Consider the following 72,089-nt stretch of genomic DNA (forward strand, 5'->3'; position numbering starts at 1 on the left):
CTAGATCATCAGAGGAGAAGCTTTTGTTCAGTGTGGTAACAAACATCAAATGCACATGTAAGGATCAGAAATGCCATTTAATGGTCAGTTTGCTGAGAGAATTAAAAAAGACGTAAATAATCACCTCAAAGCACACTAGTTTTCCTATTGTCTCTAGTGTTCTAAAAGAATCACACTTAAGTCGATAAAACCTATGTAGTAGTGCTGGAAATGGGCAATTAAATTCCCTTTTTTGCTGTGGAATTTAGTGCACAGAGCAAATCGACAGCATAAAGAATCTGGCAGCTGCCTTCTGCCTCTCTTCTCTGAGAGCAAGTACAGGAAAGCTTTTAATTCAGAATAATGACTAACGCAAAACATGTATTTAATGAAATTGTCACATTTTTAAAGTTTCTTAAGAAATATTATTATTACACTGTTTTAGTGTTACACAGAAGGAAAAATAAAACAAATATATTTCAGCCATTTTGAAATATGGGAAAATATTTCTGGCTGCTTAAATGAGGGGAATGATATAATTTAATTGTGAATGACAGTTAAAAGAATCCATATCTGGTATTTCATACCGTAAACTACATTTCCCTACCTGGCTTGGGAAACATCAGATAAATAATGCATTTTTGCTTTATTTGTATATTATCTCGCTATGCAACTAGTGACTATGACTCACAAATATGTCTCATGTCTGTTTGTGGTGGGGACTTATGCATAATGTGTTCTGTAGAGCATTTTAATTGTAGCAGTCATTAGCATTCAAGATTGCGAAACAACCTCAGCATCTTTCCTTACATACAAATAGATTTATATCTCAGAACATGTACAGAAGCTATTTTCAAGGTCTGTATGAAGTGGAGTTCCTGGAGGGATTTTACTAATAGCTGGAAAACAGCGAGTTTATTCCAGTGATTTCAGCTGTAAAACAATGATGAGCAATAGAATTGCAAACATATTCAGATTTAATTATAAAGCCCTATGTATGTGGTGTCACTGTTATTTTATTTATTCAAGTGCAGTTAAAAAATGCAGAGAAGAGTCAGTGTAACCATAAATATAAAACTATTGGATTTATAAGATGCTTTTGAAGATTTTGAGCTTTTTTTTTTCCACAACTGAGAGAAAAGTGATACATGACAATTCTTTTTCTTCACAAGAGCAGCACATAAGCCAGCTCTTTTTGTTTATTTTACCATTTACAGTTGAATATTGAAAACATGATATTGGAAGAGCTTTCTCACAGATACACAGGGACTAAACCACACATAGAACCTGTGATAAAATCCTTTGTATATTCTGGCTTTATTTTTGCTATAGTGCTGGTTCTGACTCTCTTCTGGAAAAGGACTATTACTAAATGTCCCATTGATGAACTTCTGCTTGCTGGATTTCTTCGACAATATAATTTCATATTTATGCCCATGGAAGTGATGATGACAAAGCATCCCCTAGGATTTTTTCTTCTGAATCCTTGGAAGCTCTGCTAAAATGATAGATAGACAGACAGGGAGGGTTTGCAAATTAGAGACTGGAAAGAGCCTTATCTTTGTGTACTGGTCAGGCTATGACTTTCTGTGTAAGAAAAAAGTGTCTCTGCCCACATATTGATTGTAAGAATGGCTACGTTTGAAGAAACTGGAAATTTGTGTTGTGTTTTGTTTGGTTGGTTGTTTTGGTTGTTTGGTTGGTTTTGTTTGTTTGATCCTTGCTGTTGTTTTTCATTGTTGTTTTGGGGTTGGTTTGTTTGTTTTTAATAATTGTTGAGCCAAATGTTTTGCTGTTTTGGTTTTACCGATTTACTTATTTAATAATATTTTTGTCAATGGCGAAGCTGGTAGCGGTTACATTTCTATGAACTTGCCTAGAGATGAGAAAGAGTTAGTTGTAGTAGACTACATATTTGATGGAAACTACTGTGGTAAGGGAGATACTCTGCCCTGGAGTGCGGAAGGCAAAGGGCTGGGTTACTTGAGGTCCCCCTGCTCTCATCCACAGCTTAGATAGAGTGAGCAGTAACCAGTCTCATGTCCAGACTCAGACAAAAATGCTGTGTGTTGAGTTCCTGGAGCAGGATAACAACTTCTACAGCTCACACAGCTTTCCTTGGGTCTATATTAGGATTTATGCCATAGTTGTCAGAGAGCCCACATTGTTCTCTTGAGAAAGACAATGTGCTAGTATTGTCCTTTAGATTCCAAAAACCTTCCTTTTAAAAGAGATGTTGTGGGTTTTATCATTTAGAATGACACACAGCAATTTGTAATATTTCTTGAATGTCACCAGAAATCCACAGTGGTGACATTTCTGATGTGACGTTACACATTGCTATGAAATGATAATGTTTAATTGGATGGACTCTAAGCATGGTTTAGTTTACTGTTTAAACATTAAAATCACTAAACCAAGATTTCTTTTTTTATATATATATTGCATATTGCCAAAGGGGAATAGGCTATTATGAAATGTTAACAATTTAAAAAATTGTTAATAATCTTTAATCTGTTTTCCATATATTCTAGAAAGTGTAATATGATTCTTTTTCTTAGGCAACATGAAGAGTTTTTGGGTACCAACTATGCTGAAAAGTACATTCTGATAGGGACATGGAGGTAACTTCTTTGATGACTGTTAGTGTGAGAGATATTTGTATCTGACATTTTCAATATATTTTTGCAGCCAATGCACCAAATGGGTTCATGAAATTTCCAGGCCAATCAGAAAGACTTACTGAGCAGAGTTCAGAATGTCTTAATGGATTAAATATCTGTCCTACATGTTTTACAGCTTTGGCAGGCTCCTCTCTGTTTCTGTTCCTCTCTCACACATATATGCGTACACTGAAATCAAACTTTGTATATATCAGATCAATTTTGTGTATATGAATGCATAATTTGAGTAAGTCACTGAGCCAGCTCATGTTATTTTGGGGTTTTTTTATAAAATAATTTACTTTATAAACAGTCAGTTTGAATCAAATAAGTAGGGTTCAGGCAGTATAGGCATGAAAGCATCTGACCTGTCCCATAAAAGTGACTCAAATTTTGTCCCTTATTGTAGAAGATAAAATATAGGCTACTGAATTGCTTATGTCACATTTGAAAATGAGGTTCTAATTAAAAGGTTGGAATTTTCCTCTCAGCTCTGCAAGGCAGATCTCCATTCCAATATTATTCTTTCTCCATATGTGTGGAGCTTCAAAGGATTATGTATGTAAAAAGAGAAGAATATCTTAATCAAGATCAGCCATGCATATCTTGAGAGCAGAGTTTGCATCCAAATGAGGACTGACTGAAAAGTGAAATGATCTTTACTATGTCCAGAATTGTGTGCAAAAATGAGAAAGTAATTTATGCTGTCAAGTTCAAAATGGAAATGGACAAAGCATTTTGGAATGCATGAAAGGAAGCCCTCTTCTGTTGGCGTAGGTAAGGACTAGGCAACCCAATAGACAACCTGTGAGCTAAATTGTGCCTGTAAGCACAGCCCTGAGCAAGGAGTAGTGTATATGATGAACCACCCTGAGGTATGTGCCTCCAAGTACAAGTCTCAGAGATGTAATTGCCTCCTCATTGCTAGTCTATAAGGGAGGCAAGTCATACTGGCCTGCACTGATTGGCAGACAGTTTGGGAGACAGTCTAAAGCTAATGAGATAAAAAATCTCTCAGTCCTCTCCTCCAGCTCTCTACTCCTTTCCTGAATGCAAATATATATACTTTTTTTCTTTCTTCAAGGAAGAAAACCAGACTGTATCTGCCTTTAATAGGCACCTATCACGGAGGATTTGTTAACGGGAAATGCAAACTGCAGTAGACGTCTTAATATTTTTAACTGCAACACCTCAGACAGATTCTGCCACTGTTGCTGAAGTTATGGGAGAAATCTGACCAAATTAATTCAGGTATGTTTCAGATTAGTCACTGAGGCTATCTAACCATCTATGGCAAGAGCAGCATATGGGCATACCCTGCTGTCTTCCCTCAGAGACTGGCTAAGGAAGCAGGTCAAGAACACAACTTATGCTTCTGGAAGGGTAGAGAGAATTCGTTAAAACCTGCCAGTTGTTTTTTTTAAATAGCTAGTTTAATATATTCAAAACGAAAGCAGATGCAATTAGTGTGCAATTTGGTATCAAACAACATATTTACATGCATGAAGATATATTTCTGCACTAAGGTAGTCAGACCACAGCCAGATTGAAAAAAAAAAAAGGAGAAAAAATAAGCCGTATTCTTTAAAGTATTAAAGTATTTGCGTCCTTTAGTTCTGTGTTCAATTGCATTCAGTTCAGCATGTAGTTCCATACCAAGAGACCATCTGCTATGCAAAATGTAATCTATCTCTCTCTTTTAAAAGGATAACAAAAATCCCCCCTTCTATACTGGCACTCCTAATGTAAACAAGGGCATTCTGTGTCCTTCCTGCTCAGCCATGAGGAAGAAGAATGAATTATTCCTTCCTAAAATAATTTGCCCAGTAGAGGTGTGTGTACCCCACTGATGTCCAGAGACTTTTGGAAGACAGAGTTCTCTTTTCAGAGCCAAAAAGCAGTGACGTGTCACCTTTATGCCATGATTGTGTGTGAAGAGAGGGCACACATACGGTGCAGCTTCATTGCAAGTTTTGGTTACATAAAGCTTTTGTGACAACCCATATCCAACGATGAAATATAAAGTGACATCTTAAGGTAGCAGGCATCATAAAAGAAAAATATACAGAGAAAGCAGCTGTTCTCCCACTGCTGTCTCATCCTTCTTCTGCCAATCATAAACCTTTCTTCCTGTTTTATTTCAGAAATACATTCATTTTATGTTAACCACATTAAATTATCTTATGATAGGAAAAGGTTAAGCAAAGAAAACAGAACCATCTGTATGAACTCAGAATTCAAAATACAATTTCTTTTCTAGATTCAATTTTTCACCTCACACAAGTTTAAAATAATTTGAAAATACAGGAAGCCCACTTCAAGACTCATTAAATATAATGTATGTAACCTGGCCATTCAGCACTTCTCCATATTTTTTTTAAGCTACTGTTTTATTTTATGTTCTATTTCATGTTCCTAAGGCAACAAATTACTTCAAAGTTAAGTGAGCAGTGCACTCTTACAGAAGACTTGCAAGCCTCTGTGCTTGTGGGGTTTAACTCACTTCTTATTTTGTGCTCTGTTTTTCTGCTGCATTCTTGCTCTGAAATCAGACAAATAAGTTTAATAACATTTGCCTTCTCTATAGTTTCTGGTTAAATCCTGGGGTTGCTGGGGCTAGGTGTTATGCAGTAGTGGATAAGCTTAAATATCACATTTTTAATTGCACTACAGTATTAATCCAAGAGGATTAACATGAAAGTCCTTTCCCTCTCTCTAGGAAGGAGAGAGAATACTGTTCTAAATGGGCCGGGGAGAAGAGTAGCACTTTCTTGGTAAGATCTTATACATTCTTCAATAGCATAGTGGATATCCTGCTTTGTACTCAAGTGTACCTGCTCTGTAGATGATTATCACTGAAATCCATGAGAAGCTTGCAATGACTAAGTGTTCCAGGCTACCTGCTGCAGTTTATTTTATGCATATTAACATTGAACCTAACGGATAATGCAAAAAAAACATGTAAAGAAAGGCAAAGTTAATGACTTCAGCCCCATCAAAGACAGTAGTAGATTTTTTTGGTGGTTATTACGTGTTTAAAAACGAATAAGAACTTTAAAGATTTACAGAGGGAGAAGAGTGCTAAAGGAAAAGGATTTGTTCCTGCCTCAGTGTTATAGTGACTACTTACCAAACATCCATGGAAAATTCAGTACTGAACTGAACTGCTAATATTCTTGTGTGAAGGAGCCATGTACTGCAGGGAGCATTAGTCTCTAAGCCATCAGCTTGCTTTGGACTCTGCAGTGACTGTGAATTGTGGTGATAATGTTTCTATTTGTGATATAGCAGCTCTACTCAGGGACATGTAGCTCACGTATGCATGCAACAGCTTCTTTCATACTGTTCTTCGAGATACCAACAAAGGCAGATGGTTTGCACCTCAATTCTGGACTCATTTTCTGAGGGGAAATAGAAGTAGTCGGAGCAGCCCATTTTCAGACTGGGCCTTGAGAATGGTAAAAGTAACATAAGAAGGTTCTAGGCATTGCAAACTATAAAAGCTGTGTCCTATTTCTACCTCCTCATCACCTTCAGCTGTGCTGAGGACATGTGGTCTGCAGGTAAGATTAATATACATCTTTTAGTTCTGTCTTTCAACTATTGTATTTCAAAGCATGAAGGAAATACTTGTTCTTACCACAGCAGTATAATATGGAAGCTAACATATTCACTGGGGATGTGGGAGATGGAGTTTCCCATCGTTTTTTTCTTCACTGGGAGTGTGAATCCAACACCATATCAATGGTGGCAGGACACATGGATGTACATCAGCATATCCATCACATCCATTCATGTACATCCTTCACATACATTCCCTTTAAGTCTTTTAAACGTTAACTAGAGTAGAGTCACAAGCACAGATACTCACTTTACTAGAAGCTTGGTTCTACAAACTTGGCTGAACAGACTCCTTCCCATCTCAGAAGATGTTTCTATTGGGGAACTGGGGAATCAATTCCCTGCATGCTGCAATGAAATCTGGATCAGCAAGATCTCCTCATGTCCTGATTTCAGTTAAAATAAAACCCGGATGTGTGGGCAGCAAAAAACCTGTAATCTGCTCCAATACCTCTGGACAGGGAGATCAAACTTCAGAGGCCACCATGGAGCATGAATGCCATGCATTTAGACAAAAGTTTTATATAACTATTAAGTATATAAGCCAACAGACCCTACTGTAGCCCTAAAGATTTATATTTCCAAACTGTTTTCCATGCTGGGATGCTTAGTGATTATGTTATTTCTCATTAAGCATTTCTTACATGTTCTCGGCCTACTTAACATAAGGGACCCAAGGTTTTTTTCATCCTATTAGTGAAACCCAAGCACTCCTTAAAGAATGGGTCACAATTGCCATGGGTATGTATTTTGTTATTAATTGATTTTTCTTTTCATTTGAAAATGAAAAATTTTATATAGAATGAAAATTGTAGTTTAACATGAAACAGTGTTGTAGGCTTTTTTTTGCTTGTTTGTTTCCCAGTACAGCAAAACCAGAAACTAAATTAGGTTAAATCTGAACAGATATTAGGATTCATTTCAGCAGACAAACTGAAAAGAAAAATCAATTATTCATTTAGCTTTTATAGGAACTTTTTCTAAGTAGAAGGCTCAGACTTCTACTGGAAGTCTATTCTGTTTGAACTGCCTAATGGGTTTGGATCCAAAGCAATCCCTAACTCAAGACATGTTCAGGAAAAAAACAAAACCATCCCCTACTTTCTGTCCCCTGAAAATTAGCAGGCAACAAATTCCAAAGCTATAATTTTTCTTTCAGTTTTAGAACTTTTGTAAAAGATCACAGACAATAAATGATGACATTTAGTTACATATATCATGAACTGCTTGCAGCAAGCATCAGCAGCTAGGCAAGCATAATGACAATGCTACAAAAGATGAACAACAAACTTGACCGAGTCCACTAAAACAATGGATTAAATTCCATGTGAGGACCTGTAGAGGATACAATGTGGAGGTGAAAATGGAATTGGGCTGAACAAATAAATACTGCATCCTAGAAGACAACAGAACCTTGGTGCTAGATAAGGAAAAAAAAATCAGGTGCATCTCTATTGAAAGAAAACAACTGGCTAAATAATCAATCTGAGTTGCTACAAAACTGTTGTTGTATAATAATTTTAATCCTTTGTCTTCCAGAAGATAAAATCCTTAGTTCAGTATCCAGGAACTAGAATTCATTATGAAAAACCGACATGAAAAAAAGAAAGTGTAATTCATATTCAGGGCAGCTCTATGTGAAGAAGTGGTAGCAAGTACATTGATGTTCACAGAAGCAAAGAACTTTCAGGAAAAGTTGATGGCTAGTGTCAGAAACTATTTTGTTCAGTTTTCATTTAAATGGGAAAAGTTCTACAAAGTGTTTTTAATCAGATTTATCTGGCCAGAAAAAAATATCTATTTATATGAATTAAAATTAACATATTTTGTTTTCTGAATACTCCCTGTGTTATAGTCATGTTGAGAGAATGGACAGAGTTATTCACTAAAGCTCTTCAATTAATGAATATAGAGTCAAGAAAATTACAATCTACCCAATTTAAGGAAGGGCTGAAATTCACTGAATAAATTATTTGTTATGAATTATTCATATGCATCTAGTAAATATGCAATTTCCTCTATTTTTTAGTAAATACTATAACATTTGGTTTTCAAAAGGCATTAAGTAATCAGTCAACATATCAGCTGTTGTCATTTCTCCGTTGAGGGTTATGAAGAGGTCTATGGGCTAAATTCAGAGCTCTTTCCCTTCAAAGAAAGTTTATTATCTCAAAGTCACTGAAGTCTCTCTGAATTTATAGCTTGTGAGTGAAACTAAAACTGTGCTTTTTCTCTAATCGGTTTAATTACTACAGATAATTAAACAAATTTGTTAATTTGTTGTAAGCACTCCTCCAATTTACATGATTTATGTATTTTAAAAGACTTTTTCTATTTTCTTCTTTTTTTTAAATAAAAAATTGTCAGCAAAAGCAAGAGTCAATGTAAAAACAAAAAATGATAAAATTGTACATTTGTCCACTTTAAAAGTTTGCTGGTGTCTTTTGACTGTGCTGTAAGAACCTATCAAGATGACATGGAAATGCCCAAATGGCAAACCTTTTGCCCAGTTATAAAGAAATTCAGACAACTAAAATATAAAATTCTATGTCTTTGAAAAAAAAACAATCTACACTAACAACACACAATAGATAGGCCTAAGAAGATTCCTCATTGAAATTTCACTGCAAAGAGCATAGAATCTTCTGGTAAAAAGCCATCCATCTTAAGAAATCTATATTCGCACCAGGGAATATAGAACTAGCCAAATATATTGCATCTATAAAAATAGAAAGACCTATCTGAAAAGACATAGTAGTCTGGAAAATTTTCATACACAGAACTTCAGTGAAACAAAAGAAGACTTCCACAAGAGAGGCTTTGTGAAACAGGCCTATAATTTCATTTAATCTTGTGTACAAAAATGTGTCAGCAGGAAAACTTCATTTCTCTGGCGACATCCCTTGCTCAGTTATGCATTAATTACCATTGTAAATTCTTACCTTGTAGCTATTAGATCTGTGCAACATTATAATGCCCTGTACTTGCCACATTTGTTTGTCCTTTCTCCCCCGGTTTCATCTGTTATCTAGTTTATCCTGGGATGTTCTTGAAGTGAAACGGGAAATTGGCCAACAGCTTGATTTCCTGGTGGAACATGGTGAAATTGAAATTATGTGTTTTGCTAAGTGGCGACAGTGTTTTCATTTTAAAACAACAGAATGTAATTTATGCATTTATTAGAACAATATAAGCAAAGTTTTACTTTTTAACCTGGGCCATGTCACTTAAATTCGCTGAGAAGCAAAATACTGGCATGCCATTAACTGTAGAAATATGTCATATGCATTAGCCTATTTTGAAAACAAGATGCTCATATGACCTCTTGGCACCAGATAACTAATTAGCTTTGCCTGTTTGGGAATACTGACTCCAGCTACAGTACTTATCTTGACTAATTATGTGTTTTCTCTCTTCTATGCCAGTATCAATTGTGTGCATGGAGGGATTTCATAATGATGGTCCATACTGTCAAGGAACAGATTGATTGCAAGAAATCTAGAGGATGGATTTTTCGAAAATAAAAGCAATACAGTGACTTCGTATATAGCACACAGTACATGTTAAACTGGGTAATCATGTACAAATATGTCAGTGATCTGGCTTCAGCTATTCCTTTGCCTGATGCTCTGTTTTCTGAACTTATCTGAAGCACTGAATCCCTGCCCCTAGTCCCTTTCAAGACTGTGATGTACAGAGCTCTTTTCCCATATAAGTGTGACTCCAGCCTCCTCTCCCTTCCTCTCAAGAAATCCATCAAGATCTTCTCTCTCATTCTTTTCCTGTACAACCAATCCCATGTCATTAACACTATCCTATGCCTCATGAGTCATTTCTTTCAAAGTGTGGGTGGGATGGGAAAGCATTTGGGAAAGAATGGTCAACTGAGCAAGAAACCAAGAGTAAGGCTTCCTGCCCCTGATACTGTGGAGCATCAAAAAAGGATCAGAGCGCGCAGCTGCTGCTAGAAGCCTTTGCTATTACCCCCCAGCCTGGGGTCACCCCTAATTTCTAGAGAAAGGAGCCACAGCCCCACTCACCCGACTCTCTGGGCCAGGAGACAGGGTCTCACTCCTTTGGTAGTGTTCATTCTCTGAATGAAATGGCTGAGTCTTCTGGTACAGGCAAAACAGGCGACAGAGCTGCGACTCTGCCAGCACACTGCTGTCCTAGGGAATGGCTTGATTTTCTTACAGCCAAGTCCAGCTTTGTACAGTGTTAAAACTCTCCAGATTTGGATGTTGCAAAATTGAAGATTAGATGGCAGTTATAAAAATAAATCTTACTTTGAAAAGATAGAGATTTCTATCCTCTTACTGATGCGATGGGATATTATTACATGTTTTATATTCTGTCCTCATTTAAACTGTGAGTGACTTTTAACAGCAGTAGACATGCTCAATCTGTCGCCCAAACTAGCATTTTGGTCTATATTGGGTCTGTCAGTTAAGTATATTTCAATTATTTCCTGAACTCAGACATGCAATATTTGCTGCATTTTCACTCCAATTTAAATGCATTGTGGGTAATACATAGAAAGTCTGGTTTGTCTATTAATAAATCAAGCTAAGGAGGTTCTTTTTCTACCCTATTAGATTTCATGGTAACCTTTGGCATTTGCTTCAGATGAATGCTTTGCTACTAGAATTGCTTTTGCTTTTGACATTTTAACCATTATTTCCCTTTAAAAACTCATGTTCAGAGATCCAGATGTTCAGTTGCACAGTACCCAAGTAGGAATTGACCTTACTTCAGATGAATCCACTGGCTTTACCTTTTAGTCTAATTACAAGGCTGAATCATGTCCTTCAAACGATGTACTTCTATTTCAGTATGGTACTTCTCCTGCTCTTTGGGCCCCATGCCCTTTACACAGGATTGCAGACATTCTCAATCACTACTATTCACTCTTCTATTGTGTTAAAACAGACTAATATTCTAATTACTTATTGGCATCCATTTCAGTACTTCTTTTGTTTATACTCTGCATACAGATCCAGACAACAAAATTTAAAATACAAGTCTATAAGTTAGCAGTAAATCAAATTGAAATATGCTAGAATATTAATACTTTATGTGAATTTAAATTTACTTCTATTCACAAAGTAACTTTACATACCAAGTGAGAGAACATCCAATAAATGTATTAGCACCCCATGTAGAGAGCGCTTGATATTGAAAAGGTGTTAAAAAAGGCATGCGAGTATATGATGTCAGGAATTTTGTGGGAACTAAAAGTACATGTTATTGTATAAAATAACTCTTTCTGAGGACTGTTGAAGTTTTACAAGTGGAGTTCTTTTTATTATTCAGTATAGTTATGTCACTGTTTTGGACTTTTTTTTAATTAAAATTTAAAGGAAGAAAGAGTTCTGGAAGGTTTTTGAGGTCTTCATACTCTAAGTGATATTTATTTCAAGGGAATATCACTCTAAGCAAGAATAATGTCCAAAAGGTTATTAATTCTCATAAAAGATATGAAGAAAACATTTGATTTTTTTCTGCACAGGAGAGCTGATTATACCTTTAATTTTACAACAGTAAACTTTGTCTACCAAGTTCAATGCCATTGTATGACTTAGGCCAGGCAAGCATTTACTGTGTCAGCAACATGGGAGTCAATTATATTTTTATATGCCCGGAGTCTGAAGAATGATAATATCAATACTCATAATATGAGTGACTTTTGTATTTTGGAATGGTGCAGAAACTTGAAATATTTAGATCTTGCAAGTAGAGATATGACAACATCGATAGAAATGGAAGTAGCCATTTTGCAATGATCGAAAACAACTTGTAATTTCTGCAAAATGTCAGTGTTCCCACATTCACTAACTCCATTTCTCTAAAATTCATGGTGAGATAAGCTCACACTTCACTTTCCTTTACTTGTTTTATTTTTCCTAACTGAAATTCAAATGAGCACTAGTTAAGATGAGCATGCAGTATAATCAGTTTTCTTTATTATATGAACTAATTCACTGGGATGCTCACATTTTCTTAAAATGTGATAAGCGGGGAGTTCTTAAGTACAGAATTTTTCATAGGAACAAATAATAGCTGTTGCTGCTATTGATTTGTAGCTGCCACTGGTGAAGACGAAAGATATCTTTGGACAGTACTGTTCTGACTAAATTTAGACCTGACTATGAAATAAAGACATCACAGCTCCTGCGTTACTTAGCACCCACATAATATCTTTCAGTGAGACAAGGAATTTCCTGCCTACTACTAAAAGAGTCCTATTTTTCTCTTGTGTTCATGAAATGAGATGAGGTCAAGAACACTCAAAAAATTTTTAGTTTCTTTAGGGATATTAACATAGAGCCAAAATATTACTTTTCATGCAACACAGTGTAGTATAATGAATAGAATTTTAGAATGAAATGAGTAGTATTCATTGAGTTTATCTTTTTAAAGAAAAAAAACTAGCTAAACTAAACCTTATTGGTTTATGAGCAATTTGTGTGGGATTCAGCTTCAGATTAACACACCTAAATGTAGTTCCTCACACAAAGGGAAATTAGTTGCCTAAACATAAACATCTTATACTTCCTGGGATGCACTAGAGTATACAGTACGTCAGAGTAAAGTCATCAGGTGTGATGCATGACTGCATGCCTCTGTAGCAGGAGCTGAAAAAAAAGCGAAACATTGCCCCAGCACCAAAACATGATAGAAGGTATCCTGCTTTTAGGAAGGTGAATCCAACCCCATGTGTCTAAATTCCCAACAGAGAGAAAAATAGGTCAGCTCAGTTGTCTACACTTGAATATCTGGTATGATCTAAAATGTTCAGAAGCACCCAGCCTGGCCTCCTGATAAGGTGCTGGGTTTAAGCTGTGCGCTGTTATGACCAATAAAGTCCCTGGCTGCCAAAAAGCTGCTCAACTCAAAGTAGACACCACTATTTAGTCAGTTGGATAACTCCAGGATCCCCTAGCTTTATAGACCAAAGACTTGTCATTTGGCACACTTATACATCCAGTGCTACTTGATATGTTTTAGGGTATCTAAGAAGTTTGCTTTAGTCTAGCAGACATGACAGGATATACATTCAAATCATGACTCTGGAATCACAGCTGGAGATGGGTCATAAATTCATCTATACACTAGTACATCTCAGGTGGCACTGGGTGTCTGTGTGTAAATAATTTAATCAAGAAGAAAAGTTGTTGAACTGTTACTATCCAAGAAAGCTGACGAAACAATAAAACTATATTGCTCACAATTCTGTGCCCATGGTTTCTTTTTCTTCTCCCTGTTTCTATGTGACTTCCACATTAATTTTTGGCTTGGTATCTACCTCATGGTGCTATAAAACATTGTGTTGCTCAAGTTCCTTTGAATAATTAAACTTAATCTGTCTTCCTTTGGCAACAAAATAGGGAGACAAGAACTTCTAAGAATAGGTAATATAGTTATATGTGATAAACTTACGGCCACCTCTTATTGTTTCTAAACCACTAGAATAGCTGTGAGACATTCTGCTTTACCTTTTGCCATACAGCCTAAGTATAATGTTTTAAGTACACAAAAGAAAATCATAAATATAGTACAGAAAAGGAGAACCTGATCTTGCATTAATGAGACTTCAGTTATGTGGCTACCAAATTAACCTTGAGTAGGAGCAATAAGGGCAAGGCCAGAGAGATATCAAGCAGTTAATTGCATGCTTTTAGTGCAAAGAATCACCACAAAACCAAGCATTTTTATTACATCTGGTCTACAAATTTTTTTACAACTTACAGCATAGAGAGAAATGCAACAATCTATAAAGGCATTAGCAACTGTCGTGTAAGAATGAGGTTTTGGGAAAGTGCTGTTATAGGTTCTTTTAGGATGAGAAAATGTAGACAATCTAAAATCTGTGTCAAGGTTTTGTGAGTCTTAGGGTTGTTCTTTTGGAGCTGGAATGTCATTATGACTCAATGCACTTTCTTTTTGCACTATAAAGCTATTTTAGAACTAAATTTGCCTCAGTACACTGAAGACAGCTTAGAAATTCAGTATCTTATCCAAAGCAATTATGTTCATATTTCTATATGCAAGCAAATTACTTCCTTTATGAGTTCAGAACCTTGTCATAAAGTCTAACATCTGAAATGTAAAAAGCAGCAGATTTGATAGTCATAAATGAGCCCAGACCATCAGCCACTTGTGGAGAATTTGCTTCTTTGACCTCATGCTTCTTACAGATACAGATTCTTGGCTTTGACAGAAGCTGCCTACAGGGAAAAAAACAATAGGAGAGATAACACCAGTACCCTAAATGTACCTGAGGGTCCACTGTTCTTATTGTAGGAAGATGCAATCAGGATACCACCATATCCACTATTCTGTCTTTGCAAGATACCATTAATCAACTGGAAGAGTGGGGACTGAGTAGAGACAACTTGCCATTGTGAGAATCCAAGAATTCTCAAGCTGAAATGTTGTCTGACATACTGAAAATTTAGATAGCTTTCATACTTGCAAACATGGAAGAACTGATCAGGAATGTGAAAGCTGACAACAACCTTGGTCTCCAGTGAAAATGAGATGGTGGAGTTTAGACCTTTAAAGATCATCTAGTTCCTACCCGACTACCATGGGCAGAGACACCTTCCACTAGATCAGATTTCTCAAAGGACCATCCAGCCTGACCTTGAGCACTTCAAGTGATGAGGCATCCACAACTTCTCTGGGATACCTGATACTGGGGATTGCTCCAACCCTTGTACTTGGCCTACAGAAAGTCACAAGTTTCACATGGACCAACTACGCAGGCCTGTCAAGGCATCCCTTCCCACCTGCACCACTCAGCTTGGCATTGTCTGCAAACTCGCTGATGGTGCACTCAAACCTTCTATATATGTCAGCAGTCAAGATACTGAACAACGTTGGTCCTTGAAGGACACCACTCATTACCAATTTCCACTTGAGCATTGAGCCATTGCCTGCAGATCTTTGGACACAACCAACCAGCCAATTCCTTACCGATCTAACAATCCATCCATCTAATCCATATCTCTCCAATTCAGTGGCAAGAGTGTTGTGGAGGACAGTATAAAAGGCCTTAGAGAAGTCCAGGTAGATGACATCTGTAGCTCTTACCTTGTCCGCTGATGCAATCTCTCCACTGTGGAAATCTAAACTATTCTTATTTACACTATGGTACACTGAGTGGTTTCATAATGAGATATCTGTGATTGCACCAACATCCTGAAGTCTATACTTTTTATGTGTGACATTGGTTGGTAATGGATTTTGAATCTTTTTTCTTGTCCTAAACTTTCCACTTACGCCTAGTTTTATTTTTAGTTTCTTGAAAGGAGAGCTTACTTTTTCTAAAGCAATTGTTAGAGCATAACCTAACAATAAGGTTCCCTTGAATAAAATGCAACCAAGAAAAGTGAAAAAGTAAAACATATATATATTAACATGATCAAATAATTAGATGGTACAAGGGTGGAATAAACTTTGAAAAACAATATGTTGGCATCTTGATATTATTTAACCTTAGTGAGATATACACTATCAAATGGAAGTCAGGCTCATAGGTGTAGAAAATACTTTTTCTTTTCAATTCTAATTAAACTATTTGGACTAGAGGAGAAGCAAAATACGTAAGTTTCAGTTTTCTGAGCTAAATTTAGCTTTGTGGTTCTTTAAAAGTAATGAATATAGCAGCTGTCCTAGTATAATAGTAACACTATAAAATATAAATGTAGCTGGCATGTTTTTCAACAGGAATGAAAGGGCTCCTGCCCACATAGGTCTTATTCAGACCTTCTTTATCCACAAAGGGTGAACTATCTTTCAGTAAGAATATATGACGAAAGCAATTTATAAATTAAATCTTTTTCTGTTTCTGTAAACTGACTACCCTTCAGTAGAAATGTAGAATCCCTCCGGTAAGAAATTCTTTTCCACTGACCCAGCAGGGTATCATCAGTAGTGGAAAATTTTCAGAGAAAAAAACCAAAACAAAACAAAACACATGAAAAAAAGTGTTTACAAAGAACAAACCTTTCATTCAGCAGAAAGATTATATGTTCCCCTGTACCTTTACATTTTCAAATATGTCAGCCCAAAATGACCACTGCAATGGTAATGATGCTTAACTTTGAATTCATAATTAATTAAAAGATCAATGACTGTTCCACACAGCTGGGTGTTAAGCTGTCCTAGAATCTAATTCCAGTCTTCTGATACACAGTTTGGGGCTTTTTTTTTTCCAAATGTCACATAAAACTGACCGAGCAAGTTTACAGAATACCTAATGAGAAAACACTACATCATTCTTAATACAGAACACAAGCAAACAGTTTTATTCCTGTTTGTGCAGCTTAACCTTCTGCAAAAGTAATTAGGTCTATAATTAAAAAGCTATTTGGAATGATTAAAACCCTGTTATCTAGTGGCATTTAAAGACAAATGCAAATGTCAGAAAGGATGAATTAATTAAAATTACTATTGAAAAGAAAAAAGTATATTAGTGTAAGGGCTAGAGGATGTTATTTACTGAAATGTTACAATATGAGGTGAAGTTAAATGTTTGGAGGATATGCTGAAGGTTGAAATAATTTTATCTGGCATTTTGTAATGTGGTCTGCTGCCATTCATGAATGTATGTTGTTATTTACATGCATAGATATATGCCTCAGTCCCTGTCTATAGCTTAAGCTTAGGAGAATAAGGGTTGCTCACAGGGATCCTACTTTCCGTCTCTGCTTTCTAACCCAGAGCAGAGTAGAAACGCCAAGGGAGAATGGTTGCAATGAGGCTGTGCCAGCTAACAGCAGGTCTCCCAGGGAAAGTGTAGGAGTACTGTGGGAATATTTCCTTCCTTCCTTCCTTCCTTCCTTCCTTCCTTCCTTCCTTCCTTCCTTCCTCCCTTCCTCCCTTCCTCCCTTCCTCCCTCCCTGCCTCTCATTCAATTAATATGTGGAACAAAGGAATAGTGAAGTAATAGACTAGTCAAGAATCCTCATTCATAATGTTGATTTTCCCATAGTTAGCCAGTATTGAATAGATTTAGTGCAATATTTACCAAATTCACAAAGCAGACACACTGAAGGAGGTATGCTGGTAATATGCATGCTGGGTAACTCAGATGGCTATTGCAAGGGTCCCTACAGAGTTACTCTGGAGAAAGATACATGTTCATATGAAAAGTATGTCCTCAAGGGACATTCTGGAGCATATTATTACTCTTCATATTATGAAGAAAGACTGAGAGAGCTGGGTCTGTTCAGCCTGGAGAAGTGAAGGCTGAGAGGAGATCTTATAAATGTTTATAAATATCTCAAGGGTAGGTGTCAAGAGGATGGGGCCAGACTCTTTTCAGTGGTGCCCGATGATAGGATGAGGGCAACAGGAACAGACTGAAACACAGGAGGTTCCATCTAAACATGAGGAGAAACTTCTTTACTTTGAGGGTGCCGGAGCACTGGAACAGGCTGCCCAGAGAGGCTGCGGAGTCTCCTTCTCTGGAGACATTCAAACCCCGCCTGGGCACATTCCTGTGAAATCTGCTCTAGGTGAACCTGCTTTAGCAGATGGGTTAGACTAGGTGATCTCCAGAGGTCCCTTCCAACCGCAGCCATTCCGTGATTTCAGCATATATTCCTACAGTGGATGCTCTGCATCACCCCTGGGAGGAAACTGCCTCCCTTCTCTGATGATAGAAAATGAACTTAAAGAGATATGCTCGATCTTTGACTAATGTGAATGCCCTTTCTTGTGCCATCAAGACTTGTGACTTTCTTTAAGAGCCTTGTCATAGAATAAGAACATTTCTTCTTTATGGGAGATTCTGCTTTCACAAGAAGCTCTCTTCTTTTTAACTTATCCAATTAGTTACACCATAAGAGTGTGATAGACAGCATTGCTTTGCCCCCCTATCAGTTACAAAACACACTCAGACAAAACCCTTGTGGCAATTAGCACCCAGAAACAATAAATTTTAAGCCAATAATTGGTCTCAAATACTTGTATTTGAACAATTGCTGTAATTAGCTTCTGTATTTATCATTGTCACAGTGAATTTTTTTATACAATGTTCAATATATGACTTAAATGGCTACTGATTACTAAGTAAATTCTCTTCCTTCTGCATTGCTAAAGCACTATGGCCAGCAAGGACTACTTTTTGTGCACACTCCCAAATGTTAACCCAAGAGCCATCTGAGTTTCTATTACTCACTCAGAGGCAGCAACCTCTATTAAATCATTTGACTTTTTTGACAAAACTCTGTTTATAATGCTTGTGTCTTTTCAACTTCATCATAAGGAGATCAAGAGACACTTGATCAGGAATTGCTCTGCAATGAAAAAAAACAACCTCGTGAAATATGACTGATAAAATTAACTACAGCACAGCATATCTGCCTTCAAGAAATATTGTGTCAGTGACTCATTACTTCTCAAAAAGTAAGATTTGTAAAAAAAAAAACCAAAACCAACAAACAATAAGTTTCAAATAGTTTGAAAAAAAATATACAAATTTCAGACTTAAAAAAAAAATCGTCTTTTGGACTGATAATTTCAGGATGTTTCCTGTTCGTTTTAAAGGGTGTGAGAAAGCTCAACCAAAATTGTTTGCATAGAAGATGTTATCAGTTACCTATAGTTCTACAACAAGCATTTTGTTATTTATTAAAATGCATAGTCTCTGGAGTATTACTGTTCTGACTGCATACATGTCAATATATTTTTATTGTCTCACAGGCAACTGTGAGGGCAAGTCAACCTCATGCCAAAATACCTTTTTTCATTGAAAACTGATATACAGACAGCCACACACAGCCCTCAGCACCATGACGGATTCAGCAGAGGACTGGGACATGCACTCAGCCCTGGTAGCCCAGTGTGCACCTGTTCTCTCAAGTGTATGTACTTGCAAAACCTACCTGAACCCATGCAGAGGGTATGGCAAAGCCTACTACATAACCAAAAGTGTTAGACCTTAGTAAATCAGACATTTAGTACACTTAAACCATACTGTTGTCATTATTTTCCTGTACCTGTTGGTTTTCTGAGAGTTGAACAAATGTGTATAAGATACTTACTTTGTTCCAAAGTAGATACTGTGGTTCTTGTTCTGACAGATACCTGGGTTTCTCACAACTGTCTGCAAAGCTGGCCACACCTGTTACTAAATGTTCCCTAAAGCCACAGCTAAGAGTAGGACTCTGAGTCTAAAAGGAGTGCTTCCTCATTGTTCAAAGCAAAAGGGTTATACTGGCTTTTCAACATTAGAGATAAGAGGGTGAGTATGGAAAGAGAGAACTTTTGGAAGTATTTTGTTTATTATTTTTGTTTTTTTCTGGTTTTAATTTGTTTAAGGCAGCATGAAGAAGCAGAAGGGATACCAATCACTGACTCACTAACTTCTAATATCAGGGGACCATTGTTTTGCCTTCTTTGACTCCTTGTCTATGTTGTTAGTTTGCGTTGTAAGACCTTTGGGGCTGGGGCTGGGACTATAATGTGTTTTCACAGTATCATTCTGACTCAGGTTAGAGCATTTAGTTAATACTGTAACATAAATTGAATAACTTTAAAGTAATAAATTAGCTAATTAATTTCAGATCTCTCACCAGAAATGGCCAGTGAGAGTGAGTCTCTTCATTTATCTTTGCTATGCTATTAAAAATTTGATTATTAGAATGTTAAATGTATTACTGTTTATGTGCACCAAAGTCTTCATTCTGCAAGTCTTTGTACCAAGCACAGCAATGTCATTAAATTTCAACCCCATTGTGAGTTACTGCTTTATCTGAACATAAGAAAGGTTATGCTCTAGGCATAATCCTCTGCAGTAAGTCTTGATTCAGAAACTCATCGCACAATGCACAGTAAATAGAGAAAACATCAGAGCTGGTTAGCTTAAGTCTTCATGTGGGAGCAGCAGGTAAGAGAGAAAGCACTTGTAAATCTCAAAGTACTCATGCTTTTGCTCCCTTCATCATGAAAACAGCAACAGGGAGTGGTTGAAATGTGGATGGAAATCCTTTGAAAACCATTTTCCACACATGCAGGTACTAGAGAGAACTTCCTTTGTTTGGCCTACTTACTGCATGTAGAAAGGAGTCTATTCTTTTTTTTTTTCTTTCTTTCTTTTTTTCTCTTTTTTTTTCTAATTTGATCCTGCTCATCACTTATTTTCCCTCATCTTAGGTAAATAGTTTTCCTTATTGATTGTGAATTGAATATCCAAGCTTCTTTCTTCTTCATGTGAGAAAGGGATGAAATAAATTAACACAGGGCAGCAAAAGCCTTCTGATAATTCTTGTATAGTTAAGACATCATAGGTGTTTTCAGTACCTGTACACTTGTCTATTTTAGAATCTAATAAAGCTAAGTACCAATCAAAGCCTCCACTCCTCTTCCAGTGACAACAGAATGGGACTGAGTCAGTGTTGCACAGTCATTGCAATCCTGTTTTCCCCTTCCAGATTCTGATATTACACATATTCTTGCCAGGAACTCATTTACAAACCCTCCTCGAGAGCCAGCAAGGGGCATAAGGCATTGGCTATGGTGATTACTGTTTTTTCAGGTACTTTAGGGTGTGGCTTCCAGGTTGTCCTCCCCTTACCTGTGTGGCTGTCCCAGAGTAGGCAGGTAGAAGAGGGACGGAAAGCTGGGTAAACTGATTGCCATCAGCCCTTTTCTTTGCTAGAGCAAACGCTCATCCAGTTGTAGCTTTCAGCTACCGGGTTTAATATAAAAAGGATCTGTTTTGCCCTTTGCAAAAGTGTGCTTTGGCTGTACAAGCATTTATTTACTTAATCTTCCTTCACACTCCAGGTGTTGACTTGTCTGATATGCACTATTCTACATGTCTTTCATATAACCAGCCCTGTAGACTTCCAAACAGTGGAGTATCACAGGAATTATAAATCTTTTTTTTTCATTGTTGTTAAGAGAATAGACATAATATACCCTTCTATGTATGTTATTTTTTTCCTCAACGGTTTTATTGCTATTTGATTGGCTTCTTTGCCTTCCAAAATATTTGAGTAGCTATCTCATCACATCAAACTCTGTATGGCTAGTTTGTCTGTTTCCATCTAACATGTATATACTCACACATGGTAGGATAGTTAATTATTAAACTAATCAAACTGACAGACCTTATCTTCAACTGCTATATTCAGAAGTAAAGGTAAGTAAGACTATAATTCATGTTGACTTAAGGGACAAGTAAGTTATTAAAGCCTTTTTGGCTACAGAAAGAAAAACGATCTGCTTCTACTTGATGATATAAATACATACATAAGTATATATATATATTTGGCATTACATGATGGTCTCACTATGGAATTCACTACTGGTCACTTAGAGCTGTATCTGTGATGTGAATTCTTTAGAGTTCAGTGTGGTACAAAAGTTATTGCTCTTTATTTTCATTTCTACAGTTTCTTTGTGAAAAAAAAAAATCAATCTAATTAATTTTATCCCTGCTGACTACTGTTCTTTTTGGGAAAAAATAGGGCATTATGGAGACTACAGTGGAAATAGGACATTCTTTCAGAGACAGCAAAGGGTACAGTAAATAGTTGTCAGTGAAGTTCTTTGGCTGTGGTCACTCTTGCTTTAACTGTTGCATTTACCTCTGCTACAAGCCACCTGCAACTCTTACCTTTAGGTGGGGATGTGACCTCAGATTTTGTGTCTGTTCTCTAAAGCATCTTCTATAGGAGGATAGAATCAGTGCACAACAACCCTTGAAATGCACATACACATCTTTTTCTTCATAGGTGAAGAGCCAATGAATGAACAAGTCACTGCCTTGCAGTGAGGAAAGAGAAGAAAATTGGATAAGTGCTTATTCTGGCAGATGGGATTTTAAATGTAATGCATCTCATCTGGCTTCTAGAGAGTCACCAGTTTAAATGGCATTAGAAGCAGACCTATGTAAAGACACATCAGAAAGACACAAGGTAAGTTAATAAGAAATGTGATCTATTTCAAGAAATGTCTGTACTCAAAAGCTGATGTTCAGGATGTTAAACCTTCTCTTTACTATGTTCTTGATGACTTCTGTTATGGTGCCACAAAGAACAGCATAATAATAATGCAAATAACCATCAACAACAGATGATGTCTAAATCATCTATGTTTGCCAGACATACAACTTAATCCTAAATGTAGTATCACTCCAGTATGCATCCTCTTAATGATCTATGCTACATTCCAAATTTTCACTCAGTCAGACACTTAGTCACAAAATGATCCTGTTAACTGCAAGACAGCAGACTGGAGACAGACACTGATGAATGATTTAAAAAAAAAAAAAAAGAAGGTCACCATTTAAAATTATAAAAATGTGATGATGTATCCAAATTTAAAAAGAAGAAGACTTAAGAACTTAAATAAATTAAACATAGGTATGTACTATGAATCTAAAGTCATGCTCTTGAAATCAGCTAACTTATGAAGGAACCTCAGTTCCATATGAGCTGCAGTTAACGCTTTAGCTCCCTGAATGCCTTCTGCACAAGTGCCTCATTTTCAATACAGGCGAGTCCACTGAGGATCCCCAAAGTACGTGCTTGAACCACTGGAGTATTTGAGAGCATGTTCACATATAACTGGCAGGCCCAAGCTCCATTCAAAATGTAGTGAGACCTGCCACTTTATTCTAAATCACACCTTGAGGTGAAAAAGAGGATTCCTCCTACCCTTCTGTCTTCTTCCTTGTTTTATGTACTAAAGTAATTGACAACTGTAGCCTAGTAAGCAAAGTCTGACGGATAGGAGCCTGCATTACCTGTCTGGCCCAACCACAAAACATTGAAACCAACACTTTTAAAGAGGACGTCTAACTTAGCGGGTGTATAGGAGCAGTCTCCAATCTTCTCATTGCTCACTGTATCATTAAGATGGTCATTCAAACTGTCCTGTGCTTTGGAGAGAGGAAAAGAGCAGTTCTCATGCAAACATGATACCCCAGCCCACCTAGACGAAGCGGGTGGACTGAGGGTGCAGGAGGCTCAGGAAGTCTTGGTGATGCTGCTGCAGCCAATTCCGTTGGTTCTCCTCATCCTCGAGGAGAATAATGAAATCACAGAATCAGAGAACAACTGAAATTGGAAGGGATCTCTGGAGTTTATTTGGTCCACTCCTCCTGCTCAGGTAGGGCCTCCTAGACCCTAGAATCATGTCCAGACGTATTGTGAGTATTTCCACAACTTCTCTGGGTGATCTGTGTCAGTGCATCATCACCCTCACAGTAAGAAAGTGTTTCCTGATGTTCAGAGGGAAGCCTCCGTGTATTAGTTTGTGCCTATTGCCTCTCATCCTGTCACTGGGCACTATTGAAAAGAACCTGGCTCTATCATCTTTCCGTCCTCCCTTCAGGTATTTATATACTTATTACAATATATATACACTATATATAATATAGTATATCTTTGCATATATTAATAATATACTTATTATTTAAGAATAGGATCCCCCCTGACCATTCTCTTCTCCAGGCTAAACAGTCTCAGATGTCTCAGCCTTTCCTCACAGAAAAGCTACTCTGGCCCCTTCATCATTTTTGTGGCCCTTCATTGGACTTTTTCCAGTATGTCCATGTCTCTCTTGTACTGAAGCCTAGAATTGGACACAGTACTCCAGGTGTGGCCTCAAAAGTGCTGAGTAGATGGGAAGGATCACCTCCCTTGACCTGCTGGCAATAGTTCATCTAATACAACTCATTATACTGCTAGCCTTTTTTGTGGCAAGGGGACTTCGGTGGCTCATATTCAACTTCTCACATTGCCAGCAGTCCTCCTGTTACTATAACGCTCCTCTTTTCTCATCAACTTCTTTCCAAACTGCACACAGGTCCAGGTGTTCCAGGTTGTTTCCAGGTGCTGAGGGCACCAGCAGCCTCATCACGCTCCTAGGGGCTGGCAGCTGGTGTGCAAGGTCAGCTCCATTACAGCGCAGCTGTGACCCTGGTTCAGGCTGCTGTGAAAACAGCTATGTTGTGAAAAAGAACTGTCAGAAGCTCTCCTGGGGCCTCTCCGCGTGTCTTGGGAGCTGCTCAGGTCCTTGCCTTTGCTCCCTGCCTGACTTCCTTTGCTAACCTGGCCCTGAGCCTGCCTGGACATCTGGGCTGTGCCTGACCCTGGCACAGACAGATCTTCTTTGCTCTTCTTGCTGGGGTACCTTGGCGCTGCATCCCATATGGGTAAGGACACTGCCCAGCCAGCAATGCTCCCAGGTCCCCAAACCCTGCACTAGCTACCCTGCTATTCCCCCACTCTGGTTTATCCATCCTGGGTCCAGAGAGCACTCAGAGGGTCTCTAGGTTTCCTAACTTCTTTGCTCATACCTCTGATGCAAAGGACAGAGCTTCTGGATCTTCATTGTGTTTAATAAGTTTCTGAATGGCTTTGTCATGCACTGGTCAGATGTCTTAACATAGGAAGAGCTTCAAGTGAACCATGTTGTTTTAGGAAGTAAAATAATTAAATTGAAAAAATATTCAACCTATTTTCATATTTCTTTGTTCAATATTTATTGTGATAATGGTTACTGTGTGAGAATTATATGATATCTGTAAAAATAACATTCATAGAGGAGCAACTGCCAAATTCTTGAAATAGTACTACTGAACATAGCAGATTGCTTGTAAGAATGAATGTGACCTGTCAGTTTTAATGAAGTCAAACAAATATTCAACCATCTTGTCTAGATTTCACTTTTCCAATTGGATTTACTTTATTTTATATGCTGAAACATCTATAATATTAATCTACAATGCTCTGGCTAAAAACAAACAAGATCCTTTTTTGTTTGGTTGCTTTTATTATTTTTAATTTTTGTTCCTCTTTTGTCATTTCAGTATTCAAACTACTTGACCATTGAAGACATTTTGTCAGGGAAAGAATCAGAATTTATTGACAGAAATCTCTATTTTTCTCCCAGTTAAACAGATGGATAATCTAGACAAAATTGGTAAGTGTTACTAGGGCAGTCAGACAAAAACAGCTCTCTTCAATTTGGCATATCACTCAGCTTTCTTTAGCTGAGTAGCTAATGCTGTTGTATGATCATGAAAACTTGTTTAACAAGACACAGCCATTGCTATCTTTCTTTGATTGAGAGAAAATGATTGTACGATCTTTTTCTACTTATGTGTGGCACAGTGAAAGGAAGCACTTTTCACATCAGGTTTTATTAAATTTTTAATAGATTGTTGAAATCAGAGGATAACATGATATTATTCAGCTCTGAGTAAGAATGCCTAAAATGGCATACAGTTTCATCAATGCAACGTATATGATCCTGGCCTAAAAAGGACTGGCATCATTTATTTCCTTAACATGAAGCTGTGTTTTGCACCAACAGATCTAAGATTCGCAGGTCCTGAACCACCAGTCAAAAGACATTGTTTCAGTGACTTCAGTGGGGTCAGTATTTTACCATTTTATTTTGTAAGGATGCTCTGTAATATAAAGACCTTCCTATATTATGAGCAGGCAAAATTATTCTGCTTACCTTTAGCATAGCTTGATTTATATTTGTTGTTTCTCTCTGCATCTCTGGGAATCATAGCAGAGTGATGACAGGGTTAATGTACCTTTTTCCATTGAAACAGATGCTGGAATATGCTGCAGATGAAAGAAGGACAAAGTTGGGGAGGTTTGCATTGCAGGGTTTATTTTCTACAACTATCCTTATCTGTTATTCCAGAAACACTCCCTCAATTGCGTATGACTCTCATGTTTCTAATGTTAAAACATCAAAAAACATTATAAGACTGACATTGCTCCCCTGGTGGAAATGACAAAAATCTTAGTAGCAAAATTCAGTATGGTTTCATATTTGCATTTACAGAACATTTGTAAAATGGAGCCAATTTGTACACATAAGGATTTAAACTTAAGTTTCAGGGTATAGAATGAGAGATTTATATTTCATCTTAGGGTATTGTCTCTTCCAACTGAATATTTAGCAAACATTTTCTGCAAATTATCCTACAGTTTGTATCAAAGGAAAAAAAACAATCTGCATAGGTTTTAGAGAGAGCCTAGACATGTTCAAGTATTGCTTCAAGATGTTCCTTAGTTAAAAAAAAAGACGATTCAGATATATTGGGATTCTTATTGATCTACTAATGTCTTATTAAATCATTACTCTTTTTATAACACTTTCTGAAGCTTCAGAGACTTTCACTGAAAAAAATGGCAAGTCTCCTAAGTGGTGAGTACTCAGTGAAATACCACAACTGGTTTTCCAAAAGTGTAGGGCCCGTATCAGAATTTTTTTTAGTAAATGCACATTCTCATTTCAGTTTACGCTACATGAACACGTTCAGAGCTCAACTGGAAATATATATGAGAATTGCTGCTTTAGATATTCACAGATATCTAAGTATTCTCCAAAGAGTAGCAGTATCTGCAGCAGTGAAGGTCACCTCTGCAGCATTTAATGCAGAAAGCTATTCCAGTAACAGTTCTTTCCTAAAACTTTATTTGCAATCCTGGAGTATGGATAGATGAAGTGATGAGTTACATAGCTTGGGTACAAGAAAATAGCACTCCTCATTTCTCAATATAAATGATAATGGAACAGTCTTTGTAGGCACCATTTTAGTGAAAAAAAAAAAGTCCAAACAAATTTCTGATAAACAAATGCCATCAAAAAAAAGTTTTAGCTTGTTATATCTCTTAAGAGTTATGGTTAGAGAATACTATTTGTAGTTTGGTTGAATTTTCTACAAAAAAATCAATTTCACATTAGGAATCATTTAAATTAAACACATTTTTCAATGACTACTAGCTCTTATTTCCAAATGTCACATTCAAAAGCAAACACTGAGGAAAGAAGGCCTATGCCTATATAATAATGGACTTTTCATGTATGTTTCCAATAATATTTAACAGAAATCAATGTACATGTTTATTGTTTAGAGATTGACAAAAAATACATGTTGTTCACACTTCAGTAATCAAAATTATTTCTTCTGAAGATCAAAAATAATTCTGCCTTTTTTTTCTTTTTGCTCATAACACTATTTTGTTCTCAGTTGTATGTTGAAAGGAAAATTAAAATGTAAGATATATATGTGCTACTGCCAGAAGACTTCTGAGTCTCGGGAAATGAATTTCTTACGCTAACAGTCAGCTAAGAGGAATATAAATCTAAATTTACAGTGGCTGACACCTGAGTCTTCGTGAGGGATTCAATTAATATATACGTACCTTGTATTTTATTACCATAAAGTCCTTTTATAAGAGGTCTCACCAAACAAAAGACAATCCTTTCCCTCTGACTTAGTAAACAGCCACACCTAACTCCTCATTTCAATAGCACAGGCCATGCCCATAGAAATTGCTGCTCTCGGTATAATAATTGGCTCATGCTAAAAATCCATGCTTTTTGTGATAATGCTTCTTGCAATTAAGCCATGCGATATGACAGGATGTGTATCATCTTGCCTCAGGTGGCCTATTAGGTTTAAAGCTGAAGGCCAAGTGACACAGCCATCTGTGCATTGGTGCTGTTTATGTCTGATACCTTCCTCTGTGCCTCTACTCCAAGGACCTATCTTGGTTACCAAATGTCTCTGCATAATATATATATATAAAATTAAAAATAAAATGGAAAGTGATGTATCAAACTTATTATGGCCATGCTTAGAGATTGAATGGGCTTGATATGTACACACAAGCATGTAGTCTTCTTCAACTATGTGTAGTTTTAAGGCCTTCAGACCTTAAATACAAACTGTAACATTTAATATATAATACAAACCCTAACATCTCATTAGTTGTTTCTATAGTATGCCAAATAACATCGAAGGATGATCACGAATATTAATATGCTATTGCACACATTGCAGGACTTGCATACATATATAAATATAGCTTGGAGGGGGGGGTTGATAATCAAGCAGATGAAAAGGGGATAGATGGATGAGACAGAATAAATTACTTTTATTTTCTCTTTTTTTTCCCCATAATTACCCATCCTTGTTTCCAAAAGAAGCTTCAAGCATAGAGTACAACAAATGCAGGGAAGAATAAACAAAATGCCTCAGGAACAAGCATAAACCTCCAATGACTGAATCCCACTCATCATTTTGCTCCTAGTGAAAATGTATTATAATAGGTGTGCATGGAAATCATGTGTATCATTACCCCAAGCAAGAACGAAAACATGCCACAAGCATCATCCATCCACCTATCCCAGTCTATCTTCTATCTAGCCTGATGGCTAAAACAGCCAAGTAAATGTTTTTTTTTCACAGGGATTCAAATCTCTTCAGGAAAATTAGGGAACTGAATGTGAATCTCCCACAGTCTCAGTGAGTACAGCAACCACAGGGCTACTGTATAAAGAAACAATTCTGGCTGTTTCAGTTCTGAAAGATGAGACAGCCACTTGGTCTTTCACAAGTACAAGTTGACAAGTAGAAGTTGTCAGGATCCTGATATTGGGGAAATATAAAAATTTTTTTTTGGTACACACATATTGAACTGTGTCATCCTTTCAGGTAAAACTGAAATCATGTTCAGCACACCAAGATCTCATTCATATGCCTACTTAACCTATGAAAAATCTACATGTTCTGTAGTCATTATAAGAGGAAAAAATGATATTATTTTACTGTGGAGGTGAACATTTTACAAGCACTTTGCCAGCATCCTGTTGTACCTAAGCTGTTCTTAGGGTAAGTGAGGCCACATGATTTTAGCCAGCCAGGCTTTGGCATTAATACAATAAGCACAGCACAATCTTTTCTATTTCTTTGGCCCTTATGATCCAAGGGGAACTGCAAAATCTGGTCCAGTTCCACCTTAGCAATTGTTTGACTGGTCACACTTTTCCTTTTTACCTAGGTTATTTAGTCCTTGTTCACCAAAATTCTTTATCAGGCCTTTTTTAATCAAATTTGTGCTTCTTACCATGAGAAAACACATTTTATTTGAAGAGCAAAGGTCTTTTTATGTTACAGTTTGGTATTTTTTTACTACTTTTAGTCTTCTGTTGATCTTCATTCATAGGGTGTTTTATCTGGAAAATGTAGTTAGGAAAAAAAAAAGCTTTCAACAGTATATGGTGCGATGCTTATTTAAAAAAAATGATAGTGATCTCTATAGTCTGTTGTGAATCTGTGGATTTCAGTCTTCACCATTGACAAGAACAGCATTTAAACATCCCTTAGAACAGAGAGCTGTTCCCATCTATGCTTCTCTGACATATCTCTCTTTTTTTTTTTTCTACTAGAAATAGCACCCAATATCAAGTCAAATTTAATGACAAAATGTCATACATGAAGCCGTAAAAACTTAGCCAAAGGGACCTTTTTCCTTGCAAAATGTCAGAAACGAGAGGCTGTAGTGTCAAGTCTGATTTCCCATTCTCATCACCTGTCTCATTCTACTGACAAAAAGTTCCCCAGCTAACAGAAACACCATGAAACTTTTGCGTGTGTGTGCTTTGGGAATAAAAGACTGATAAAGATAGATAGAAAGAGCTAATATCATCAACATTTTATTCAGGACACCAAGGAATAATTTCCAAAGCCCTTGTTTTGTTTGTTGGAGAGAAGTGTAGTAAGGTACAAAATCTTACCTGCTCCAGTTCCATCCTTGGCTGCAGATCTCCCCAGCCATCACAGAACTTATGATGTAAAAAGCAAATCTGAAGCTTTGCTGTTTGCCACTGGACAACACAGTGCTGCAAAAGATGGTCTCACTGTTTCCTTTCTCTGCCTTGATGACATACCTCAAAGAAGTAACTTGAAAAAGAACTGGAAGGTTTATTTTGCAGAAATATAACTTAAGAAATAGTCCGCAAAAGGAAACTCTAAGTCCCCCAAAAGTCAGAAGCAGTAAATGAACACATAAGAAATGAGGGCTGTTTGAATTGAACATCTGATAGGATCATTAAAGCTGTACCTCTACAGGAGGAAGACAGGAAAAACCCTTTGCACACAGACCACCACCACTCCAGAGAGAGTGGAACAGAAGCCCCAAAGAACTTCAGCAATCGCAGAAGAACAACAGTTTAAGGAAGAAAATAAGGACATGTTGGTGTCATAAAGGCTAAAAGTACGAGGTGCAGATTGCAGGAAGGTAATAGACTCGTGTAGATATAGATAATTTGATTTGAGTAGGGTATATATCCATCTTACAGGAAAAGTGAGATAAATCCTGGAACACTTGTTATTTTCCTACCCATTCTCTGCATTTATATTGTAACTGTAGTTTGCACATTTGTCTTTTGTTTTACTTTGTTCAGACCACTCATGTCCCAGGCAGGTCACGTTCTCAGTTTCCACTGCAATGTTGTTAGGATTTCATGGCTACATGTGCCAAGATTTCAATAATTCTGCCTCTTCATAAAATATTGAATAAGCATTGTGAACTTAACTGTTCTAATCCTAAAAATGTGTATTAAATGGGTGTTATGAATCACCCTCTGATGGGTCTTCTTTCTTAACTCTGTTTTCTGAATTAGTTATGGACTATTTGCGTCTCCTACTGGTCTTTGATATTTTAATCCAGTCAAAAAGAAAAATTACCCACAGAAAAACAGGAGTGGGGACTTTTTTATGTCCTAATTCACTATGAATACTGATAATTTTTAATGGATAGGCTAGGAAGTGAGTGGCATGCAAGTCAGAGCCCATGCACACGTGAGCAGAGCTTTCTTAGTCATGGTGAAATGCAACAGGGTGGTGTTCACAAGTTTACTGTTTGGATGTAAGTAGATCTCTAAAGATGACTTAAAAAATTAATTCTAATTATCTGCCCAGTGTTGAAATATCTCTAGAGAGCTAAAAGCAAATTATGTACAGGTGTTAAATGCATAGAATTGCAGTGCAATTGCACTTCAATCTGTGTTACATTCATTTTTGCTTTCTCTATGAATGAGAAGGTTTGAAAATGCGAAAATAACACAAATTAACAAGTTTGCTTTTGTAGATTAGAATGATCTTTAATGCTTCATAGTGTGATAAAAAATATCACTTAGAACTTACCCTTGTAGTACATCTGTATCTTGATTCACTAAGGAACATTATATTACAAAGATTTACTTTATCAGATCTTAATTTGCACAACAAAAAAAATATTATTTGTATATCCTGTTATTCTGCTGTTGCTCTTTGGTTCCTGTGTTACTTACAACTCAAGCAGTAAAGCTAAAAATTATGTATTTGAAAAATTGAATCTCTGAGTCACTCTGAGATACCAAAGCAAATTAAATGAAAATTGGAAGAGCTAGAATTTTTTTCACATGAGTGAATAGTTTCTTACAGAATAAATACAAGGGTGTTTGAGTGGAAAAAACACTGATTGCCAATAGACAGGAGAAAAGCTGTTCTATTTTACATACAAATGAAACAGAATAAATTTTTTAAAAAATGTGTATTTAAGTCAGAAAGCAGATTGAAGTCTGGTTTAAAAATACAGATAGACAAAACCAATCAAAACCTCAAAAACGACTTTTGATCTAATTAACTTGTGTCTTGTTCAGTTTGTTACAGTGAAAGATTCTGTAAAAAGAGAATTTACTATGGATCCAATCCAACGTCCTCTGAAATCAATGGAAAGATTCCCAGTTTCACTTGCTTTTGTCTAAGGCTAAGGCTTTTGCTGTTTGGCTGAGGCCTTATTCAAACTCTGCTAAAGAGAATAAGAACTTGCTCTACCTTACTGATTTTTAGATCACATTGTTTGAAGTACTGAGGTGGTCTAAAACAGAAAGAGGAAAAATCACATTTCTAAATGTAGTTTCCTAAGTGTTTTATCTCTGATATATATTTCATTCCTGCCAGAATGTTTTTTTTTTCTTTGACATTGATTGAGACCTTATCTCTACACTATTTTCATGCTTTGAGCCCCCAGCCTTATCAAACACCTGTGGCTAATCAATTACAACATGCTGCCATTTTCCAGGGACCAGTGCATTTGTCTCAGAGTTCCTTCGCTACAGCTACATGCTTCTTTTGATCCATAACAGTAATGTTGGGAACATTCAAGTATGTGATTATATTTGTGCAGAGCTGCATTGTGAAAGTGATGCAGAGCCATGTGCCTCTCTTTTACATCTTTTGTTCTTCTTGTGTTGAGGATGATGTCCGGCTGAGTTTTTGTGATTATCATTATGCTATCGGTATGCTGTAATTCTGCAGTGGTTTGAAAAGTTAACAATGTAGTAAGTAAGGAGGAAGAAAGAGGTGGTCCATTATCCCCCAGGCAAGACAGTTTTGGGCTGTTTGGTTTTTTGGTTGGTTTTTTTTTTTCTTCTTTCTAAATTTCCACTATGCCACTTCCTTTTACATCATGTTTTGCTGAATTATGCTAACATATATCAAGCCATATCACATAAAATATAAACTGATATGACAAGACATGGGATAGCAGGATGAAACTTGCCACAGTTTTGAATTATTTTTCTTTCTTTTACATTTAATCTGCTGTCCTAAACCAAAGGTTGGTCAAAACCACCTTGTCATAGTCTGTATCTGTGGTATCTGTTGTACACTTAAACTTTTTGCAAAAATTGCAAAGTTTCCTCATTAGAACTTTATGCCCTTACAGATACTCAGAATCTTGTAAGATATTTATCTTTCATTCAAAAGTAGAAATTGAAGATTTAATCTCCCAGTTTTAAAGCTGCATTGCAGTAATAATTTGTTCATACCGCCTCTTTGAGCTGTCTGCTAGAACTTGTATTTTGATTCAACAGTCAGTGAAATGAATCCACAGACTGATTTCAGAGATGCTGAGCACACTCAGCATCTCCAAATAGCATTTCTTACTGCTAATAAGACTCCTAATGTTTGTGAGGCCAATTTTCTATTTTATCTGCCCTTTTTCTTTGGAAGTATCTTTTGGGTTTATCAGCTAATGATTTAAAAGAGATTTTGCTATAAGAAATCTACTTTTGTCTTCATAACTGGCACAGAGAATATTTGTCTTTTTAGTGAGCCTATAGGCCATCAGTAGGAGTGCATAGTGGAAGGGAACATTTCATCTACTCTTAACAGAGTAGTTTACAGTAATTTAGGGCCTGAAGTTCATATAATGACATGAAACTTTCAAATTTGAAAGCTCTTTGTCTGGGTTTCCCATCTTGAAAAGAAAACTGCACAGCATCCTGTAACTTGTTATAGCCAACCAAGTGAAACAAACTCACACAGCTGGGTTGTCGCAAGGTACCGATGGATTTGGCTTGGGGATACCAAAATAGCAGAGACCAACCTGTAAACAACCTGTAATCTACTTTTAAATACATTTTACTTCAACCTCACAGAGGGTCCAATATGCTTGGTGTCTCCCAGATTCCTATGGAGAGAGTTTTTCTAGGAAGCAGCTACAGATTTGTCACGCCTCTCAAATAGAAGGCAGTATTTTTCCATTTTCTGGAATATCTGATATACTTCCTTGTTATATCTGGAGAGACCACTTCCTCCTCAGATAAAGTCAGTTAGAATTACCAGGAAGACATCAGCAAAAATAAATTAAGGTCACTTGATCTAATCTAGTGCATTTTGAAAAACTTGCAATGATGGGAAAAAGTTTGTTAGATAACAGAAGTTAAATGTTGTTTGAAGCACAGAGAATAAGAACAAACAAAAGTCTGTGGGTCCTTAGATTTGTTCAGATCAAGCATCTGAAATTTCTTTCACAATCCAATAGATTTTAGGAAGGGTAGAATAGTATGGATTTTTTGCAGTTCACTCATCTTTGAAAACTTACATCTGTCAGAATATTCTAGTAAATATGTTTACCATCAGTAGATCCTCTCCACACAGATCATACCTCCACACATACCTAAATTGAAAAATTAGCTAATGATGGTGGGAGCAAAATCAACAGGGCCTGAATTCTCTTCAGCCAGTCAGAACACTAAATTTCAGTATATTTTCCTCACAGATTTGATTTGTCAAAATACTTAAAATATTGGTCAATCACTAAAAATAAACAAAAAAATGTCCCCAAAGCCTGCATTCCCCCAGTCTAGATGTTTCTGTGAGCTATGTTACCCTATGTTTAAAATAAAAACCCAGACGTTTCCATGCTGCTGCTGCTCAAGTCATAATTTTCAAAGCTCTTTGCCTGTGAGACCAAAATGCACAATTTTCACTCCTCAAAAGCTATAGAGCCTGCAATTTGTTGGGTTTTGAAACAGAAAAAGTCATTGTCTGTTCAAAGTGGTTTGACTTTCTGTAGCAATGGATAGAAAGAAGGGAGGCTGGGCAAGTGGGTAAAGATGGCTACTTAGGTTTAGGTTGAGCACTTGGGCCATGAAGCTTGAAGAAATCCAATTTTTCAGTTCACCTCTTCCCCATTATTCAAAGGTCTCCAAGCTCTGCAATCACTTTGGTTCATAATCCGGTGAAACCATGTTAAACTAAAAAATGCATAGGCTGGAACCCAAAACAGAAGTTACAGAAAAGGTTTATGAAAGAGCCTAAAAGCACCTAAGTTCTCAGACACTGATTGGCTTGGACTGCACTCCTGTCCAGTAGTTTTAGTCTGTAATCTGCAGTGACATATTAGGTGTTCCTACAGAAGCAAGAATGTGAAAATACCATATTGAAATAGATCATGTACGTTCGTATCCTTCTGAAGCCTAGCCATTGGAAACACATAAATTAGGTTTTTAAGGAAACTGAGGGATGGTTTTGTAAATCAACAGGTGCCACAAGTTTGGACATCAGTATTGCCCCCTGCTTTTCCAACTTTACATCCCATGACACTGAGGACAAACCTGCATTAAAACACTCCCGTGATCAGGGGAAAAAGGCAGAGAGGAAAAAGGCCTCCATAATTTCAGGTTGGAGTGTACATTACTGATGGGATATTGCTGGACCACCCCTGTACATTTATGACTCTTTGCAGTGTACAGATGCTTCTATAAATTTACTGATCAGGTTTTTTAACATATTGTAAGGCTTGATTGTTCTTTGCTGAAATAAGTAAAAATATTGCTGTTGATTCCACTGGAAACAGGTCAAGCTCATACATACTTCTTGCTCCAAACCCTAGAAAAGTGTAATTAAAGGACAAGTTAGCAGCAAGAGAACTTAAGAGCAGACTTGCAGAGCTTACAGATGGAGATCAAATGGTTTTACACCAGTAAAACAATATTTTCTACAAGTGAATTATACTATACTTTCTACATTCAGCTCTGAGGCAGGCGACAGCACCTTCTTGCCTTCCTAAATATCTTTTAGATAATGTTAATATTGCCTGTGATTTGAACTTTATAACCAGTGACCTCTTTTGAGAGTAAAAATGATTCATGGTATACCTCAATTTAATCTTACTTCCTACTGTCATGCTTAGTTTTGGTGAGATTTTAAAATCACACAGTGATTAAAGAGAAAGGCTATTAGTCACCTCTAATGGGATTTACATGCCTAAATAAATTGTTTGTTTCTTTGGTTGGTTTTTGTTTTGTTTCTAATGTTTATTTTTACATTTCTATATTCCACTGCCATGCAGCAATGGTAAACCTGCTTCTTAGCTATTCAACTTGCTACACATCAGCCTGTGAATTCAAACAACAAGAGTAGTGATGCTGTTGGAAATAATTACAGAGGTTCTTTCTGAGAAGGAGGTATTTCCTATACAGATTTAATGAAATGCTTGCTTTGAACTGGGATTTGCAAGCAATATGCAAATGGCTTGAGAAACCTTCATCTTAGCACTATTATGCTTGCTAGGCTTGTAAGTGACTTGCCTGTTGGAGTGTGTGTGTATGTGTGTGTAGCTTTAAGTATACAGGGGTAATTTAGCAGGCAAATACTTAAAAATGGAAGTGCTTATCAGCCAGGCTGGCAGAGCTGCTCCATTAGCACATCTGGTAGAGCTGCTGCTTTGAGATGCAACGTGGAGATGGATGAGCTCCAGAGTAACCACACTTTGCACAGGCTGCAGGAGCCAGCAGGACTGCCTGCCAAGCCCACTAAGTTCATTAAGCTCAGTAGAACCCTGCAGCAAAAACCAATTTTTAAAATAGCTTTCAAAGGCTCCCTGGGTTTAAAAGTTCTGGATTCTTTTCCACCCCACCATGCAGAGAAATCTTTGCTTCTAAAGCACAATTTGCATCCCCTGAATAAAGAGAGAGAAAAATATCTTTTTGGTCAGTTTGATGCATGTGAGCTGGCACTTTTCTTGAAAGTAATTTATCCTATTCATCAGCTTTGCTCACCTAATCCTTGAGTGGAGACTTATAAGTGACCAAAAGGTAGTCACTTTGCTGAAAAAATCTGGAGTTCCAGAAGTGCTTAAAAAACACACCTTGAAATGCCAGGCTGGATTTCCAGGGTCATACTTTTCCACCACCATGTTTCTGGGGTGTTGAGAGCTCAGGCTTTTACTGCTGTTGGTCTTGGGGTGGGGGGTGGGAAGGGGTTGTCAACCTGTCGCCACAGCAGGAACAGGGGAAAAAAAATCTATCTTCAATTTTGCAAAATGTGCCATCTAACATACATGTATCTTTTCTGCTTTCTTACTGTATTATCAACATTAGCTGCTTACTTCTTCAGTTTCTCCCACTGCAGTAAGGTAAGGTAAATATTTAGACTTTTCATAGACTAAGTAAAAATATGAATGTGATCTTGCTGGGCTGAGTATCCTTTTAGTTTTGCTTCAAAGGATGATGCAGTTCTATAAATTGCACACCTTCACAGCAAAAAAAAATCATTGGACACAAAGAAAGATTAAAAACTTACTAATAGTTCTAGATCTGATGCTCAATGCTACAGTGACTGTCTTTGTGCCATAGGAATTGTTCATGCATATCAGATAAATGATGGCTGAAATTTTTAAAACATACAGGTACTGTTAAAATTCAGCCACTGGAACTCCAGCTGCCTTAAGTTGTTGCTGTATGGTACCACTTGCGGTATAGTAGCTAGAATTTTCACAGTTGTTTCAAAGTCCTCTATTTCTCATATGACAGGACATTTCCTATTACTTATATTTCTTTTGATGCCATTGCATTCTTTCATTGTCTCCTGCTGAGACTGTCAGCTCAAGCCGGTTGACAAAATCTTAACTCATCTAATACTGCCTGCATGTTAGGATTTAAACATAAATGCATGACAGTAGAGGAAGATCTGCCTATGCCCTTTGAAGTCTTCCAAGTTGTCACTCATAACCAAAGACAAACTCCAACCAAACCCATGCCCAAACCCCCCACATTTTCTTTTATAAAACTTGTCTTTCCTGAAATCTTTTAAAATAAGGTTTTATTTTCTTCTTAGTATTTGAGTTGGCTAAATAGGGAAAAAGTTTATTCTAAAAATCTTATTGACTTTAAGGCAAAATTTTCCTTTAACACATTGCCCATTCATAACAGTCACAAGACGTGTTTTTATGAATTTGAAAAGGTACATGCCTGGCAAATGAGAAACAATCACACATCCAACTCGGCTTTATTATTTTTTTTTTTTTTTAGAATAAATAGTTTATATGCAATAAACCTTCCAATTAAGTAATAGAAATATCAAATTGAGATGACCTATGATACAGCTCTTATATGAAATCACACCACCTTGTCACCAGACAGAAATCCTTGGATTTATTGACCTCAAGAGAAGTAAAAGAAGGTGTTGACCTGAAGAACCAGATACAGAGTTTAGAAAATTATACACTTCTTACGGTCAGTCCTTTCTTGACACTACCAATTTCTGTGAACAACTGTGAGTGAAGAGCTTGGTGCCCCTAAAGTTAATTTGATTTTAAGAGAGAGAAAGATAAAACAAAACAACAAAAAAGAAAAAAGAAAATAGAGAAAGGGAAAAAGAAAAAGGGAAAATGAAAAAGGGAAAAAGAAAAAGAGAAAAAGAAAAAGTGAAAAAGAAAAAGGGAAAAAGAAAAAAGAAAAAAGTGAAAAAGAAAAAGGGAAAAAGAAAAAAGAAAAAAGAAAAAAAGGAAAAAAGAAAAAAGAAAAAGGAAAAAGGAAAAAAAATACCATCAGAATGAGCTACTTTTAGGTAACTCCAATAAAAACCTTAAATTATAAAGAAACTAGTAACAACATAAGTACTATAAAAGAACAAGTCACTCATAGAAAATGTGACTCACAGAACTTAAAGCACTACTGGAAGATGCTGAGATGTTATAATGATGACAGTGGCACAAGAAACTCTATAGCACAGAACAGCATGGATGTTCAAACCCTTGTGTGGGAAAGGAGTCATGTGATGCCCATTAGTGTTGCTGAGAATTTTGCAGTGAAAGCCCCATGCATTTTTGAAAGTGTACTTCTAAATGTTTAATAAAACACTTACAAGCAAAATTTAGTACAGGCACAGGGAATCTATTGTAATTCTCTGCATCTTCGTTGTCCTTATTGTGCTTTTGTTTGTAGGAGTTAAGGCTTTTGTACCAGGCCAGACCTTTTCTCTCATCATGCTTGTTTTAGGTTGATGGATTTGTCTGAACTTTGCATATTTTAATATAGTGTGGATGGATTGAATGACAGAACAAGTGTGTTAGCAGAGATATCTTTTCATCAGTGGGAGCTTCTGCTTAAATATCAAATTTTAAAAAGTGTTCCTGCCTTATGAAAGAGCTTGACAGCTGTCAGGTCAGATACTGAAAGTATGAGGAGTGAAGTCGAAATGATCTTTCTGATCTTCCTTTCTCCACAGATTCTGTCTGAGTAAATACCTCTATGCAGATATGCACGAAGTATACATAAGAAGCTATTCTTGTAGCACATATATTTAGCTAAACTAAGTGAAAAAAATTTGTACTTTCATAATTCCCAGTTTTGTGCCAGAAGTAAAATCTCACTTCGTAGCTCAGTGTGATATGAGGGATAATGTCATATTACCTAAGTGTATACAGCACAAGTCTTCACAAAGCTCCATGAAAGCTAATGCCTATGTTTGTGAGACATAAAACCCACTGGAATCAGTTGGGCTTCTTAAGAATGCCTCAATTTACTGGCGTATTGCAACTTGCAGGATGTGAGTCAGTTTTGTAGGTAAAAAATACAGAATGAGATAACATTCCTCTTTATTAACAAGAAAGAAAGTACTTGAGCAAACTGTTAGGACTAGCAGGTATGTGGCTGACAAGGCTTGAATTAATTCACTTACTCTACCTGGAAACAAAAAAGAGGGAGGAGAATGTGAATACAAACACCAGTAACTGATGGCAACAATTATGAGAGAGGGGGATACCTCCCAGATTTGGAGCACAGGGATGGTCCAAGAAGAAAAGAGATCAGCAAGGGCCTACCGCTAAATAGGCGAATGCAATGTTAACTCGCCTGTAAAGGCCAAGGAAGGCGAAAGGCTGATTGACTGAAGTCCTGTTAAAGGAATTAACATTATGATTTCGCCAGTGGATTCCTTGGGTCTGCTAGCAATATGTCTGGGAGAGGACATTGGTGACAGGTTGTTCCTTGTGTGCCAAGACAGGCATGTGAACATACTTCTAGTAGTGGAATCGTAGAGGAAATTTTGGTATTTATGGTCCATTGTGAAGCAGCTCCAATGAGAACTGATGATGAACAGCTTGATATTAGACACTGGAAGAAGATTTCTGTCAGATTCCTTGGCTTTGAGGAGAAGATCGAAGGGATTAAAATCTGGCTCTACTTAAATATTCAATAAAAAAGCAGTTTAAATTTTAGCAACCTGGAGAGGATACCGGAAAAACAAAACAAAAACAAACAAACAAAACCAAAACCAGGCAAAAACCCAACAAAAACAAACAAACAAACAAACAAACAACATGTTTGTGGTTTATTTACTCACGATGTTTTGTTCTGAAGAGCTTGGTGATTTTGATAGTTTTCATTCAAGTCAGGCAGGAAGAGTAAATATTAAACAATTATAAACAAGTATGAAAGAAACTAATACTGTATATAGATGAAATGTAGATATACAGTTAGAAACTGAATACAGTGATGAAAAGTACCAGGCAAGTGGAGCTCAGAGACTGAACCAATGTCAGATGCCACATAAACTCCCTATGCTGTGGCCATCCCCAAAAGATAAGTGACTGCCTGACATTTGGAAAAAAGAAGGCTGCAAGAAGCTCCATCAAGAGTACAACTGAGAGGAGTCTTCACGTGCCAGAAGACTGTGAGCAGTATGAAAGAAAGGGTTGATAACAGTAAGATTGGCACAGAGAAATTTTTCATGGAAGCAGTGGAAAGCCCTGCAGCACAAGATAAATGGGCTACTACTCTGCAAACAACTGGAGCATTTATTAATTAAGTATGAAATAGGTGCTGGTGGAAAGTATGGTAGTCAAAATCATGATTAGCACTGGCAGAGTAACAATGGGCAATATTTACACTACATGGATAGACGAATGGGTTGCAGATAGTAAGCTTCTTCCCCAAAAGCAAATACATCAGCAAAATGTGCCAGTAGTTAATAAATTGGGAAGGCGAGAGCAAAGTAAGAGAAAAAAATAACTTTCAAGTGTATTAGAAGATCGAAGAAAGCACAAATGAATCAAAATGCACCAGGTCTCTGGACTTATCAGGAAAGACACTGCACTGAAATACTTAAGAAAATCTTAAGGAATCTTTTCCAGGGGAAAGAAAGTTTCCTGAAAGAGCAGAAAATATAGCTGGGAAAAAAAAAAGTTACCCCAAACGATTCATAACCTTTGGATTATAAAGTAAGAAAGAGAGAGAAAACAGAAAAATGAACATAAGTAATACCTAGGAGTAAGAAGATATGTTTGACCAATGAACTGTCAATATACTTTTCTTTTAGAAAAAATAGGAAGCAGGCCAGGCTTGTTTATGTCACAAAAACCAGTAAAAGAACACTAGACAATCCAAGCAGTTCTGAGAAGAGCTAGAGCTCAAAACCAAAAGCTACAGAACCTGTTGGAATTGTGTCCTGCGTTATCTCAGGAAGACAGTCAGGCAGACCACAGGCTGCCCAAACAGGGTATAAGCAAAAAAGTGAGAAAAAAATATCCATAGTGTAAGGTTGTGTGTGGAAACTGATGGCTGTCCAAACTGAGGGCATAATTATTCTGCTTCACAAACACATCCATCAAATAAGTGATTCAAAGTGATTTTAAAGATCTTCTCTTTTTAAAGAATCCCAAGAAACCCAGCAGGACTCCAAGATTTTTTGCAGTCTGACAATTGTCCATTCTGAAATATTCAACATTACTACTCTAGCTGTTGTTCTTTACAGAAATTATTTTCATCTATGTTATTTCTAAGCACCTCACTTATTATTATTAGCTATCAAATCCAGATTAAAATTTATATTTTAGTATTGTACAATTTATATTTTTATAAATATTGATGCAGGATGGCCCTTAAGACGTGTCAGTAAGCACTTTTTTCAAAGATTAATCTATGTGCATAATTGCTTTTAAAAAGTATGTAGATATATGTGTATATGTATATAATTATTAATGTTATAAGGAAGAAACACTTCATTTGCAGTCAGGTCAGAATGTAAAGTAGGTACAGTGTATGATATTGAAAACCCTAAGTGACAAAATTTGAAGAAGCAAGTCACATTATGTCACAAGACTGGTTTTAAAACTATCATATAAAAACATGGTATTTTAGCAAATATATGCATAAGGGCATTAAGGCCTTGGATGGTGAGACTATAATTTAAAGTTTTTTCCAAGAACTCAATGAGTAGAAAGATATTAAAATGATAATATCATATTAAGTGTTGATATGAAATATATTTTCATAGTCAAAACGATCCATCCTGATTCTTCAGGCTAGGGTCAATATATTTTTCTGACAATTTGCAAGGCTGATTTAATGTTCCTACAGAAAGGAATAACAATGCATGTCTGTGTTAACATCTAATACAACTTTAAGCCTGTCTATTGCGAGACCAGATGCTTCCATAAGCTTCAGCAAACTCTGACAGTTGACTTTCTCTGTTTATGTAGTCAACAGAGAGCTCTATTCCCTTCCCTCCTGCCAAACTTGACTACTAATTGCTTTCTGAACATTTACACGTTGTCAGAAGTTGTATCAGTCCGAAGATGGAGCAATTATTTTCTATAGGTTATTTTCAAGGAAAACTTACAGGGAAATGTCATCCATTAAAGCGGCATGGAAATTTTTCTCAGCACCACAGGGACTGCTGAAAAAACACCTGAAGTGCACACAGTGTTGTTTCTCCACATGTCAGGCCCAGAAGAATTCAAGGCTTTGGATAATATTTAAGAAGGAAAAAAGAAGGAAATAGAAAGCTTTTGCCACAGTTTGCATACACGGTCAAGAGATACAGTGACCACATAAAATGCTATTTATGAAAGTATTTTTCATCTCATGAATGCACTGAGCAAACTGTGTTAAGTTTCAGTAATACCGTGTGATATGTGGTACTGAAGTTATGTTAAAGAGCCATTTGCTGTTTTAACTCCATAATTTATTATGATCCCATAATCCATTCTTAATCCATTCTGAGTCCAATAAAAATGAGTACCAGAGCCTGAACAAAAGAGCACCGATACAGATTCCTGAGTCAGGCACCTTGAGCCTGCAGAAGTCACTCGAGTCCCACGGGGGGTGGATTTTAGAGTCCCCACAATGCACTGGGGGCAGCCGTGGGGAGAGATCAGAGCAGACTCTGAGCAACGTACTCCAGAAGAAAAACAAGCCGGCAGAGCTGAATGAAAACACACCTTCATAACCACTTCTGAAGCAAAAAGCATTCTTTACCCTCATAAAATGTGTATATCCAAAGAGTTCTCCTGTTCCAGGGAGGACAAAACTCTTCTCTTTATAGAGAAACCCTAACACACTCAAAAAGTAGAAGTAGTCATTTTGAATGAAGGGCAATTTCTTGTATTCTATTTATTTAATTATTACATAAGAATCAAATTGTTACTGATAATTAAAGGGAAGATCAGGAACTTGTTTAGATTCTTTTCTAAGAATTTCTGTATATGCAATATCCATTCTACATTTACATCTGAGCTACAACTGTAAAATAAAAGACCATTTCTGTGCACTTTGTTCATGCATTTCCACGGGTAATTTCAGTGCATTATGTGGAAAAGAAGTCCTGCAGTTTCACTGGTCTCTTACATTGTGAACAGAGCAAAATGTACTGAAAAGAGATGTGAATCATAACTCCCTGGTGATTGGCATTCAAACACCAGTACCATTTATGAAATGATGACTGTAAGTTTCAATACCTTTTTGACCACAGGAACTTGGCCTTTATCACTTTCATAACTGTGTACTACATCCTTACCATTAATATTTCAGTAAGAGAGATTTTTCAATCAAATAACTCTGACTTTGAAGGAAGATGAGTGTTCAGAATCTCAGACAGTGAAATAAAGCTTAAAATATTTAATCACTTGACCACAAACATTCTTTTTGCTGTATTTACGTAATTCAGTGGAGAAGATTGATGACCTTTCCTTGTGATAACATTTCCCATAGCTGAAAACATCTTCCATCTTCACTTACACGTTAACTGAAAAACCCAGGATTCAAGTGCAGATTGGCTAAGAAAAGGGAGGGTCAAGAAATTAGTAAAGAGCATTTCTGTATGGAATTCCAAAGATGGAAAACAACAGAATGGAAATGTATGTTTTGCATTTTGCATCAGTTTACACACTGACCACATAAATGTAAGAGGTGAGGGAGATTGCTTGATATGTTTAGTAATGCCTTTCTCAAATGATTTCCAGACTAAATTAGAAGTCAGGCTTCAAGATTCAGAAGTGTGAAATAAGGGTAGGTCCAATAATCTTGATAAAACATTGCTCAAAACCCCCCATGTGACACAAATTTGGGTTACAGCAAGCAAGATAAAATCCTTATTTCTGAAAGTTATTTGGCCATGCACATAAACTTGACTAGAGGTTCCACTCTCCTTTGAGACACCTGCATCCTGAATAAAGAGCATGCACAAGTCACTACTCCTCTGGCAAGTCCCAGCCAAATGTCCTGAACAACAGAGAACATTTTTTGAGTTGATAGAGCTGAAGTATCATAGCATATCTCTGGAAGAAAATCAATGGTTTTGGTGGTGATGCTGGCAAGTGGACTGTTCTGCATCTTCGTGCCATTTGAGAGATCATCAAGTTTAGTGCTGTAGCAATCTTTCACTAGCTCCAGCTTCACCCTGAAAACTTTGGGGTGGACTGTCACATACGCGAATGTCATTAAACTTTAATGTCAGTTAAAAGGCTGACAGAATACTTAAACCCTTTTGACCCTGAATAGGAGTTAGGTAACTACCAATGGTTAGAATCTAAAGCCTGTCACTAGACTTCACTCAAACAGTCCCCTTTCCCAAGATGCTAGTGGAGCTACAGGGAGGTAAATAAAGGTGGAAAAAACGAGAGTCGATTCACTTCATTATAAAATAGTATGCAGCCTGGCAAGATAATGAAAATGTTATTGTTTCATCAAGAATAACCAAATGTACCTGATTTAAGGTGGGAGGGACAAAAGGAGGAAGAAGCAGCTTTTTCTAATATTAAGCTCATGAGAGTTTTTTCTTGTAGAAGTCTTTTCTTCATTAAAACTGTAATTGAAAAGGGACATGCTGTTCAACCAGTTCAGTGTTTTATATATGCCATAGAAATCCCATGACATGTCTAAAAATGAAATTCATATTAATCACTGACGTCCTAATCCTCCTGATATAAGATCTATATTCAGGGATATGTTCTCTTCTGAAACACCAGAATCAACTCTGAAAATGAGATTTTAGATTAGCTCTTTAGACAGTCTTCTCATAGGCTCATCCATATGAAATTTGCCATGCGCTTTCACAGCATCTGGGGATAAAGAGCTTCTCACAGTGCCCACATTTGTCATACATGGTTAGAAGGCTAAGGTACCATTCATACACTTCACTTTGTAGTTCTTCTGAAAACATCAATCACAATCTGCCATCCTTCCCTACAGTGACTGGATAAGTCACTGTTCTGAACACAGCATAAACCTCAAGGTCATTTTTCCCTAATTATTTTGGTCTACTCTAGAAATTTCATAAAAAGTTCATTAAAAGTCTTGTGAAAAAGGCAGGCTTTTAGAAAGAGACATTTTACTATCTGACATCTTTACTTCCTAAGCATTGCTCTTTATTTTTTCTTTTGACTGTGTTTTACAGTGAGCTGCAGATTCCAGTAATAAATCTGCATTACAATTCCATCAAAACTGCCATGTATTTTTTTCACTATAAGATGTAAAGGAAACAGAGCCTACTTTATCTTCTAATTCCTTTCTTTTTCACTCCATGTTCTTCTGAGAGGAATTTTGATACAGAGTTTCTCTTCACATTCTGCAGTGACAATACAAGTAATAAGAATGTGCAACTCATGAAAGGGTATTTTACAAAGTACTCTGCAATGCTGGGGGAACATTTCAAATATATGCCAGAGTCAGTCAAACCAATGAATTTGGTTTCTTTTCCAACAAATAAGTTGGGCTAGCAAAATACAAATCTTTCAATACATAAAAAAGAATGAGGCATACTGTATTGGACAGAAAATTCATAACATTCAAAACTTCTTGAAGCCGTGTCAAAATAATTCTATTTAAGCTTTACGTACCAGAAATACATTTAACATCAATGGCATTTTTTTTGTTGTTTTCATGTTTCCATAGGAAGTAAATAGTTTTGCACTCTTTGCAGGCAGAGCAGAAACATGAATAATATAATGCAAATGTATTTCCAAGATGTTTTAGCACCTTTAGTATTGCATTTGTAAGAACTATATTGTCTTAATCACTTTCTCAGCAGGCTTGCAAAAAGTACAAAGCTCCATGCGTTCCGCAAATGTGAAAAACTAATCAAGTATAAAAACAAACTGGGCACTGTATGGATCCTATCTTGTTTGCAGTTTAAAGGATCAACTTGAACAAATTTCAGGTCCCTTTTGGCAGGATTTAGAAACTAACTCTGTCATACACCTTTCTAGAAACTTAATAACCTATTGCTTTACAGATGTTCAAGTTAGACTGCCAACATCCAGGAATAAAAAGATTTTTCTTCATTAAATATAATAGAGTACAGACAATTTGCATCTTTCCAGAGAAACAGATGAAAGGAAATTTACCTATTGCATAAGACTGAGGTTAGTAAATTGTGAAACACTTTTAATTCTTCAGCTGCTTTTGGTTTATTATAACATTATAATCTATTTCTATGAAGTCTTTACCTGGATGGGATGAATTCTTGGACTGGATCTAGGTAGACAGATAGAACAGGAACCTAATATGCTCTGCATTGCTGAAAACAAAACCAAACCAAACCAAACCAAAACAAAACAAAACAAACAAAAATATTTCCTCTACGGCCATCCTAGCAAAGGAAGCTGATTTTCTATGGTCTGTAGTTAATTTTTTTCCCATGATGGCCAAATTGCACAGGAAAATTCCCAAGCTAGCATCCCTTTATTGGCCATCATGTGGGGTATAGGTAACACAAGCTCCAAATGGCTGATTCCATATACCCATGTAAAGATAGATTCAGCTGTCTCTAAGAAGAACTAGTGAAAGAGGACCAAAAAGGTAAAGTCAAAGTTCAAACTTGTGTATGTTAAAAACAACCTTTTAAAATTATAAAGTGCCTTGCAAAGAGACTAGAAATTTCCAGGAGCTATATTTATGTGCATAATGGGTAGTACACACTAAACAGTGCTTCTCATTCATATTCCTACCACTAAGGAACATTTCCTTTGTGTTTGCACAGTCATATTTTATTATTCCTGGGTGGGTTTTCTAAAATGAGTACTGGAAAACACACAATGTAAAAAAGAAATGAACTCTTGATCTCCAGAGTGAACTCAGAGGAGCATGGTGGACATTTAAGGTCAAAACTCTCATCCTGGCAAAAAGCCATCTTTTGTCCTAGGCCAAAATAATCCAAGATAACAGTTCATTAAATAGTGAATTTCCTCTTTTCCACACAGCCAAGTTAATTTATCCTGAGTTTCTGAGAATTTATACTCTGTCTACATTCCTTCTTCCTTTACCTCATCATGGATATTTAGCAGCTCCACTGCATGGGGTCACAGGGCATAAGCGCAGAAGAAGATAAGCACAGCAAAAAAGGAAGGAAACTGAGTTAAACAGAACCACAGAGCTTTATCAATGGACTAGCAATCCATCTTACTTCACAGACCACAGTCAGGGGTAGATATTTTTCTTTTGGAATCACACATGCATGTGTTTGAAATAACTCATTTGAAAGCTGTTCCCCCTGAACTAATCTCAATTGGAAAAGGGCATTGCTCAGCCTACTGCTGCACGAAACACACCAACAACATCCCTCTTGATTCAGGATGATTGCTGCCTTTGCCATCTCTTGGCCTAAGACGACTGTATTTCAGATTTTGTCTATAGAAGAGTCTTCTTATAAGAAAAACATTCAAGCGCATACTTTTGTTTTCACATGCTCTTAAACCATAATGAGGAAGCTTAAAAAGAATCAATATAAGTTAGGCATCTTACCTTATTAAGCATTATTTGAAAATTCCATCTGTGCATCTTGGCACCTCATTTTTTATCTGTGAGGATCTAAACCTAATTACTTTCGTGCTCATGAATGACCTCAAAAAGTCTAGTGGTTAATTGTTTTCCTGATTTAGGGCATGAGCATTGTGACCCCTACATGATACTGAAGCATTCTGGCAAAGTTAAGGACACTTTTGTGGATTTATGATGTTTAAAATGTAAATGTCGAATTTATTACAGAGGTCTAGAGCCTGCAAAAGAGGTAAATAGTTTCTTCAATTGTGGTAGAAATGCATGGATTTTCATGAGTTGAAAGTCTCACTCAAATACTTTAAAGCTGCATTATCAATATATTTGCTAGCTGTGAGAATGTCACACAACTGGTTATACAGCTACAGCACATCTCGACATTTAGCACAGTGGACCTGCTTCCTTGCTGACTGACTCATGTGAAATAAGACATTCTGAAGGCAGAGAGGGGGAACATGAGGGAAATCAGCAATTGTAATTCATGAGGAAGAGAAGCAACTGAGTTAAAATAGCCTCCAATCAAATATTTTAACAAAGTTATTAATTATTATTGTGGGGGGGGAATATTAATTCAATTCATTTTAATCTAGGTGTTACACTTCCCACACAAGCATGTTGTGTGGTGGCTTTGCACAGATACGGAAATGCAGAGAACTCCTCAGGCTTTCTGCCTGCAGCTTTGAGTTCTGTTGGAAGTGTTTGGTTTGTTTGTAAGCTGTGACCCTGTCCTCTCCTTGCATTGCCTCCTTGGAAATAAGTAGTTTCCATGGTGCTAATGCACCCGCACAACTTGAGTGGGACATGATTCTTCAAACTGGTGAGCGCATGAGGAGCTGAGATGATCCAGTAATTTGTGCAGTAGCTTAGAACTGTGTGAAGTCAGGAGACCTCTAAAAAATAAAATATTTTATCCTACATGACGTAAATGAATGTACATCCCCGGGAATCTGTGAAGTACACACTAGCTGGACCAGCCTTTGTGCTGCTGAACAGGGTGGGGGCAGGAGGGGGGAAGCATATTTGCCAGCTGAAACTATTGAAGATGCACGCAAGGTGGCTGAATCCCTAAATGACATGTAGCTCTTAGCTTTATACCACCTGATCCCCATCCTCAGCAAATTAAGTAAGAGATCATAGAAGCAGAAGAGGATCCCCAGGAACAGCCTCTCATAGCAGATGTCTGTCCCGATGATGTAGAACTGACCCTTAAAAATCACTTTCTGTTTCTAGATGGTCCCTATAGAACACCTACAGTAAATTGTTTTCTGTTGTAGTGCTAAGCTAACTCTTCATTTGCTCTATCTGGGCTGGTTCAAACCCAGACATGTCCATCCTCATAGGCAGAGTGAGTTCATAGGCAATACCCTTTGGCACTGCGGTCTTCCACAGGTGAAACTGGGAGTTTTTAGGACAGTGTAAATGATACTCGCAACTGATTCTTACCTGCCTCAGAAAGTTATACATGAGCACTCAGGGTAGTTGGTTTTAAAACACCTGCTAAGCTTTTGAGTCTGTACTCTAAACAGGCTTCTACACTATAAGACAATACAAATTTAAAGGAACAAAATAACTTATTTTTCTCTTCTTACTAAACCAGCAGTGACTGTAGCAATACTGAACACTTTTCTAGAGGGTTTCTGATTATAATTTTGACAAGCCATGTGACAATAAAATGAAAAGAACTCTTGCATGTTAATATAATTATGGACAAACAATAAAACATAAGCCTTAAAGAATCAGTAATGTAGCCAAACAGGCTGAAGAAAGGCTTTACACATCAAAAGGAATTATCTAGAGTGCAAGATCCTCTGCAAACCCCATACAAAAGAAACAACCGAAAAACCCCCACTAACGTACTCTGGCCAAGATAAGAGAAATGTCATCAGTCATATGAGCCTTGTTGGGTGATCTGGAATACTGAATACACAAAATTAACCACATGAAATCCTGAGGTAAAGCATGTGGAATTTTTCAGCAGTTTCTACCTTCTAGTTTTAAACCTCTTACAGCTTGGTCAACAATCCAGCTCCTTCGAAATTAAAATTATTCAAGGCCTCAGCTTTTCCTTTTAAAAAATGTTGCCACAAAAAGCTTCAAAGCATGAATTACAAACCAGAAGAGAAATGAAGATTCTCCAGATGTATTGTTAAATACAAAAACTTCCATAAGCTCCCTTTTCCAACTAGGGGAAATGAAAGATCATTTATTCATGATTTTTACAGGTTTTTGCAACTAGCAGTGCTGCCTAAAGCTGGCAAAGCAGTGAAGGAAATATGCCCAGGGTTGCAGGACTTCAATGGAAGTACTCGTGCCTCCTCCTGATATTTGCTTAGAAAGATTATATCAATAAGAATAGAAGAAAAGAGGTTTGGGCAGCCTAGCCATTCTCCGTACTGGACTGATCCCACAGCTCACTCTCAGCCCTTACGTCCATTTACATTCAGCATGAATTACAGCAGCCATCCTGGCAGTCCTAAGGCTACTTTCACCCAGAGCAGAGAAACAGACCTGGAGCAGGTAAAGTCTAATGAAAGAAACAGTGTGATGAGCTTTTAAAGCTCCAAGCTGCTTCCTGTGTTGTTCAACCTCACCAGAGGTCCTGCATCTCAATATATTTTAATAAATTCAAGGATCTAAAACACTGCTGGAAGAGCAAATAGAAGTGATACATAAAACTAACAGGTGGAGAAGGGGATTGTCTCACCTGTTACTGGCATATGGGACCACCTGTCCTAAATGGAAGGTTTTCTGCCTCAGAGACCTGCTCTTCCTTAAGCCAGCAGGCTCATTGTACTGGTCCAACCAAAGTCCTAATTTTTAGTGCTTTCAAGCACAGTCTTCAGTAGCATCTGTTTGAATTAAAGAAAGAACACTATGTTTTTTCTCTCCAGCTGCACGAGCGATAAGAATTCTTCACAAACTGTGATTGCAGTTTATTAGCTCAAAATGTTTATGATAAAACAGAAGCAGTAAAAAATTTTTAAAAAATCAGGTATGGAAGAGGTAAGGAGTTTGTTGTTGCGTGTTTCCTATTAGGTCTTATGCATGTGAACATAGTTTCTACCTTATTCACACCAAGGATATACATTAAGAAATGTACAATTTAATAGATTTTGTTCAACATTATTCCTTATTAAATAAACCTGAGATCTTAACCTGTGATAAAAATCGTGTTTCCTTATGTTCTGCTTACTAGTATTTATTAAGGATTCAGACAAAAAAGGCTACATGCTAAGCAAATAAACTGGCTTTCTGACATGTTTACTCTCTCTTTTATCTTTTTAACTATGTAGCAGAAATGGGAGATATATCCTGAAGTCTTTAGTCAATTTTGGCTTAGTCATCAGAATGCTTTCCTTTTCACTGTGTAGATAACTATTATAATTCTTCAAATGAATCTTTAAGGCCCCAAAAGTAAATCGATTAATGTTTTGTTATATCTCTGGAATTTTCCATTTGTTGTTGATTAGAACTAGTGTGTTTAGGAAAAATTTTAAGAATAAATATAAAATGCATATTAATGTGTAGAACTTATTCCTGTTAAAATAACTTCTTACTGCTATAACAATAGCATTATAGTAGTAGTAGCAATACTACAGTAACAGAAAGGAGAAATACTATCTTGTGGTTCCACTGGCAATATGAATCAAGTGAACTTCAGGATACTGCTTTATGATGTAAAAAAGCCCCAGAAAAATGTCTTCAGCATATCAGAAGGCAGCTTCATATTTGGTAACTTTGATTGATTATTTTTTGTTTAACATTGTCCAACAGGCCCATTTTGCTTTGAATTCAAGCGCAATTCAAGGTATAGGGAATGTTTTCATTGGCTTCTAAGAGGCCAGGATTTTACATAAAAAATTATTCACAGAAGCATACCGATCTGAATGCTAGACATGCTTATGGTTATTCGAGGCATTAACATTTTAAGGTTTTCTTCTTAGTAAATATTAGTTAATTATACTTACCTGATGAGTCTTTTGATGATCAGATAATGGTCATACATCTGGTTCCAACAAATGCAGTAAGACATTGTCAAATCTCTGTTATAAAGGGCTGAGGTTTGTGTGGTTTTTGGTCTTTTTTGGTTTGGTTGGTTTTGGTTTCATGTTTGTTTAGTCGTGGGTTTTTTTGGGTTATTTTCCTGTTTGTTTCTTTGTTTGTTTTCTCATTTCCCTTCGTCATTGTGCAGCCAGGTGATAGAACATATTCAGCTCGTGAAGGTATGCATTTTCCTGGGTTGTCTAAACAGCATCGCTATTAGCATAATGGGGCTGGCCCAGTGCTTTGGAATAAGAATGAGCCATGTTTCACTTCTGAAAGCATGCAAGAGAAGTACTAATAATGCCCTGCAGAAATGCATAATGTGATTTTTATGAATCACACCTAGCAACTTATTGTGAGTTTGTACCAGATGGATTCCTGATTAGGTTTCAGCTAATTTAGGAGCCTCTCTACACTAAGAAATGTCCATGTAAGGCCTGATGAAAAATATATGGGATGATCAAGTGCTGGGTGATACCAGCAAGACTTGTAATTTTTTGAGTATTTCAGAAAATCCAGGAGCAAGACCTTTACAGCAAGTGGATCTTCTGCTCAAGGAATTTTACACTACCTTTCCATTTACAAGCTTCCCTGATGCTTGCATAAGTTATCACTGATAAGTTCCTAAAGCGCTTCCCTAGAAATGTCTTGTCTTCCTCACAGAAGAGTAAAATCACTTCATTAAAGGGACTCAGTAAAGAGTTGCAGATGGATAGATAAGCAACATGGTGTTTATTCCAATAAATATTGATGCAGTATGATAAAATCAAATAAGTCATCCTTTTCAGGTTACTGGTACCCTTTCAAAGCACAGGACCAAAAAACAGCTTTACAGCATTTAAAAATTACTGTATGCTCACAGGATTTCCACATAGAGTTTTCAAGAGCATTTACCAGTTTCTAATTGTAGCCAATTTAGCAGCTTTTTTGTCTTCTTGCCTCACACCATAAAAAATAACTTCTATTTTTAACTCTGGATAATTTCTTTCTTAGTCTGATATTTCACATGCGCTCCTATTTTAATCTTATTACTCTGATACTTTCTAAATTACTATTAAATCCCAATATGCAATTCATATACTTCTAAGTAAATTACTTGCCTTAAAAATACAAATTTCCCTTGGTGTTTCAACACAGGAGCATCTCAAAAGTATAAAGATGACAAAGAACTCCAGTGTCCAAATTACCAGACTACAGGTGATATGCACAGCATTAAAAGCAAAGCATTTCTAGTTATATTTTATTCTGAATAGAGCAATAAAAAGTGGCTAGCATCATCAAGTCTGAGAGTTATTGAGAGCATAAAGTAAGTTTTGAAACCTCGAGATAGAGGGTAACCACAATTCCATTAAAGTAGGGAATTGAGTCAAAGATGTTCCTATTACTGCTGTGCTGATATAACAAAATGAAATATGGAGCCATTTTCACATATCTCTGCCATGATGAATGACAATATAAACCTAGATGTACCTAGAAAAACAAAAAGTGTTTGGGTTTTATGCTAGATAGAAGCTATGGGAAAACTCAAATTCTTTTAGATCGGAAGTTTAAAAAATAAGAAAGGGGGGAAATAAATATTCACTAGAATGTCCTTAATAGACTCCAAGGGATGGTAGGTTGAAGCTGAAGATGTGCATTGTTCCATAAAGACTCAAAATAGGGGTACAGAAGTCTGGGGGAAATTACTGTCATTGACTTATCTGCATCATCAGTTGGTGGCATTGCTTAACCATTTCACTTCCCAACTCAAATTGGTTTAACATTCTCAATACATTAAATTATTTGCTATTAAAATTTTTACACTGTATTTATTCAGAAGAATGGTTATGCAGATTTATATTGATTGGTTTAAAAATAGAAAAAATAGCACAATATCTGAAGTTAATTTAATGTTAAACCTGAAATTTTGAGGTCTCTGAGGAAAATGAGCTTTTAAAGAAAGAGTTTACTCCTCAGGCATTGACTCGGCCATATTGCAAAATAGACCATATATTAATATTGCATTTGTGATATTAAAAAATCTACTGCAATTCAAATTTAATTGGAAACATTAGGAAGAAAGCCCGTCACATTACTATTCATTGATTCATTGATTGTAATGCCTGAAGAAACCATTCTGAACATTACTGCTAACATCACAGGGCACAGAACGGTGCTCACTAGTTTCTGCATCAAGTTTGCAATTTATAATGGAGTATTATAGGTATTAATCTGTATAAATCTGTTATTCTGTGTCTTCTAAAAGGACCTCTAAAGTTCTCAAGTGTTGAAGCTATATTTCAAATTATTAATGCGATCCTATTATTATTATTATTCATGCAGCACTCAGAGGCCTAGGCTGAACTCTACCTTGACTGTGCTCTGCATAGTGCAAGTATACTCCAAAAAAAAAATCTCTTTTTCAAAAAGAAGATTGGCATCAAGTGGCAGACAAAATAGAGGCGTATGAATTGCCTGAAGGTCAGAGGAAGAAATGAAAATACAAGCTCTGTTCTTGTGTCCTAGCTACAGGATTACACTGCCATGGAGCAGAGTCATCTCCTCTCAAATGTTTCCCATTTGGTTTTCAGTTTATTGATTCTTCAATGCTTTTCTTTCATGCTCTGAATGTTTATTAGTGTTAATTTTTCTCTCTCCCTAAAATTAAGTTGTTGCTGTTCAGTTTTAAAGGAATAAACATATCAAATATCTGCAGATTATGGGCAGTTTTAGCAGTGTAAAATGGCAGGTTGGACAAATAGTAACCTCAAAGGTACATTTCCTGGAGGCTTGACCTCCCTTATTAATATTTTTTAGTGAGTTCTGTATCAGTGATGACTAAAAACTGCAGTTTAGACGTTTTTTGCCTCCATCAGATTTATGGCTCCATTGGGACCTGGAAGCAGTTGATAAATTGGCTATATTGGTTCTCTTCCTGCCCCCAGCATCATTGCTGTGCTAATTCCACACTATCTTTCAATGAGACATTAAAAAACTTGCATGTTATTCCTCCACTTCAAGTATCAGTCACTCTGAGCCAGACTGTAACAGTTCTCTCAGTAAGAAATAGTTCAGCCTAAATTGTATTTTTATAACAAAAAAATCATTAATAAGTCATTATATACACTGTGCAAGAAAGGAAAGAAGAATAATCATATTTGTTTCAATTATTCATATTTGCATGACATGAAAAGATTGTGCACTGCTGAAACATAATAAATCCTGACAAAAGGCAGCCTAGTGCACAGGCAGCAGGTTTCCAGTGAGGAAATTAAGTCTGAGTCTCACTCATTGGTTATAGGCACAAGTTACGGCAGTTCTTGCTGGTGTGTTTATTTGACAGCTACCACTATGTGTGGTATGTCTATGTCTATGTGGTTTCCCCTGGAGCCGTGTATTTAGAGACACATGAGAATGTTCAAAATCAGCAACTCTTCAGGCATCCTTCGGGCCAGGGGGTCAAAACGTGATCTTTTATTGTAATCCAGTCTATGCTAAACAGTACTAAACAGTAAGCCTTTTTTTTTTTTTTTTCTTCCCTGAAAGAGATTTATAGTTCTACAGATTTGGCTGGTTTTCAGTTGTGTCATTGTTTGTTTGTTTGTTTGTTTATTTTGGTGTGGGGGGTTTGTTTGTTTGGTTTGGTTTTAGTTTTGGTTTTTCATTTTGTTTATTCCTATGGAAAACAATGACCACATAATTTTGGCAAAAAAAAAAAAGGTATGTGATAGAGCTTGTTATACTGGAACAAAGGTGAACAAAATAAGCCTAAAATTGCAGCAGGAGTCTGTATTGTGACATTTCTAAGGGGAAGCACATAAGACGCTATTGCAATAGGCTGAAGTAATTATTTTAATGAAGATTTAAATTAATAATCACAAATGAATACAGAATGAACTTTTTATATTTCAGATTATTAAATATGTGACGACGGCAGAGTAAAACTAGGCAGTATGTCACACTGAATTATTTTGTTATTATTATATCATAAGGGAATATAAGATAAATATATTATTACCTAGAATAGACTCAATGAATATTTAAGGCATATGTAAGTTCATTTGAAAGGCCTAGAGGCTAGTAAGTAAAAAAAATTACAGTAATTGTGTATTTTTTCAAAACCAGACCACAAAAAAAAAAGCTATGAAGAATTCAAGGCAAATCAGTCACGTGTTTCAGAATTAATGAGACTTGGGTTGTGGGAGCACTTCATGTAGTATATTTGTATATCTATACTCACACATATCTGTGTGTGTGTTTGTGTACAGGCGTACTTTATAAAAGAGTGAAGTAGTAGTTCTTAGCACACAAACCCTGTGTGCTAAGAGTGGTTAATTCAAATACAAGAAGTTTCATTTAACTTACACAGAAAAAGGAAATTTCTTCATTTTCTAGCATAGTGAAATTCTGAACCTGGAACTTCCACAGTACCTAAATTGAGGTAAAAAATGAATGTTCAGTTTTGGGGTACGGTTGAGGCTGTTGAATTCATTAGGCTCCAGACTTCATAACTTGTTTTCAGGCCTACTTCAGGCTGGTACGTTATAGTAGGAAATGTCTGAGATGATTGCATTGAAAAACAATTCTACTTTAAAACAAAATTCCTGTGGGATTTTATACACATGTATTGTTAACCAAAAAACACCCAAACAAACAAATAAAAACCAATAACATGGCATCTTATTATTTTGTGAAGTGTAGCATGTATTATGAGAGGATCTAAACAGATATTCAACACTTCAGATGGGAAAAAATATTATTATTAGCAAGGGATTTCAGAACTTTCCTGTTACTTTTTGTTACCATTCAGTGAAACTCAGCAGAAATAAATGAACTGACCTTTATGGTAACTGACTATGAACAGCATATGTTCCTTAACTCTCTAGAGTATTGACAGTTTTACTTTGATTTTCCTTACAAGTAAATTTAAGAAACCTACATTCTCTCCCTCTCTGTTTCTGCCTTCACCTCCCTATGACATAGTGAACATTATGAAAACTGAGTTAGTGTGGTCCCTTGCTTTCCTCGTCTGTGGAGAGTGAATGCATATTGATCAGTGACAGCAGCTGCAAAGGAAATGGACTGGGTCTCCAGGAAGAGTAAATCAGGGGTTAATCAATTTAAATCAATAAAGCTATGACAATTTATACCAGATGAAAAGCATAACTATTTTTTTAAATCATTACAAACAAATTGGAAGTTATTTCTGAAAAAAAAAAAATATAAACAATAATTACAGTGTGCTCAGAATCTAATTAATGTAAAATATGGATTGCAAATTGACTTAATGTTTTTCTTTGATATTATGGTGTTTTGGGATATACTAGTTCCTTTCCTGTCAGCGCCAGGCAGGCTACAAAAGAAGCTCAGAATTTAAGGATTCAAGAATACATATATATGGTAGGGTTTCTTTCTAACTAATGTATATTTATTGTATTGTGAAAATGTAATTTTTTGGCATTTAGAATATTTAAAATGTTCTCTAGAGTACAAAGTCTGATTTTGCTGATATGACAAATCAGAAAGGAATATGAAATAATGTTAACAGGAGGTTTGAGGATATAATGCCCCTTATCTACCTGAAAATTATGTTGACAGACACAATATCCCACATTAATAAAAATAAGACAAAAGCATATCACTTTGTATTGAAATATTACCTCTAAAATAATTTTTAATGTAGTACCAAATAAAACGTGTATTTTCCTCTTCCTTTTTGTAGTTTTAGAGACTGAAGTCTCTTGCAGGTAACCAAAATTGCTTTAACAATGGTGGTCTTTATTCTGTATCACTATAAATCAATAACACTTTTAATAATGAACAATGCATTTCAGATAAGTCGTTCATTATAAAACTGAGGAAAGTATATTTTACTGAGAAAGCGAGAACATAATAAAATACTTGTCAAATGTAAAACCCTACAATTTTTATTCTGGGCAAGTACATAAAGGATTGTCAGAATGTCAGAATACTTAGCTGTAGGCAAAACAAGCACTTCATTCTGTTTTAGCAGCAGTGGTATACGCTGCTTAGGCAATCAATTATAATTGACATTTTGCTAGAATGGGAGTATCCATAGAGTAGAGGATGAGCACTTTCCATTGTCAGTTGCTAATCAATTCCTTCTGTAAATCTAACTCAGAGATTGTATTTCTGTTCTAACTTCCTTTTAGATGCAAACATCTAACTACAATTAGAATGAAGCAGCAATCCTAATTATTGCCTCCTATTATTAATACAATGGAGTTACTTGGTTTGCTTTCATGTGAGTGCCCATGCTGTCAATGTTTTGACGAAAGTGTAGACTTTTATGATACATAAAAACTTTCAGAATTTGTCTGTGTAATGACACTATGCAGTTTCTATAAAGTGACAAAAAAAATCAAGGTTTTTCAGCTATGCTTCATATCTGTGTCAGTTTGAACAAGCCACACAGAGAGAGAAATTCAAACTTAAATGTCAATGAAGTAATGCTAGCCACTGCTATAACTTTCTGCTACATACTTTGGTGCCTGCATTTAGACATTCAAGTTTGAAAATGTTGTCTGTAACCTCCAGCTATTGTAAATCCACATTTCATCTGAGTTTGGCTCCACAGAATTAAATACGAATGTTTCTGTTGACATAAGAACTTTAAGAGCAATCCATATATAAGATAGAGTTCATATTTTTTTTTATTTTCTGCTTCAAATTATTCCAATTAATCATAACACTAGAATAGTAACATTGTTCCTGCCCTTCAAAACAAGATATAAACTGACAGACAAATCCAAAAGAAGCATGTCATATATCAATAATAAAACTTTAGAGCTTTGAACCTCAATTGTGATCTCAATGAATTTAATTGAGTTCTGCCTTAAAACAAATGACAAGTTTTGTCCACATTATTTTGACGAGTATCCTAATGGAACACAATTCTAGCATGTTACCCCACCTCTGTTAGCAGCTTGCAGAAACTTGTTTTGTCTATTTGTTCATCACAGAACAGCCTCTTCTCTCTCGCTGTTGTTGATCTCCTTTATGCCTGCTGAAGTTTTTTTTTTTGCTCTTTTCCTCCCATGTGATCAGCTTTCCTTCTTTTATTATTCCCTTAACTGTTTTCTGAAAGACGTTGGAGTTTCCTTTTCTTGAATAAGGATCTTCAAAATCATGCACAAAATTGCTGATGAAGTCTTAGCAAATATTTGCACAAGGCAAATGCTTGTTCTGTTGAAACATGAACAGGATTCATCACAGGATTCCATTTGTCTGTTTCACCTCTGGATCATACGGATGGTTTTGCTTCATCATATTGAAATTAAATACTTCAACCCTATAAAAACAAAATTATTTGTTGACACTGAAACTGTACAATAAAATATTTTGATTGATGAAATCATATTTTTGAAAAAAAAAAGCCAATATTTTTAGGGTGTTCTATACAGAAAGATCACATATGCTACATTATTACCTTCTGTCCTGGTTTTGTTAAAAACAAGACCAGTTCTCTTCTAGTGAATTTTCCTTTCAGCTAAGTACTTCTAAGTAATCGCACTTTCCTGAATTTTTGCCTGCGTGTTTCTCGGACACTGTGCTCCAAGACAGATAAGAGTGGCCAATGGAATGCTGAAGAAGCTCATGTTTAGATTTATTGCTATGATAGCCAAGAATACTGATAATACTGGAGTGACGCCAACTCCATATTGGGCAAAGCTGCTACCCTGGGATGTTCAAGATTGGTTTAGTATATTTTGTATCATTTTCTCTATTTATTAGTAGCATTAGTAAAGCTTTTAAAACCTTTCCAACTTTCAAAGACTCTCTTCCTTATTCCTCCTTATCAACTTTCCTATCAGGAAAGGGTGGGGGAGGGATTAACAGAGAGCATCTGCCATGGTTTATTGTCGCCTTGCAATTAAATCTTGACACCTTCTCAAGTCACAGAATAGCACTTCGTATTAAGCTCACTCTAAATGCTGCAAATCCTTTTTAATGGTTCTTTTCCCATAATAACCAGACAACATAATAGAGTTTAAAAAGAACTACAAGTCACAATTTGTGTCGTCAAAAACCAGCAATAATTATGTCCCACAGGTGGATGCTGTAGCATGGCTGAAAGCTATACATACTTCAGTGAACAATGCAAAAGAAAGAAACTCTTTCTCAGACTAATTTGTTATGTGCCCTTCCCTTCCATGAAAAGGCAGACCCAGCCTGGAAAGCTGCACAGCTGCAAAGCCTCTGGTCCATGGGGAGTAGCTTGATATGAGATGGAGCCTGAATCATTTGCCCAAGAAGGTGATGCTCTGGTCATTTAAAACTGACAACAAATTAAAAAGAAGAAGGTGGTAGCAATATCAGGTCTTCCTAGTAATAAATAAGTCTAATACAGTTGAGGTAGAAAAACTCCATCTGCCTATCTCTGACTCTTTGGTTTGATCTTTGGAACAGACTGTGGTGAACTCATTGTAATAGCCAAATTCCAAAAATGGAGAATGCATAGGTCACAGTGGTGAAATCCTTGAGGAAAAGCTGCAATTTCTTGCATTGCCTACCAGACATTTCACTTGAAACACTTGAAAGCTTCATTTGAAATTAGGCTTATTTAAAAACATGGTTACGTGCAATTAAAAGAAAGCCATGGAAGATACGGAAAACTCCTTCTGAGCTTTCCCAAATCCAGCATACTCATTTTCAACTCTTGTCAAGATAAACCATTAGCCAGCTCACTCATACATATGGTCTTTTTAAAATGAGGTACTGTGAAGTACGTTTGACTGCTGAAACATGAAGCTATATGTCATCAGCACAATAAATCCTTTCAACCCAAAGGCAGTAACACTCCTAGTTGGTTTATATACTTTCCTAAATAAGAAGTCTGATGGATTAGATTCTTAGCATGCATCAGCAACATGCCTGTGAAGACAGAGAGTTGTTTGGTATTGCTCTCTCCATCTTCTAGAAAACAGTGAGCCTGAATTTGAGATGGAAGCCTGTGTAGCATTAAGGTAATTGGAGGTAGAAAGTAAAGATTGCTGCATAATTCAAATATTCAGTGAATGTGTTTGTTTTTAGTCCTGGGCACTTAGGCTGTGACTAGAGTAGTAAATTAAACACGCTTGGGATCACTCCTGGCACTGAGGCCAGCTGGCATGGAATGGCCCCTGTCTATACTATTAAATTCTGTTTTCCTCACCATAACTGCTTTTTAAGCCTGTGCTAATCTGCCTGCCATGCTTGGCACTTGTCTGGAGAGTGTTAGCTGGCCTAGGCCAGAAGCATGGAGGAGATTTTTCCAACAATTTAACAGTATAGATAATCAAGTTCCAGTGTCCCAGAACTATCCACTTTCTTTGCACTTAATATATTTATTTGATTTTATTGTATATGTGTAGTCTAATGGGTCAAATTCTCTGTTCTGTTCCTGCTCTGCAAAGGAGGTTAGAACAGGAGGTAGTATTCTTTTATTTTCAGGTCAGTAAGAAAATCTTGTTTAATTTTCCAGGTTTTTGTTAGGGTGGCCAATGAATTGTGACAGAAATGTGGGGATTTAACCTCCTTCTTTCAGGCTCAAGTGAAAAAAAGGGCATGCAAAACATACTGGTCAGACTAGAAGTTGATATAGTTCAGTATCCTCCCCTTGACAGTAACTAATAGCTGGTACATATGGAACAGTATGAGAAGCAAATAGTGCTGGTTATTTATCATACATGTTGTCATATTCTGCTATTTAAAAAAAAAAAAAAGATACAGTTATGGTGTGGGGACTAAGAAAGATTGTTCCCTGAATAACACAATTAAGGAAACTTGTGGGTTTTGTTTTGGTTTTTTTTTATGAATGCTGTACAACATGCCCCTATTTGCAATATTCCAAGCTATGGAAAAGCTATAACCATCTCATATAGAAGTTATAAGTGTTTCACAGATTCCCCATAGCATTCTCCTGTGATGTGCTTTGTGTCTTTCTAAGCCATATGCTTAGCAGCTGATTGGTAAATGGTCAGGAAGCCTTGCAGAGGTAAATGTTGTGTCTTCTGTCAATTGGATACTAATTTCCTCTTTTCAGTACTGATTTTTACTAAACTTTTAATTTGCTTGACACCTCTGTTAAATTACATTCTAATTTAACCCTAGATTCAAAAGGTCCTAGAAGGAGATTGTCTGGCAGAGGAACAGATGGACTGTAATTCAGACATAAATTATCATCTTAAAAAAAGTTAATTAAACATTACCAGCTAGCTTACTATTTAGACATGGCTATCACCCTTTTCCTTTACACACACACATCAGAAATATTGTTTTATAGATGCTTCTATTTGCATACAATCAATTAGTTTTAGTATGTCAAATGATATCCTTCATGTATTTAAAAACAACATATGTGACTTCAAGCCAATAAATAATCAATTTAACATAAGCCTAAAATAGAAAGAGGAGACAGCTATTATTTTCACTGTGCTTGACAGGTTGAAAGCTGAGTTAGTAAGCTGCCATGCTTGGTATTTTTGGAGAGGCAGTAATAGGGTCACATATGTCCTGTCAAGTAAGTTTTCTTGGGGTTGCAATTGGTATTGCTAACAATCTCAGTAAATGAAAGCAACTGTCATCCCCCTGATACCTGCTCCAATATTGCTGAAGTGGATGGGAAGACTCCTACTGACTTCAAGACACTCTGAGGTTTGGCATGTATTCGAAGCTATAGTTTATCATAAAGTAATGAAGTTGTAGGAAGAAGTTAGTTCTTACCTCTACTCAGGAGTTAGCCACCTCACTGGCTTTCCTGGTCACATCCTACCTGGTGTGGGAATGAGACCTCAGTGGAAACCCTCCTTCCACATACTTCTTTTGGAAGGAGATGCAAATGCAGAGGCTGGGAGGATACTGTGTTGTGCTCTAGTACATTATATGACCAGAGGACAAGGACTAGCAAATGCCCTGCAGAAAGCAGAGAAGTGCTGCCAGCTGCTGTAGACACAACCTGGGTATGCACTTACACCTTCTTTACTCTTTGAAGCATAGCCTTGACTGATGCACTGAGAAAGACTCAAAAGGATCCACTCATCAAAAATAACATTTACTGTACTTGCTTATTGTTTTTCTAAGTAATTCTATGTCTGTATGCAGCTAATACTTTAGAGCATCTAATCCTTATTGACCACACCACAGCTGACTAATTTAAATGTAGATCAAACCAACATCTGGACTTACTGTTTTATTTCTGAAACAAAAATATCAAAAATACCTGATGCACAATCTGAAAATTCAAACCTAATAAACTATCACATTTTTCCCAGCTAATAAAAGAGTGCTATAGTGTCTATGGGTTTACCATATAAAAATGGAGAATCCTTGACTCAAATATTTACTTAGCCACAGTCCATTCATTAGGCAGGTTTCTCAGGTCTAATTTTTCTCTGCTGGAACTTCTGTAGAGTTAAACACCTTAATTTAGTCAACATCATGGATTTGGGAGCGGTGGGGGATGACACTGAAGAAAAGAAACTATTCATGCTCACACAGGAAAACGGTACAAAAGGCCGCCAACTGTATTTCTTCAAAGAAATATGTTTCGTATATAACCACAAAATGTAAGACTTTATAAGATGAGGCATTACAAGCACGAATACATGAGACTGAAAACCGTTAGTAGAAATGCTTTGTGTGCTACAAACATTTTACATTAGCTGCACAATGATTTTTTCCATTCTGACATACTTGCTTTAATAGACTGCACAGTTCCCACATTTACTTATCCAGTCAACTGAAGTGAAGAAGAAAAATAATTTAAATGCCAGTAAACTTTGAAAATATGCTTTATTGAATTTATTGCTATTTTAAATAGAAAGAAATTAAAGAAGTAGTACATGTCCTGGCTTGATTTCCATTCACCGTTATAGCATGCATAGGGATAGAGGCAGAACTTTTCCTGTCAGAGATGTTATCACGAGGGCATTGCATTGCTTTTTAAGTCTTCTTGGAAATAAATCAAGAGAACCAGGTACTACTACTTTTCTGCTCAGTGTGTCCTGAGAAGTGGATGCAGTAAATTCTACTTCTGTGACCTTTTCAGTATTCTGTGTTTTGACTGAGTGTCCATTCTAGTCATAGGTTACTGAGGTTACAAACAGAAGAGGATAGGAACGGCAAGCGAATCAAATTACAGAATACTAAAAAGGTCAGAGTAGTACCATTTATATTACCCTTCATAGAATAGATGAGGCAGAAAAAGTTATACCTCTGTCTCTTGAAAATGATGGTAATGATTCAGTAAACACCAGTGACTAATTCACTTTTGTGCCAAACAGTTACACTATAAAGAAGTAGCTATTATATCCAATGTTCACATTGAAGACTATGATCCTGTTATACTTAAAAATGAAGTCTCTGGGATGTTCTGTTGTCTTGCAATGGCATCATTCATTTCAGAAATTAATGTGAATAAAATCCTTCTGAAACAAATTGCAAAATTATGTTAAGTTTAAACAAATAAATTGGCATGTCTATATCCATGCCATGATTTTTTCCAACTGTATTCTATACACGTTGCAGTAGAATGAACTTTTTTTTTCATAAAAGATTGTCTTTTTTTTTGATTGAAATTCTCAGGTTGCCAATGACCTGCTTTAGAATTTAAAAAAATCACTGCAAAGCATGAACTTTTTTAGTATACTGTTGGATTGTGTCTATCAGTACATGTAATTAGTATTTCCTATCTAGTTGGAGAGTCCTTAATCCTACTTGCAGTCCCCTACATCACCATAATTTTGGAACCCGTTTCCAAAATGTTTATATAGTCCACTATTATTTCTAAAGTATTTTCAAAATTCTCTAATAGATGCAGTGATGTGGGAGAATTTTTACATTTGCTGTGTGACATATTCATCCATCAATCATTTTCTTTCTTTTTGTTTTTACAATAGCTAATATTATATGAGCAAAACCTGACTTTCAAATATTTTGGGTTTTCAGGAAGCTTTTTCTTTTTATCAAAAGGGCAACCATGTAATGTGAGCAGAGCAGCTGCTCACACTAGATTCTTTGTAGTCTAATAAAAATGGTGACCAGACAGCTGTGGAACTGAAGTCTGTTATGACTGGCAACAAACCAGTTCTCAGCAGCATAGACCTAGCAATCATGTTGGAAGCAGATATTTCACTGATAGCATATAGCTCACAGTAATGCAGGACATCCACTTGGCATTTAGTACAATTTGTTCTCTACTGCACAAAGATCTTCTAGGTCAAGCCACCTAATTCTTCAGAATAGCTAGGTACAGACCTCTGACCCATCATCTTATTTCCCATATTTACATTGTTTGTTGGCTTCTGGTACTACATCTGGGACAACGGTTTCCTAACAGGAGGCAAGGGAATGTATTTAGGCTAGTTTTCTACTAGTTCTAATTTATTATATTTCCTGTTTACCATCTAGTCTCTTGGAAGCAGCTTTTAAGTTAGGTGTCTGTGGAGGAAAAAAAAATAGCATACCTTCACTGTGACATGCTTTTTGAGCATCAGTTGTAAAGGTTTAACAGATTTAACACCCGTGTGTTCTTATTTGTAAGATTAGACTTTAAACTGCAGTAGTGATTAGTATCCAAATAATGCTACTGAAAAATAAAATTGTCTTTCCAGGGAAGTAAATTGTTCTTAAACATTCTCAAGAATTTACTCATCCACTTATACCTAGTCAGAATAATTCTACATCTGCCTAAACAATCAACGAGGTTAAATTATGAAGTCATTCTCTATATTAAGGAGTTCACGGCTTGACATAATAAATATACATAAGCCAACAGAAAAAAATTCCTCTTGTTTTTTATTATTGTTGTTTAACGTTTATATCCACCACTGTTTTTCAAACAGTGAGTCTCGGCACTCAGGAGTTTTAGGAAAAAAAAATCACAAAGATGTCAAGAGGTTGAGAATATTATTATAATCTATGATGAAAAAAAAATCACACCACAATTCCCCATATAGTCTCATCCTTCAAGGTCAAATAGTCTCTGCCAAAAATAAATTATAAAGGCTTCTCATCAATTCTGGTTTTTTCCATAGTTTTCCTTTAGAAATAAGAATGTCAGGAATATTTCATTTCTTTTTCATTTTGAATTACAAGATATCACTTTACTTAAGCATCAGCTTACCTACAGTTCTACACTGTCACCATGTAGCTCTGGGCATACCCACAGGGTGAAATTATCATAGAAACATAGAATCATAGGTTGAGTTAGGTTGGAAGAGACACCCAGGATCATCAACTACAACCGTAACCTAACTCTGGCACTAAACCATATCCCTAGGAACCACATCTATACATCTTTTAAACACCTCCAGGGATGATGACTCAACCACTTCCCTGGGCAGCCTGTTTCAATACCTGACAACCTCTTCTGTGAATATTTTTTTTTTCCCTAATATCCAATCTGAACCTTCCCTGGTGCAACCTGAGGCCATTTCCTCTCATGCTATAACTTGCAACCTGGGAGAAGGGACCAACACCCTCCACGCTACAACCTCCTTTCAGGTAGTTGCAGACAGCGATCAGGTCTCCTCTCAGCCTCCTTTTCTCCAGGCTGAACAGCCCCAGCTCCCTCAGCTGCTTCTCACAAGGCTTGTGCTCTAGAGCAGGGGTGTAAAACTCATTTTCACCGGGGACCACATCAGCCTTGCGGTTGCCTTCGAAGGGCCAAATGTAATTTATGACTGTATAAATATAGGAATAGTTACATTTTTACAGTCCTAAAATTACATTCGGCCCTTTGAAGGCAACTGCGAGGCTGATGTGGCCCCTGGTGAAAATAAGTTTCACACCCCTGCTCTACACCCTTCAGCAGCTTTGTTGCCCTTCTCTGAACTCTCTCCAGCACCTCAGTGTCTTTCCTGTAGTGATGGGCCCAAAACTGAACACGGTTATTCCAGGTGCAGCCTCATCAGTGCCAAGTACAGTGGGATGATCACTTCCCTAGTCCTGCTGGCCACACTATTCCTGATACAAGCCAGGATGCTGTTGGAGGCCACCTGGGCACACTACTGGTTCATATTCAGCTGGCTGTCAGTCAACACCCCCAGATACTTTTCCGCCAGGCACTCTTCCCCAAGCCTGCAATATTGCATAGGGTTGTTGTGACCCAAGTGCAGGACCCAGCACTTGGCCTTGTTAAACCTCACACAACTGGCCTCAGCCCATCAATCCAGCTGGTCCAGATCCCTCTGTAGACCCTTCCTACCCTCCAGCAGATCAACACTCCCACCCAACTTGGTGTCATCTGCAAACTTACTGAGGGTGCACTCAATCCCCTAACCCAGGTCATTCATAAAGATATTAAACAGAACTGGCCCCGATACTAAGCCCAGGGGAACACCACTCGTGACTGGCTGCCAACTGCATTTGACTCCATTCACCACGACTCTTTGGGTGCAGCCATCCAGACAGTTCTTTACCCAGTGAAGTGTACACTCGTCCAAGCCATGAGCAACCTGTTTATCCCAGAGAATGCTGTGGGAAATGGTGTCAAAGGCTTGTCTGAGATCCTCATTCCCATTAACCCATCTCCATGCAGAATTCATCTGCTTTGAGCAAGGAAATGCTGGCTCACTTGTCTGCCTGCCCTCACAGAGCACAGTGTGATGTGAAAAAGTATGGCCCTGGTGGGAAACTTCTCCTTTCTACAGTATATGTGCCTTTACTAGATGTATGCTTAAAGCTGCCACCTGATACAGGCAAGACAGGTGGCAAGTCAGTCACTGCACCACACAATCTGTTTTGCAGCGAGCTTTGCCTGTTGTTTTTGTTCATCGACCCTCTGATGCACTCCTATCTGTTTGCATGCTTTACTGCTACTTGTCTTGTCCTTTAGGCCCCAGTTCGGATAGACATCTCGCATGAGTTTAAGGAAGATGCTGTCCAAGAAAAAAAGATTAACACAGCATTCAAGCACTGTGGATGAGCAACCTTTCTTGAAATAGGATTTTAGCTTGTCAGAGCTCTTTCAGTCAGGCCGAGATATCTCAGAGGAGAGCAGGACCTGTCTCCAACAGAGGCTCGGTAAAAACTGGACATTGTTTTCTTGACCTTCTTTAAAAAGTGTCTTCAAAAAGGACTTTGCACTGTCCCCCATGAAGCAGGAGCCAAATCTCAACATTGGGGTCAGCAGAGGCCAATGGTGGGGGCAAAAAATACCAACAAACAATGTTTCAAACCATGTATAGGTTCACAGTGGAAACAAAGGAATAAGTCGTCTAAATGTTGACTGTACCTGACTTTTCAAATGCCACAGTCCGGCAGTTCTAGTATTCATAAGACAAAGCTAATCTGGAGAGATGATATTTTCTCTTGATTATGACGCAATCCTCTTAAAGTCAAATCCCCTTTCAGGTAAAATGTCACTGGAAGTAATTTCATTATAGCAAGAATTATAACTTCCGTGGAAAGTCTCTGATTTTAGACAAAATAGTTTTAATAAAACTAAACTAATGCTGAGATCACAGCAAGTAAATACCTATGTGGCACAGAAGCAAGGGGAAATAGAAGAATGGGATGGAAAAAACACTGATGGGGCAATTAGACTGTGCAAAAAAACTAAAGTCAGAATTCAACACCAGGTGGTTCTGGTCAGCACCTTCTGTATACTTCAAACTCCCACTGAGTTCAGCTGGAATTAGGATTTGTAGATTTCTCTGAATTCACCAACTCGTACTGAGTGCCTGCACCTCTAAGCTATGTTTCTACATCTCAATTCCTTTTTCCATCAGGTAGGAAGGCTAGTATTCAGCCCAATATAAATGCCATCTTCAGACATACAGCCATGATTTTACATAACCAGCTTCCCAAATTGCTACCAGTAAAGGAGACATTCTAGAGCAAATGCCACTGTGGCCCTATGTTCCCTCCAGTGGTGACAAGTCTTGACTAATGTGTAGCCTTCATGAACAAGCAGCAGTCTTCTAGCTCTGGACAAGGAGGGATACAGAGATTTGGGGATTACAGGTTGAGGACCTGAAGCTGCCAATGAAATCACACAAAACACCTGCAGGAATGCAATGCAATGCAATGTGCTCACTATTCAGAAAAGAGAGCATACTCTTCTCTCTTTACCCAGTATAAAAGAAAGATTTTGTCCTATATTGGGGTACTTCTCCCTCCCTCCAGTAATCCCTGGAGCAATGTAAGACTGACTGCTATTGAAGAATGCATATGGAAAGCCAAGGTATCAGTTCACTAGAGGAGTACAAACCTAATTGATGGATTTATTGGAGTTGTCTTTTTTAAGATTACTTTTTTTGTATAGAAAGAATGCCTGAGATTTAGAGACTTTGACATCCATGCTGCCCTGTCATGCTATCCTTGCATTTAAGGCTCTTGTTAAAATCTAATGATGCTGGAAATTAAATGACAAAAAAATGGCAACATATTGTACAATTCCTTACTGATTTCAGAGACCATTTGAAGTTATGTTGTGCAGTTTATATGTATATTTAAAAGCCCCACAGTCATTTCTTAAAATAAAATACGCAGTAAAAGGGATGGAAAAATAAGAGAAGATACAGCTTTTCAAGACTTCTAGTTTATAGGTTCACATAATTTTATTCTTTTAAAAAAACCTAGTTTTTCTCCTGTCTGACATTTTACTATTCTCAGGTTCATCTGAATTTCTGTAAATGAAAAGTATTGGTGTTCCTAATGTTTTGCCTTTGCCATTTTCCCTTTACTCTTGACATTTGGTATTTAATTCCCTTCAGCATTCTCTTCAGTCTTGCTTGTGACCATTGTCTACCTCTAACAGGATGAATTATAGACTCTCATTACTGTTGGGTAAGAACAGTGCGTCACTCTGCAGTTGCAATGCCACACAATGGTCCTTCTGGCCCACTTTAAGCCTTTCTATGCATATTCCTCCTTCACTGAGAATATTTCTCCCCCACACCAATTTTAGCCATGCTGGCCAGCTTTCTGGGAAGAGTGGGAGGTAAAGAACAATTCCCTCATTCCTGGGCAGTCATTAGTAAATGTTTGGAAATAACAGCTGGGCAGAACCAGTCTGTCTCCATATGGCAGTTTTCCCACATGTTGTATAAGGAAACAGGAAAGAAAAAGTCTCCAGCTTCTATGTTTTCTTTGCCTGTTTCCTAGTTTTTGTTTTTACCTCTTTTTAATTTTTGTTCTTGTTATTGCACTCTTTCCTTTTTAAAAATTTCTATTGTTCTCTCTTTTCTGTTATTTTACTCTTCATATTTTAATTCCTGTTTCCCTACCTCTTTCCTGCCAATTTTCCTACTTCTTTTGTTCTTTCTACCTATCATTTCTTTCTTCCTAGTCTCTTTTATTTCATTTAACAGGACCTTCTAAGGCATTATTTTTACATTTTAATGAGAAGCTCTTTTCATAGTGTTAAGTGATCCTGTAAAATAATGCCGTGCAGTTTCATAGTATCTATGCCATGGGTTGCGATTGAAATTTGCTCATCCTACAACTTATAAAAGTAATATATTTTTGCATTTGTCAATTTTTTAATTAATTATTTCCTCAATATAATGTCAATAGAAAATACTGTCATAAGCAATTCTGACTTCCTAAAGAAGACAGATGACAAAATTTCTAGCAAATCCCTTCAGATTTTTTCTGGCCTCCCATACAAGCTACAATTTTTTTTCCACAAGGATTCAAATTCTCACACCTTTGATTCTCAATAAGGCATTAGGATGTTAGCCTGTCTGAGACCTTCATCTCTTCACAGCTGTATCTAAATTAGAGAAAACCTTTTGCAAGATGTAGCTTTTTTTTTTTCCATAAACCCCAGGACCCAGTAATTTGATTGCAGTTGTATAAACATAAATAATGATTTCACAAACATTAAGTGACCTTCTCTTTTACTGTGTCATATCAGACTCTGTAAGCAAGTGTTTTAGTCCTTTAAGATTCAGTAGCAAAATATCATCCTGAAATTGGTATTCCAAAATGCTTACAGATGGATTCTGATCTGTGTGAAATTCATGACTAGCACACTGTTATTTTTCATCCCATTCCAATATACTATACTTTTACAAAGTAAACCATAACATACATAAAAGGAGATAGGGCTACAGTAATGTTTAAAAAGAAATGACTGGAGCATGGACAATGTGGAAATTTTCCATCCTTCTTGAATGTCAACAGTGTGCTGAATTCATGTTCAGGACCACAACAATATTATGGTAATCTACAAAATATATTACCTTTACCTAACAATGTAAAATATCATGGTGCATGATAGATCAGAAAAAGTTGCAGACTGTCTAGGTGCAGCCTGTAATTGTTGTGAAGATAAATCTGGGCAGATTTGTAAATAGGAAAATCAAAAGAGCCATTTCCACTCCTTCTCCTAAAAGAGAACATGGGGTTGTTTGCAGGAAAAGATCAACTACAGGTAATCCCTGATTCTATAGAATTTAATAAAAAATAAATTTTTAAAAAAAGAAGAAAAAACAAGACAATCCCTTTGCCTACAATCACAGTGAGAGTAGGTCACAGGTATTGAATGTTCTTTCTCTTTCGTGTTAACTTAATTGTGTTTTTCCTGCATGAAATCCCAGTTACATGGAGATCAAAAGCCAATTCAAGTATTGATTATATCATACAATATAATTCAATATAGCTTTCATACACTAATGTAAAAAACAAAACTTGCACTTCAAAACATGACATGCTGAAATAGGAAGGGGCTAATCCACCCCCCATTTTCCACTGATATATGCTGTGAGCAGGAGATGTGCACATTTATATCCCCTTGACACATTTCGTTTTTATAAAAGGTGACAGCAAAAGCTTAGTCATAAGAGCCAAGGAACCCTGCTTTAGCTCTATTGACAAGAGGGAGCTTGCACCAAGGAAGAATTTGATCCTTGAAGTTAGTAAGAGCTACATGCACGTATCAAAGACAGACCCCCTCAAGCATATTGCTAAGGCAGAAGTGTACTCAACTATAATGGCATTATAAAGCTAAGCCATAAAAGCAGTCACCCCACTGACTAACATGAAATATTAGGTTGGTGGAATAAATCACATCTTATGCTTAATTCACTGGTAAATTGCATTAGAGGTGTGCAGTGTGGGAGCAGAGAATGCACACTGAGTAAAAAGCCTTGTTCTACTACTTAATTTCCTGGAATACTGAAAACAGTTCTTTGAAATTTGCTGGTGTGTGAAATCCTCATACCTACATGGTACTATGGCCTATTACAAAAAGAGTACCTCATTATCACATCACAAAGTATGCTACAGCAGAAGTAAACCATCATCCTCTCGCCTTTCACATTCACCCCATTTTTTAGACACATTCAGTGCCAACACTTCTGAGCCAATGTCTGGAAATGTTTCTAAATGAATGACCACCAATTCGCA

Source organism: Caloenas nicobarica, chromosome 2 (assembly GCF_036013445.1).
Source record: "Caloenas nicobarica isolate bCalNic1 chromosome 2, bCalNic1.hap1, whole genome shotgun sequence".
Classification (NCBI taxonomy): Eukaryota; Metazoa; Chordata; class Aves; order Columbiformes; family Columbidae; genus Caloenas; species Caloenas nicobarica.